Consider the following 56,020-nt stretch of genomic DNA (forward strand, 5'->3'; position numbering starts at 1 on the left):
GCCGTACTATAAATCACCACTGTTGTCATCTCTCTCTCTCTCTCTCTCTCTCTCAATTCAATTCAATTCAATTCAATTCAATTCAATTCAAATATACTTTATTGGCATGACAAGCATTCTTATATTGCCAAAGCATTACATACAGTGTATGAAACAAAACAATACATTATACATAATCATAATCAGAACAAATAATATAAACAAGACAAGGAAAAGCGTAAACAAAATGACATTGATCTATTAATTGTAGTAGACTTATGGCGTTCACCCATTGTCCCTCATTTTGTGGCAGGCCGATACATATTTTGCTGCCAACCTGCAGAACATTCAGCTTTTTCACCTAATAAGTATAGGGGATTGCCTGGATAGAGTCAAACTGTATCCTTGTTTTGGTTATTTCTGTGAATTTAGGGTAGTATATTCTTCTCTAATATGTTAATATTTTTCACATGCAGTCAAGAAGTGGAGCTCTGTCTCCACCACTCCTTGACTACAGTGAGAACACAGTCTGTCCTCTGTGGGCAGTGAGGACACAGGGGTCCGATTTGTTGTGGAATGATGTCCTGAGGCTGGTTATTGTTGGCTGATGGTTTGTTAAGCGTCAGGACCAGCTGACTGAGGGGACTCTTCTCTATGTTCATGATGGTTTGTTAAGCGTCAGGACCAGCTGACTGAGGGGACTCTTCTCTATGTTCATCTCTTGGCTTTTGAGGGCTTTATAATGATAGGATTTGGGGTCACTCAGTTTTAGGTGTTTCCAAAATGTGATGGCTCTTTTCTCTCTCTCTCTCTCTCTCTCACGGATGTTTTGTCTTTGGTGTTGCAAATGGTGCTGATGACGGATCATGAATCATGCACAACACATTTCAGAGCAATCTGGCAATAAAGTATAATCATTTCTGTCCCCATCTAGCTGAAGAAGCTCAATTTTCCAGAGAAATACACCGACGTCGTGAAAAGCAATCACCTCGACGGCCTCGCGTTGGTGTTCGGAGATGCAGATGATCTCAAATTGCTCCTTCAAATGACCTTTGGCGAGTGGACCGCTTTCAGGATGCACTTCCTGGGCTTTCCGTCACGCCTCCAGCCACGAAGGAAGGACGCACAAGTGAGCCGTCATCATCAGTGGAAACAGCAGCTGAGAGCCACTCATCATCTATCTACTCAGAGTCTGGTCACCAGTTGAACGAGACTTTGAATGTGATGCATGGAAACCTTACAAATGTATGAACTCAAAACACAGCCATTTTTATTCCTTCACTAAGACATTGACTTACAGTATGTTGCCATTTCAAGCACTGAGTTTTATTACTCTAAATATTTCTATGTGGGTCCATTGGTCCTTAATGGTCATACTATATAAGTATAGTAAACCATATCATATATATAATACCATTATTATTATTATTAACTACAATTATTAACGTATATATATATGAATATGTGTAGATTAATGTATATATATCTAAGGACAACATGAATGTATGCACTGTGTAGGCAGATGGATGTCCCATCGGTCTGCTACACGTGCACAAATGGACTCCAGGGGTAGGGCCACCCGGCCAGGCAAGCCTATATGGCTTCTCCCCAAACCTTTTTCAGATCGGACAGGACAAGAGCTACGGACACTCAAAAGAAAACAAAAAGATGTAAACTATGTGTGCTATGTATGAACTGTACGTCCTCCTTCCGAAAATAAAACTGAACTGAACTGAATGGTCCATGTAATTTGCATGAAGTACCGGTAATACGGAATTCCTAAAATCTTCCACACAAAGGCAGCTGCATGCTAGTGTTGCTCAAATGTCGGCTTAATGAAGATCTACATGTTTATTGATTGAAAGTACATTTTTGATAATCAGGTATTTTTATGCAATATCACTTTTCTTTTTAAAGGATTTGACTGGGACAATGCAGGAATAATTTAATTAATGGGGTTATATATGCCCATAGGATAGCAGCCTGTCTTATATGAATCTGCCAAACAGCTATAATGATAATAGTCTTGTTTCTTATTTGATCAACGCTCCATAGAGGAGTGACGCGAACGGGCTGTGTTGCACTGGATGGATCTGGCATAATGTAATGGACTATTTTCTTTTCCATAAGGGATTTGCAAAGTGGTGTGTGTGTGTGTGTGTGTGCCCCTTGGGTGCTTGAGCTGTCACTAGGGTGTGTGAGGGGAATTTAATTTAAAGTAAAAAGATCGAAAATATTTCATTTCTAAACTTAAATTAGATGTTTTAATTAAAAACGTCAATACAGTGCTGTCGCCTCACAGCTAGAAGATCCTGGGTTTGATTCCCGCTGGGGACGCTGTGGGCGTGTTTCCTCCTCCGCGTCATCAGTGCCCATACGCGAGGCTGGGTTTGGCGAAAGGGCCTTTCTGTGTGGAGTTTGCATGTTCTCCCCGTGTCCCCTATAGGGTAGGTACCCTCACAAAAACATGCCGTAATCCTGGTCTCTAAACTACCTCCCCTTGGCCAGCCGGGGCGCCTGATGGGAGGGGAAAGGAACTGGTTGGAATAACGTGTTCCTTCCACGCGCTATACGTCCGGCCGGGGAAACTCTCCCGTCAGGTGAAAAGAAGCAGCTTGGACTCCTCATGCATAGAAGGAAGCATGAGGTCAGTCCGCTGCGCCCATGTTGTAGGACCTTAAAACAATGCTTTAAGTTTAAGCTGTGCATTTTCACAGTAGCGAGTATGTCACACAGATGCTTGCAATACACTGCCCTTGCATCCACAAATTGCCAGAGTTTGCAAATCAAAGTCCTACCTGATAGCAAATAGTCACAACTCAGATGAGTTTCCCCAACCTGTATGTTTTTAATACAGAGAAGCAGGGTTCCGAGGCCATTGTTCAGACATTTGTATGTACTTGAAGCACTCAAGACGACAATACATGTAAGGTGATTGTTTATGTTTATTAATAATGAATGTCAAGTGAAATACTGCTTTCGTATATGTTCTTCCCATATTGATTAAGGCAAATGTAAGATTAAGATAAAACAGCATAACAGGTACGTGTATATCTGAAATATATGGCTATGCTAGAGAAATCTAATCAAACAAATTGATATTCAAGGGTTTTTTTTTTGCAGATTGTTTTCCTGTATTCTATTGAGTTGGTTGTGAAGGCCTTCCCAATGCTCTCACTGTGTGCCGTTTCCCAGCACCTACTGCAAGCAAACTCTTGACACAGTCAGATTTCCAGGTACTCAGAATAGAACAGTAGGATTCAGGTTAAACGCTGAACTTGCCCTTAAATACATATTTCATATAGGCTATACTCAAGGCACAAGACATAAGCCGTTCAATATATTCTAAAGCAAAATACAATCTCTTTAAAAAGAAAAGTTCACACTTCCTATGAAGCCCATGCCTACAGTGCATTAAACTTACTTATAATTAACTATAATCTGTATATAACTCTGTATAGTTGTAGTTATTGGTACCAATATATATATATAATAAACCCTAAATGGGTTTGTTTTTATAACTACGCTACATTTCAAATGTGTTAAGTCTAAGATTGTAATGCATTAGATGTTTGGAATGGTTACGGACATGGGCTTCACGGGAAGTGTTACCAACAAGTTTGCTGAATGCATAACATATCATATCATATCATATATCAGTATTTGAATTGTAAAAAAAAAGAAAAGAAAATATACAACATACAAGAATACATTAAATCTGAATTAAGAGGCACATGCATGTCAAACAATCTTCAATGAGGCTACAGTGGAAGGAATAATATAGTACCTAATTGTTTGGCATTACTTTTAAGTTTTATCCTAAAGAACTTGACATTGTCATATCATCTGCCAACATGAAAATATATAAGTCCTGACAGGGTGACATAATTAAGACATTTTTAGTAACGATACAATTTGACATGTTTGATTGTAAATATTGGGCCTTTCTAAGCCATTTCCACACAAGCGCCTTCAACTTTGGATCAGTAAAATGAACACTCTGGAATTTACTGTGTAGCGAATCGCCCGATTTGGGTAGACAGACAGTGGAGGGTTTTAGCCTACTTGCGTCCAACAGCTTCAGACAGTTTCTTTAGCCTTTTCTTCAGCTCCAGAGGAAACTTTTCATAGCATTTCTTACACACAGGCTTCATGTCAAATTCCACAAACTTGTTCCTGCAAACACAAAGAGAAGGAAAAGTCAATATCAGCGCCCACCCCTTCACCCTTGAACAGAACACCTTACAAACACAAGACAATACATGATCTCCAATCTTAGTGGTAAATCTTGTGTAATAAATCAGCAATGTCAGCAGAACTTGGATCACATTTCCCTCACACTAAACTATGGTCAAACTCTTATAGTTTCCTCATTTTTAACCCAGAGTCCCAGACCATTATTAAAATGTTTATTCCAGTGTTGTTTTCGTCGACTAAAACTTAAGACGAAGAATGTCCGTCGACTACCTTTTTCCACTGACGAAAACTAAACGGAAACTAAATGAAGACTAAGCTATGATGACTAAAACTAAGACTAAATATATTGACAATTTCATCAACAAATTAAAAACTAGACTAAAATGTTAGGAGGGGACTATTGGATAAGTCATTTTACAATTAGTTGCATGCTGAAAATAGCAGATCTACAAGCTCTTTTAGATCGGCCAATTTCAGCAAGTGTAAAAACAGTCATTACGACGGCATCAAGGCCCGCCAAAACACATTTTGTTCGACAAAACAACTGTACATTTTAGTCAACTAAAATCATATGATATTTAGTCGACTATAACTAGACTAACACTAAGACATCCCAGGGGACTAAAATATGACTATAACTAAATGAAAACCATTCAAGAGACCATGACTAAAACTAAACATGACCAAAAAACACTGGTTTATTCCCATCATTTATGAGCATGAAGAGACACAACTTGACCTGCACTTCAAAAACCACGATAAATCCTAAAACAGGAAACTCACAGTAGTCAGACATGTTGTCTTTATGTGTTTCTTTATACTGCATGTTCCATCATAAAAGTTCCCAAATCATGCTTTTTTTATGGACTTTATAGTTTTGCAGCAGTGTTTGTTGTGTGGAGTTTTGTCTCCCTGCCAAGAAATGCATCATCCAGGCTATACGACTATGAGCCTCCCGACCGTTCTCTAGCCCATTCTGACCGGGAACCCATTTTGGTGTTAGCATCATGTTATGCTTTAGCTATTGAAAAATAGCAGATCTACAAGCTCATAGCGCGCCACCGAGTGGCGCGCTACGAGCTTGTAGGTCTGCTATTTTTGAAGAATCGAAGAACGACTGACATTTTTAGAATCTGATCTCAGGTCAGAATGGGTTAATCAGACCAGTGTGTGTCCAGTGGAAACCTCGTATGAATCTGATCTCAGGTCAGAATGGGTTAATCAGACCAGTGTGTGTCCAGTGGAAACCTCGTATGAATCTGATCTCAGGTCAGAATGGGCTAGAAATGAAATGTTTCCCCGCTTCCAAACAGTTGTACCATGTACTCTGGCAATTGGGAAAAAAAAGTAGTTTCAAATCAAAATAAGACGTTGCCATTATTCAAAACAACGAAATGGAGCTTTATCATGTTTTTGAAGGCCTAAACAATATGTTTCCCTGTTGTTCCGTGTCCTCAAAGCCCACCGAGAAGATGCAGCAGCTTAATAATAAATCTAACTGCTGATGTAGTTTGGACTACACAATGACTACAAATGATAGGGATTGTCATTTTATGTCTGAACAACATTCAAGGCAAAAAGCCAATCCTTTCAGTGACCAGTTAACATCAAAACAACGGATCAAATGACTGATGATGATGATGATGATATATACAGACGATGTCGGAAGCTGTACGCTCAAGCAAACACTATTGCCCGAAGGTTCTGTCATTGTTCTCCACTAAAGTGAAAGTGTCCTTGTTCTCAAGGCATATTGCACAGAGATTTGAGATGGTTTATGTATTTTCGTGTCATGCACACCTTGTGCCCAAACAACCCTCATGGGTTTATATAAGACCCCATTTCACATCAAGGCATATTGCACGCCGCTTTATACTGCACACCTGTGGTCATGTTATAAAAAAGTCTAACATGCACAGGTTGCAAGTTGCATAATAATGATGCCATGAGAGAATACTCCTTAAAACAACCCAGAGGGGGCAGTGCAGTGCTACTCCTAAAACAACCCAGAGGGGGCAGTGCAGTGCTACTCCTTAAACAACCCAGAGGGGGCAGTGCAGTGCTACTCCTAAAACAACCCAGAGGGGGCAGTGCAGTGCTACTCCTTAAACAACCCAGAGGGGGCAGTGCAGTGCTACTCCTTAAACAACCCAGAGGGGGCAGTGCAGTGCTACTCCTAAAACAACCCAGAGGGGGCAGTGCAGTGCTACTCCTTAAACAACCCAGAGGGGGCAGTGCAGTGCTACTCCTTAAACAACCCAGAGGGGGCAGTGCAGTGCTACTCCTTAAACAACCCAGAGGGGGCAGTGCAGTGCTACTCCTTAAACAACCCAGAGGGGGCAGTGCAGTGCTATAGCCAGATGTTTGTCACTGCTGGAGTGAGGACTTTTAACCCATTCTGACCTGAGATCAGATTCGAAAAAATGTCAGTCGTTCTTAGATTTTTCAAAAATAGCAGACCTACAAGCTCGTAGCGCGCCACTCGGTGGCGCGCTATGAGCTTGTAGATCTGCTATTTTTCAATAGCTAAAGCATAACATGATGCCAACACCAAAATGGGTGCCCGGTCAGAATGGGTTAAAGCACTTCTAAGAAATCGAATGTTTAAGTTTATGAAAAGGCTGGATGTGTCAACGAACAGTATCACTGTAGTAGCGCTTAACGTTATTATACATCTAGGTTAAGGGTACACTGCAGGCTAAAATGCCTGTACTGTATGTTCTGCCTGTGGGTTAAGTTATGAAAGTTATATATTTGTTTTACATTATTTTATGATTTTTATTGCCCGTTTAGTTGTATCTCTTGTATGTTAACCCCATGTATGTATCCCTATGGACCAGAGTCTGCTAATAAAGTTGGAAAAAAAAACAGTACTGTACAGTCATGATCCGAACAACTATGATTTAACTGTTGTTTTTTTGTCAAGGAAAAGCTCTATATTCTAATTGTAATCGTTATAGTATATTTATTTTTGATGGGATACAAATTTAATCCTATCAGGAGAGAGAAACCCACAAAGATCATTTATCAGCTTGTGTGTTCCAATTCCAATTTTGTCTGCTCATGCATTTTGTTTAATCACGTCCAAATGCAAATTGGTAATTCGGTATGCTCTAAGTGTTCTCTGGATAAAATCAGTATCTAAACCTGAAACTGAAAATATTTATATATTTTCTGTTAGCTAAAGAACTGGCGTCAGGAATCCCTGTTATTGAACAAACACTCTATAGCAATGAAGGCTATGCATACCGAGCTATTTAACACTTTTACTTTAACAAAATAATTATAACTTTAAAGAATCAATGCAAAAGTGCATGCATTGGTGGCATTCTATGATAAAATGTAGTGATGCACCGAATATTCGGCCGCAGAAAATATGGCTAAAAATGCATTTTCAGCCTATTCGGTTTCGGCCCGAATAGGCAGAAAATATATCACCGAATAGTGTATGCAGTTAATGCAATTAAAAGAGCTGAATAAATGTTTTATGGACCCATAATAGTGATTATTATTTAAGTTAAGTTTTGCCATAACCATTTATTTTGCCATAAATCAGGTAGCTTTAAGGTACGGCCATGACAGCAATGGTAGGAAAAAAGATATACAAGATTAATCATATTCGGTATTCTGTTTTCGGCCAAATGTTTCCTATATTCGGTTTCGGCCAAGAATTTCCCTTTCGATGCATTCCTAATAAAATGACTCCTACTGTATGTAAAAATCAAAAGTATGACAAATGACAATGCGATGTAGAGGAGATGGAACACTAACCAACAGATGGAAAGGGAATGAAAGAGTGCTGAGAGGAAAAGAAGAATAAAGAGAAGCTACAGACAGATGGTGGGCCTTCTCTTCATGCCGCCTTTGGCATCGCGCTCGCGTCTGGCCAAGCGACGCTTCAGCTCCTCAGGCATGTGCTCATAGCACTGCTTACACACTGGCTTCAGGTCAATTTCCACAAACTTTTCTCTGGGGGAGGTTTCCAGGCGTAGAGAGGTGTAAGGAAAGAGCACCAGAGGAAGAGAAATAAAGACAAGGAAGGAAAATAGAAAGACAAGGAAGTCAAAGCAAGGGAGAGGGAATGAGAAGAGTAGATTGAAGGAGGAAGATAGTTAGGAGGACTAGTAAAGTAGGACTAGTAAAGCAAGACGTCTAACAGAAACAGAGAGGACCAAATTACACTCTGGACTAACATCCAAATACAGGTCAGGATCAGTCAGAGAGAGAGATGGAATGAGTAGCATTTGAACCCATTCTGGGCGGGAACCCATTTTTGGTGTTTTAAACGTTATGTTATACTTTAGCTATTGAAAAATGGCAGATCTACAAGCTCGTAGCGCGCCACCGAGTGCCACGCTACGAGCTTGTAGGTCTGCTCGAGCGTGAAAATGTGGCTCAAATCTTTGAATATATATTCTTTCAGAGTTGGCGGCCAATTACATTACATTTTTTTAGGGTCCTTGACATGAAATATTGAGCACCACTGATATAGAAACATAGGGTTTTTTTTTAGAAAACTCTCAGGATTTAGAAGACACCTTTTTTTTTAATTCGACGTCAGGCCTAAATGGGTTAACATCCAAATACAGGTCAGGATCAGTCAGAAAGAGAGAGAGATGGAATGTGCAGCATTTTAACTTACTTGAGGGTGAGTTTTGTGTTGCAGGTGGAGCAAGAGAAGCAACTGACACACCAGGCTTTGTTCAGGGCCGAGACCACTGGTGGACAGGAGAAACAACAACAGTTGAGGTGTGGTGGAATGAGTTACACGTGAATAATAATAATCTAGTTTCATACAACTGTATTGCAATGCCTAGGTACTACATAGGGCTGAACGATTTTGTGAAAAGTATCTAATTTGCGATGTTACTGACCTGAATATTGTGATTGGGATTTGATTCACGATTAAAAATCAAGTCAAAGTCAAGTCCAGCTTAAGTTAATTATTTATTGTAATAATAATAATTAAAAAAATGTAATGCACTTTACATTACAAATGTCTGTGCTACAGTGTTTAAAAACACAACATCGTCATGAAACCCTCCTTGGACAAAAAAGAAAACTGTATGCAAGGCATAGAAAAGAATACCACTTTTAAAAACGCAGGTGGACTGTGGGGACCTCAAGTGGTCGGGGAGGGCATTGCACATTCTGTAATACATTTAAAAAGCAATGGAGCATTACTAACTAGGCACTAGGCAACGGTCCAGTTAGCTCATGGCTTGGGTCAAGGTTTTGGTACAGTCAAGAAGAAAAAATAGCAATAAAAGGGTTTTCCTATTCAGACACATTCTGTATTGTCCGCCTTTCATTATTTTCAAGGAACAATTGTCAAGAAATATTTGACCTCATATCGTCGTCTTATTTTCATTATGCTCATGGCAGAAAAATGCACCTTATGTAACCATACTACCAACATGCTTCACACGTGTGCGGGTTTACTGCACACGTGTGAAAAAAAACATCGCTTCAACATTTAGTTTACGGCAAAATAAACGTCAGCTTTTTTTTATCTCTGCATAATGCTTAGAATGATTACAAGAAGATTCACTATTCTGCTCACTTTGTTGGAACTAGTCTGATGGAAATAACTTTTAATGGACTCATGAGTCCTGATTTTTGGCGATTTGCTGCAGTCTTATGAACACTGGGATCAGGTTTCAAACCACGATTTCGGTATCGAAAAATATGAAATCATTGCCTGCTTTACGATTGTAGAAAATGTTTAAGACACCTTTCTCTCATGGTCGAAGACCAAAGCTGTATTGTTTTTGTCCCCCTCAGCAATAATGTATAAACGTTCGTTTTTTTTTTTGTCTGTCTTTTTCTGCCCACTCTTTTCTTTTTGTCCTCCTGAAATGTACAATCCGAAGTGATATTGCCCTGTATTTGTCCATGTTTAAGTGTGGACTTGATGTCATATGAAAAAGGACTATACAGAGACATTGGAGTTGGAGCCACATGGAGGGGGGATGAGGGAGGGAAGAGGGGTGAAAAAATAAATAAAAATTAATCTTGGGAATTGCTCGTGTGTCATAATGTGAAAATAAAACTAATATTATTAAAAAATTAAATCGTTCAGCCCTACTGTAGTACAGCATACAAATAATATCCAGAGCATAGTTGTCGTCATGTTGATCCTTACCATCGCCTTCAATCACACGGTTGCAGTGATAGCACACGTCGCCAAAGAGCTTCAAGAGGTTAGAATTGAACACGGATATTAATAGTTTAGAAAAGCACACATCACACATGATACTGTATGGTACATGATACATACATGATACATGATACTTCAAGGTACACACAGATCAGTTAGTTTAGTGTCAATTATCAAGATGCTTCTATTACACGACACAAGCTATACTTTTACAACCCATTTTGGGTGGGAACCTCCTTTTGGTGTTATGTTATACTTAACCCATTCTGACCTGAGATCAGATTCATGCGAGGTTTCCACTGGACACACACTGGTCTGATGAACCCATTCTGACCTGAGATCAGATTCTAAAAATGTCAGTCGCTTTTCGATTTTTCAAAAATAGCAGACCTACAAGCTCGTAGCGCGCCACTCGGTGGCGCGCTACGAGCTTGTAGATCTGCTATTTTTCAATAGCTAAAGCATAACATGATGCTATAACACCAAAATGGGTTCCCGTTCAGAATGGGTTAAGCTATTGAAAAATAGCAGATCTAATAGGTCTGTAGGTCTGCTACTTTTGAAAAATCAAAGAACGACTGACATAGAAACACAGCTTTTTCAGAAAACTGTTTTAGGATTTAGAAGCCTTTTATTTTTAATCGGCCTCATGTCTAAATGGGTTAGACATTCAAAAACATTACATGACACAAGCTTACTACTAACATACTGTAACATATACAGTAACATACTGTACCTGGTTATAGTGAGTCTCACAGTAAGCCAAGCCCTTCCTCTCATAATGGCGGTGTCCCAGGAAAGGCTTCTCACACTTGGCACACACGAAATGCTGTTAAAACACACACACACACACGGTACTTTGAGATAGAAATTCTACAGGTGCTGGTCAAAAATATACGGTACATATAATAAAAAGGAAGGGATGTCCACACACTGTATCTCTGCTCCCAGGAAAATTATTTAAATTTTAAAAAACTTTGTTTAAATAAATAAATAATTTTCCTGGGACCAGAGAAACAGTTTAAATAAATAATCTTCCTGGGAGCAGAGAAACAGTTTAAATAAATAATCTTCCTGGGAGCAGAGATACAGTGTGCGGACATCCCTTCCTTTTCATTGTAAGCATTCAGGTACTTACTACTACTACTAAGAACCTCTCATGCATACGTCACATTGCCACAAGACACAGATCGCCAATTATTTCACACTCTATTATAAACAATATAGCCCTAGTTAGACAATGATACCTAAATATAAATGCAACATACAGTAGACACTGATACTCTATCCTTCATTTAGGACAGAGAACTACTACATTTTTGATGATATAAGCTTTGAAGAAATCTTACGGATATGCAAACTGTAGTAATTCTGACTTGCATGCGAGAGAAATAAATAGTCAAAAATAATGAATTATTTTTTTATCAAGGTATGGTAATTAGACAAAATGATGTAGAATGATTCTCTCACCAACCTCCACATGCCATTGTTTGCCCATGGCGTTGACAACACGTCCCTCGATGGGTCTCCTGCAGGCGCCACAGATCGGCACGCCCATCTTGTCATGGCAGGGCAAACAGAAGAGTTCTCCCTTCAGTTCCCTGGCATCAGAGGTCAGCTCCTTGCTGATGAAGGACAAACCATTAACTGACTCCCGTTCTTCAGCAGAGAAGTTGGCTTCTCTGTACAGCAATGTTCTTCCAGAGCAGACTTAAGCCCAACACACACCGGCTCCGTCCGCCGCGTCGCCTGACGCGCCGATAGAACCAGTTCTATTTTCCAGGCGGCGCCGCGTCGGACGGAGCCGGTGTGTGTTGGGCTATAGATGGCTAAAAAGGTCCTTACACACACACCGGCGAATTAGCAACGCGAATCAACAACCGAGAAAATGAGAAATATTTGGCCGGCGAATTTTTACGGGTCTGCCTAGTATGGCAAATCTATAGCAGTGATGTAAATAGGTTTTCAATGTAATGAGTCCCAGGATGCAGGGATGGTCTTTTAGAAATGAGTCCCATAAAGGCTGACTGGGATGAACATGATCTGGGGCTCACACTGTCTGATGAAGTATGGGATTCTATTTTTTCTTCTATACACAAGTCCTCTCTTTGTGCACGACATTGCTTTAGTGCAGTTTAAAATAGTCCATAGAGCTCATATGTCTAAGGCTAAACTGGCTAGTATTTATCCTGACGTAACTCCTACCTGTGACAAGTGCAAGAGCGGTGATGATGCAACTTTGTTCCATCAGTATTGGAAGTGTCCAAAATTACAACCATTTTGGGGTAATGTGTTCAATACTCTGTCCAACATTCTACACCAAAATCTAGACCCAGATCCCTTAGTGGCTCTCCTTGGCACTGCTGGAAGGGATGACCTTCCTCTAACACGCATAGAGTGTCGCATGGTCGACTTTGCCTTGTTGCTCGCTAGGCGTGCCATTCTGCTCAAATGGAAGGATGCTGCCCCGCCCCCCCGTGCTCCGTCAGTGGCTTCGTGATATAATGTCCTGTCTCCAGTTGGAGATGTTAAGGTTTTCAATTGCCGGCTCTGGAAAAAAAGGTTTGACAAGACCTGGGGTCCGTTTATGACATTCTACCACAACACACACACTGTATAGTGTGGCGTGCCTATGCCTCGGCCAACGCCAAACCACAACAGAAACAAAATCTGCTCTGCTATTAAAATCTGCTTTATTTTTTTAATTTTTTGTAATCATGTATGCATGTATTTTGTGTATATGTGTATATAGATATATGTATCTAATTTTGACTGTTTTTCCGACTATCCTTGGGATTGTGGGTGGGGGGTGGGTGGGATTGAGTTTTATTTTGTAATTTTCATATTTGATATGTCTACTCTGTTTAATACTTGCCCCTGGGTTTGTCACAAAAACTTTAATAAAAAGATTTTGAAAAGAAAGAAATTAGTCCCAGAGAGATTTTATGAGTCCCACTTCAACAACGTTAGGAGTCATATTTTGCCATTTTTTACAAATTGCAGCATTTAACTCCCATTTCATTTTATATGGTTAAATGTTGTTATATTCAATGCAAAATATCGCATCATTTTTTACGTGTATTGTTTTTACTGTACATGCAGAGTACAGTAGTGCATCCCGTGGATGCAGAGGTCGTCGTTTTGTTGCGTCCCTTAACTATAAACTGCGTTTTGTGATGATGAAATGCACCCTATTTTAATCTCTGCTATTAGTGCACCGCATCATATGGACTACCGTCCTCGTGATTCACTGTGTCGTTGGTATTTTCACCACCACTTCTTCACTACCGTGACGCAGACAGAGGCCCGGAGTCATTTGGGACCCACATCGGAAAATGTATTTGACGGTCTTAAGCCAAACACACACCGTCTGTGAAGCGACGCGTCAGAGCCGCCGCACAGCAACACCCACAGGACGCGGTCGCGGTGCGCTACCGCACGGCTGGCCAGCCATGCCCACACGGATTCCCCGGATGGACGGAGGCAGTGCGTCAAAGCCTGGAAAATAGAACAGCGGCGCATTGGGAGTGTCGGGAGGCGAGGCGTGAACGTGCGCCAGTGCGCATCCGATGCCACCGGTGTGGGATAGGTTCATTGAAAATAACGGAGGCGGCTGTTTTGACACGCGGCGTTCACAGACGGTGTGTGTTGGGCTTTAGTTGACAAAGGTTTGGGAGAGCCCGAGTAAACCGAATGGTCTGGATGTTCTGTGTGGAGAGAAGTGTCCTGGGAGAAGACTCACCATGTTCTGTGTGGAGGAGTGTCCTGGGAGAAGACTCACCTACAGTTGTTCTGGAATGTTCTGTGTGGAGAAGTGTCCTGGGAGAAGACTCACCTACAGTTGCTGCAGTTGAAGTGGTCAGGGTGGTAGGGATCGTTCTTGAAGATGAGCGGCTGCTCCTCGATGATGGCGTGGCACTTCTGACAGATGTACTTCCCCAGACCTCGAGCTTTCTCTCGGTTATGGCACGGACGGCAGAGGTGTCTAAAGGGACAGGGCCAAGACAACGACTACAGCACTTAATAATAATAATAATAATACAACTTTATTTGTATAGCACCTTTCATGACATGAAATGCAGCTCAAAGTGCCTTACAGAGCAATGGAGAAAAAAAAAAAAGCAAGGCAATGACATTAAAAAAAACAAGCAGTAATGCAATACAGTGAGGACATGAATAACAAAAAATAAAAGATCAATTAAAGCAATGTTGTAGAAGTGGATCTTGAGCTGAGCTTTAAAAATGTCTACAGAGGCTGCCCGACGAAGGTACAGTGGGAGTTTGTTCCACGCCGTCGGCCCGTAGAAGCAAAAAGCTGCTTCCCCGTATTTTTTAGTTGCCATTTTTTTAGGAAAAGCGAGCAGGACAGCAGTGGAAGACCTTAGGGGGCGGTTTGGGACATATTTAGGCAGGCAGTCATGTAGGTAGGAAGGTGCGAGACCATTGAGAGCTTTATACACAAGTAAAATATTTTTTAAATCAATCCTAAAAACAACTGGAAGCCAGTGCAGTGAAGAGTAATATGTTCCCTCATCTTAGTTCTAGTTAAAACGATAGTTACGTATGTAACTACGGTTCTATGAGTCCTGAATGACCGCCAGAGGCGGTGCTTTAAGCACTGAATACGTCCCTTCGCGCATGCGCAGTCGAGTATTTATACCAACAATGTCAATTTTGACCCCGTGATGACCCCCGGAGTAGTCTATAACTTCCGGCAGTCACCTGGGGCTCAGTCCCTACAGAATCTTCTCGCGAGAACACGAGGATTCTGAGTGACAAGAGTGCCTCTGGCGGTCATTCAGGACTCATAGAACCGTAGTTACATACGTAACTATCGTTCTATTTCGTCCCTGCTGACCGCCAGAGGCGGTGCTTTAAGCACTGAATGACTTATACCAGACAAGTCACGAGGAATCCTGATTACAAACCTCAAAGGGTAGAACCGGAGGATTCGGGGAAGAGGACCACGTCCAATGGGTGGGGAGTGGCCACGTTCACCCTGTAAAATCTTGAGAAAGTGCCTGCCGAAGCCCATGAGGCGGCGGCACAAATGTCCTCCAAGGGCACCCCTCTCATGGCAGCCCACGATGTGGAAATGCTCCTTGTAGAGTGGCACCGTACACCTGATGGTACGGGGAGGTTACTTACCTCATAGGCGTGGCTGATTGTGTCTACAATCCAGTGGGACAGGCGCTGCTTGGAGAGAGCGCCGCCTTTGTTCACACCACTATGGCAAAGGAATAGCTGCTCTGCCCGCCTGATGCGTGCAGTAGCTTCAATGTAGGCTCTCAGAGCCCGGACTGGGCACAACAGCTCCAGTTTGTCTGTCCCCTCTCCAGGTGGGGGGTTAAATCGAGCCAGCCTGATAGGCTGGTTGAGGTGAGCCTGCGACAGCACCTTCGGGAGGAATGCTATGTTTGGCCACAGCGTGACCCCCGAGCCGTCTGCGTTCCACCTCAGACATGTTTCACTGACTGACAGAGCGTGCAGTTCACTGACGCGCTTTGCCGATGTAATGGCCAGGAGAAGGGATGTCTTGTATGACGCCCACTTCAGCTCGGCCTGTGCCAAGGGTTCGAAGGGAGGCCCGCACAGGGCGTCCAGTACCCGGTTAAGGTCCCATAACGGAGCCCTCGGAGCTCTCGGGGGATGCAACCTCCGAGCCCCTCTCAGGAAGAGGGACACCAGGTTGTGGCTCCCTACTGTGCGGTCGTTAATTGCCACATGGCGGCAGGAAATTGCTGCCACGTAAACCTTCAAGGTAGAGGGGGACCGGCCCTTACCTAGTAGAGATTGTAGGAACTCCAGGATTTTGGGTACAGGGCAGTGTACTGGGTCTTCGCCCAGATCCCTACACCAGCTGGAAAACAGCTTCCACCTGTTGTCATACTGTAGCCTGGTGGACGGCGCTCTGGCGTTCAGTATGGTGTATCTCACCGGGCTGCTCAGCAGTGGCTCCGGCCCCTGAGCGGCCAGACGCACAGCTGGAGGCGTTGTGGGCATGGGTGCCAGATCCGGCCTCCCAGCTGTGACAGTAGGTCCCTCCTGTCGGGGAGGCGCCAAGGCGTTCCGTGACAGAGGCTGTGGAGCAGGGGGAACCATGTCCTCCCTGGCCAGAAAGGGGCCACCAGCAGGATGGTGTGACCCTCCTGAACGACCCTCTGGAGAACTGAACGTACCAGAGGAAGTGGTGGAAATGCATAGAGCAGCTCCTGTGGCCAGGGGTGCGCCAGTGCGTCCAGGCCTAGAGGACTGATGGTTTCCGCTAGGGAAAACCAGCGAGGGCAGTGGGTTGACTCCCCTGAAGCGAATAGGTCCACCTGTGCTCTCCCGAAGCGGGCCCAGATGGTGTGCACCACCTCTGGATGGAGGCGCCATTCCCCTGACGGGGGCTTCTGGCGGGAGAGGAAGTCTGCGAGGTGGTTCCGCTCCCCTGGTATGTGCACCGCCCGTAGGCTGGTGAGACGGGGGGCCGCCCACGTCAGCAGGTCTGTGGACACCTCTAGTAGTCGTGCAGACTTGGTTCCGCCCTGGTGGTTGATGTGGAATACGGTTGAGGTGTTGTCTGACCGTACGAGTATGTGCCTGCCTCTCAAGTATGGCAGGAAGCGTTGTAGAGCCATGTGCACCGCACGTAGCTCCAGCACGTTTATGTGGTCTCGGCGATCTTCCGCCGACCACTGGTTGCGAGCTGTCCTGCTCTGCCACACCGCACCCCAGCCCAGGGGGCAAGCGTCGGTGGTGACGATCTCCCTGCGAGAGGGAATGGACCCCATAGGGACCCCCCTCGACAGGTAAGCCCTGTCTCTCCATGGGGCTAGGGCGAGTAGACACTGTTGTGACACGGTTATCTTTTTGTGTCTGTGTCGCTCGGCGTCCAACTGAAAACTGTTCAGCCACCTCTGCATGGGGCGCAGTCGCAGCAAACCCAGGGGGACAACGGCCGCCACGGACGTCAGTTTGCCCAAGAGGCGGAGGAATGTGATGAGCGACAGCCGACTGCCTCTCCGGAACATGGGAAGAAACTTCATAATGTCGTCCACCCGGCGTGAGGACGGACAGGCTTTCATCGTTCTGGTGTGTAACGCCAGACCAATAAATGTTGTGGTTTGGGATGGGATCAGGCAACTTTTTTCCACATTTACCTTTAACCCCAGCCGGGCTGCATGGGACAGGAGACGTGCTGTGTCCTCGGCTACCAGCGCCTGGGATGGCGCACAGATCAGCCAGTCGTCGAGGTATGGCAGGATCTTGACGCCCTGCGATTGGAGAGGCGCCAGCGCCGCTGCCACACACCTCGTGAATACTCTCGGAGAGAGGGAGAGTCCGAACGGCAGAACTCTGAACTGCCAGTGGCGGCCTCGATAGGCAAACCGCAGGAACTGGCGGTGTTGCCGAGCAATGGGGACATGAAAATATGCGTCCTTTAGGTCCACTGATGTGAACCATTCCCTGTGGGCGATGGATTGCAGGACGTCCCTTGAGGTCAACATGTGGAACGGAATGACCTTCATGTATTTGTTTAGCACCCTCAGGTCTAAGACGGGGCGAAAACCGCCTGTCTTCTTTGGCACTAGGAAGTATGTGGAGTAGAACCCCCTGGGGTGCTCCCGGGGGTCTACTGCTTCGATGGCGCCCTTGGCCAGGAGGATGGACAGCTCCTGGTCTAGGGCAAGGGCCTTTGCCGGGTCGGCTATAGTGGTCATTCTGACCCGGCCGGCTGTGGGGGGCCGGCGTCGGAACTGAAGCTTGTACCCGTGGGTTAAGGTGGCAATCACCCACGTGTCCGAAGCTTGAGCAGCCCAGTACCTGAGCTGCTGAGGTGTAAAGTATCCGACGGCCGGCCGCGTGGTCTCAGCGTCTGCCCCCCCGGCCCCTAGGGGCCCTGGGGGGGGGTCCCCCAGGGCCCGGGGCACGAAACTGCCTAGTAGAGGGCCGGCCAGGGTTATGGCCCTGCCTCTGTTCAGTCCGCTGGGAAGTGCGCTGGCCCCAAGTGGGGGCCTGTGGCAGGCGAGCTCGGGTGGCGGCCGAGGGGCCTCTGCTCCTGTTGGGAGGTCCCTCTGGGGGAGGCATGCGCTGTCGCCTCAGGCTTGACAGCTGCTCCTTGTCCGCCCTGGCCCGGATTGTGCGGTCCAGCGCTTCCCTCGCAGCTGGGCCGAATATCGCTCCCGGCACCACTGGAAGACCGCGCAGGGTTGCCCTGGTCTTCTCAGTCAGGTTGGCCTGAGAGAGCCAGACTTGGCGCCGCGCCTGAACGAGAGTGGACATCATCCGTCCCAGCTCTCTTGACATGAGGCCGAATGCCTCCAGTGATGCGTCGCAGAGGGTGTTGGCGTCTGCGGGCTCTGCGCTCGCGTTGTTCACCTGCAGAGATGCAGAGAGGGCGAGCATGAGGTGTGACAGGGAGTTGGAGATCCTCCCGGCACGGGCTCCTGCATCATAAGCCCTTATGAGGAGGTCATCGGTGGTCCTGCACTGGGGTCGGGGGCACCTGGTGTCCTGCCGTAGCGCCTCGTCGGGGTCGACAACTAAGGAAGCGATGCAGGGCTCCACAGCCGGCATGCGCTGCAGGCCGACTCCTTCCGGGTTGTCCATGGCCGCGAGCATACGCCCATCGGCAGAGAGACGAGAGCAAGCCTTCGAGTCTCTCCAGCAAGTGTGTAGCTCCTTCAGGAAGTCCTCTGAGTGAGGAACGGTAAAGCTAGAGGGGGCTGGCTTGTTCTTGAAGAAACGGCTTGACGGGGCTGACTCCGCCTGCTGCGGTCCAGCCAGGCCCTGATGATCAAGAGCCATGTACAGGGCGGCCCTCATGGAGCCGCCAGCCGTCTCAGTCAGACCGGTCTGGGCTGATGAGTACGAGCCCTGCTCAGAGGCCTCGGAAGCCGCCTCTGCCCCATCCGCCTCACTTTCGTCATAGTCGTGGAAGTGGGTGGCTGAGGCCGCCAGGGACAGTGTGTCCGGGTCCTGACCCTCAGGGATCAGGTGCGGCATCGGCGGAGTAGGTGGTTCTACGTCCTCCGGCTGGATCTCGGGCTGACGGGCCATGAACATGGCCCTCATTAGGGCCAGGTCGGCAGACATCTGGTCGACCTTAGATGATAGCCTATGGTCAGGCCCCGCCCTTCTCTTGGAAGCAGGGGTCGAGGTAGCAGGTGTGGTGGATCGACGCTTGGAAGCCCTGGTCTGTCGTTGGGTTAGCATGCCCAATGGGGGAAGCTCACCGTCCACCTTCTCCACCTGTGCCAACCTGGCTATCCTCACCTCCCGGGGCATGATGGTGCAGTTCATGCATGGGTTGTCGCCGAGTGCCTCCCTCAGATGTTGGGGGCCAAGACACCCAGGGCAGAGGTCATGCCCATCCTCTGGCCGCAGAGGAGCCTGACAGGAGGTGCACAGGTGGTGGCAGGGTTCGTCCATCGGTAACCCACAGATGTAGCCCAGAGCGCGGACGCTAGTGGTTGCTAGAGGTGGAGCCGTATGCTGGAGGGAGGGAGCGCAGACGCTGCCTGTGCCAGCAGAGGCTACTGTTGGCTGTGCTAAAGGCCGCTTAGCTGGAGGAAGGGGGCGCGCACGCCACCTATGCCGGCTAAGGGGTGCTTTAACAGCGATAGAACAGTATATATAATATATAATTATATATAGTATATAATAATAATACAATATATATAATATATAATTACATACAGTATATAATAATAATATAATATATATAATATATAATTATTATTATATTAATATATACTATTAATATTATATTATTAATTAGTATAATAATAATAACAATACAACGTATAGTTACATATATCTAATTTGACAAACAACAACCTATAAAGAGGCAGTGACTCTATGCCGAAATTAAAGTACACTCTTGAAAACAGTGACGACCAAATCAGTCAAGCTAATTCACATATCCGGGGTTACTGAAGTAACGCCAAACTTAAACTATAAGCTTAATAGTATCATTAAATAAGTACACTACAGTACACAGAATGAGTGTTACTCGAGTTGCACCGTGCTGCGGCGTGCCGCGTCGCAGACACGGGCTAAACAGAAAACTAAACAATAAACAATAGCAAATTAGCAATGTCGGCTAACGTGCTGGGAGCGGGCAGCGCTACGCTTGCCGTCACTAGCACTACCGCATAGCATACAATTCAATTAAATGCATGCATGGGAATCAAACAGTGTAAGCTGGCAAAGAGACCCGAACTTATCCGTTCAGCTTTAACCAGTGCTGAACGGGACGCTATCAGGTCACCGATCGTAGCACGCAACCGTGTGTGTGGCAGGGAAGCAGCGCGCACGCAGCCTATGCGCACAGGGGTTGTTTGCTTACCTTTAGTTCGTTCCCACGGGGAAAAGAAGATATAAGATGATAAGATGATAAGAGTCGCAGTTCCTGGAGGGCGAACGCGCGTCGCTACTCCGACCAATAATGGTCACGGGACTACCAGCAACTCAATAGTTCTGTAACAATGCAGTTCAATTCTGCTGTAGAACTCTGTACTGTGTACAACTTGCGCAGCGAGAAGAAATTAGGGACTGAGCCCCAGGTGACTGCCGGAAGTTATAGACTACTCCGGGGGTCATCACGGGGTCAAAATTGACATTGTTGGTATAAATACTCGACTGCGCATGCGCGAAGGGACGTATTCAGTGCTTAAAGCACCGCCTCTGGCGGTCAGCAGGGACGAAATAGAACTACTCCTGCTGCATTTTGGACAAGTTGTAATCTGTCAGTTGTTTTCTTAGGCAGTCCAGAAAAAAGTGCATTGCCGTAGTCAAGCCGAGAAAAAACAAAGGCGTGGATTAGCGTTTTTGCATCGTCCAAAGACAAATAGGCTCTGATTCGTGCAATATTTCTAAGGTGAAAAGAGGCAATCTTGGTAACATGATTAATGTGCGAATTAAAATTCAATTCAGAATCAATAATGACCCCCAGGTTCTTTACTGTACTGTTAATTTCTACAGTCAGGTTGCCAAGTCTGCTTATTATTGATTCTTTCTGCTCACTAGAACCTATTATGAGAACTTCTGTCTTATCCTCATTTAGCTTGATAATTTAACCACATCCCCCCCTGGCGCCCCAATTTTGGATACATCATTATAGGATTTATTTTATTTTTTCCTCCCATTTTATTTTTCACAAAAGAACACCAACCTGCCAGCGTTCTTAACGAATCCCACATCAGCGAGCACAGCCTGGCAGATATCGCAGCAGAAGCAGTCAGGGTGCCAGCTGTTGTTCATGGCCTTAATCACACGACCAATGATGAACTCACCTGGGACAACAATGACAAAAAGACCTACGTTTAAAAGGGATATTTCACTTCATTTGATCATCTACTCAGGCTTATGTGAACACCCCAGACAGTTTATGTATGTTCGTGTGAGAATCGGGATCTCAATTCTTGTGGAGGAAAATCGAGATTCACATTTGAGCATATGCGTATGCCCCCTTTTGTGCCCATATATGGAGCCGACCGATTTGTTTGTGCCCGTTGCCGTGACGACAAATATTTGGGCATCGCTGCATTTGAAACTCCTTACATGGTTATGGCTGAATCCTGGTGACATTAGTGGGACAACCTGGTCCGCCTTCCGCAAGTCGATTTAGAAAGACGTATGGGTCAGACTTCTCCACTACACTGAACCATTATGCCTTGGTTTCTGTTTAGTTTGTAAATACATCCAAGATGCTAATATAATCCCTTCCTAATGGACGAAGCCTTGGCCTGGAGGAGAGGTCATCAGGTGGTCTCCAACCTTCTTAAGAGTGTTTCAACCACTACACTCTCCAGTTGGCGGGTCAGCAGTCACTGCCCCTCTCCTCCAGTGATTGGCCAAGTCACTGCCCCTCTCCTCCAGTGATTGGCCAAGTCACTGCCCCTCTCCTCCAGTGATTGGCCAAGTCACTGCCCCTCTCCTCCAGTGATTGGCCAAGTCACTGCCCCTCTCCTCCAGTGATTGGCCAAGTCACTGCCCCTCTCCTCCAGACTTCAATTTACAATTTACAATTTAGGCATTTAGCAGACGCTCTTAATCCAGAGCGATTTACATTAAGCAGACTTCCAGCTATTTTGTAATTCTTTGTTTGGCCCGAAAAATTGTGTTTGTTGTCATGATTTGTCACGACAAGAGTTGGCTTTGTCCGCAGCGTATAAACGTCTTTAAATAAATACTTTCTGAAAAGTCTATGAGGAAAATGAACAGGGATTTATTTTCCGGGTCTCTCGAGGTCTTCTCTACTGCCAGAACGAACAGGAAGCTCTCTCTGCCTTGTGTATTCTTGGGGGACAGCCGGCACTGAGAGGTCTCTAGGACTATGGTCTGCCTCCTGCCTAGTGTCCTCCTACGTGTAAATGATGTCATACTGCAAGTGTTCTGACCGAGTACGGTACTTGTTCAGTGTGTGCGCATGCAGTCGTGTAATACTCACCACACTGGTGACAGCAAGGAGCAAAGAGCATTTGGAAATCATGCTCACAGTACTTCCTGCCTTCGAACTGCAAAGAAACAAAATATATCCACTATTTAATAAAAAATAGCCCGCCAAAGACAGGCTACCTAATTTTAATTAGGGATGCAACGAAAGGGAAATTCTTGGCCCGAAACCAAATATAGGAAACAGTTGGCCGAAAACTGAATACGATTAATATTATATTTTATATCTTTTTTTTCTCCTACCATTGCTGTCATTCCTACCTTAAAGCTACCTGATTTATGGCAAAATAAATGGTTATGGCAAAACTTAACTTAAATAATAATCACTGTTATGGGTCCATAAAACATTTATTCAGATCTTTTGAATGCATTAATTGCATACACTATTCGGTGATATATTTTCTGTCTATTCGGGCCAAAACCGAATAGGCCGAAAATGCATTTTTAGCCATTTTCTGCCCAAGGATCTACTGTACCTCATAGAATAGTCCTTCAGGGAACTGCTGGAAGCACTGGGCACACACAAAGCAGTGCTCGTGGTACAGCTCCCCGTTACTGTTGACAATCTTCTCAGCTGCTCCAAAGCCACTCTTACATCGCTCGCAGGCTGCGTGGGCCAGGGCGTTCGCCATGGTGCTGGAAGTGACAAGAAAACAAGACGCTTGTGAGCAGACGTTCACCAAAAGTGGTACTAACTTATTTTATAATTAATTCATAATTATGAGGTTAGAAGATGAAGTTGCGAACTAGTGCGAAGTGACATTTACTGATCCGTGGAACCGGAACGTAGTGAATCAGGCTGGAACCCAGAAGTGTTGTTTTTGGCAGGACATTTTGATTTTAGTTTTAGTCCTACTCTCATACTCTTGAATAGTTTATTTAGTTTTAGTCACATTTTAGTCACCCGGAATGTTTTAGTGTTCTAGTTTCAGTCGACTAAATATCATAAGGTTTTAGTCGACTAAATCTACAGGTGATTTAGTCGAACAAAATGCATTTTGGCGGGCCTTGATGCCGCCGTAATGGCTGATTTTACACATGCTGAAAATAGCTGATCTACAAGCCCACAACGCGACGCATTGTGGGCTTGTAGATCGGCTATTTTCAGCATGCAACTCATTGTAAAATGATTTATACTGGATCTCTTGTCCACTAGTCCCCTCCCTTTTATTTGTGGACGAAAATGTCAGTATAATTAGTCATAGTTTTAGTCATCATAGCTTAGTTTTCATTTAGTTTTCCTCAGTGAAAATCGGTAGTCGACGAACATTTTTGGAAACAATCTACAGGTGTATATTTGTCAATACATTAGCCGCTAGAAATTTCAGGAGGTTTCAGAGTCTAATGAGTCAAAACATCTGGAGCACAGGGTTAATTTACACAGTACATTTTATGTGTGTGTACAGACAGACAGACAGACAAACACACACACACACACACACACACACACACACACACACACTATAAGACAACTAAACAGAATATGAAAATAATAGTTAAAGTTATAACTGTCTTGATGAATAATTATTCTATAGTATCAACAATCACTGGGTCATTGTTGAATACTTTTTCATAATATTTGTTATACAAGCACGATTTTCATAAGATTTCTACAGTCTCATCATGGTGCCACAATAACTCACACTGAGAACACGAGACTCGACTGCAACAGAACAGATGAGTGGACTGATTCCATCGCCCACAATACCACATGCACACACACACCTCCCTACTTTCGCTAGCACAGGCAGACTAAAACGTTATTTGAGACTAGCACAAATCTGAACCCCCTTTTTTTACCTCCTTACATGATTTCCTGTTTTTTTTTTATTATAAGTGTTTATTTGTAGGCCTACGAACGTCTCTAATGTTCTGATAAATTGGAAAGGGTGGACACTGTTGTAAACAAGTGTAATGCTTTATCAGTGTGTCGTCCACAGCTAACAGGTTTTTGTAGCCGTACTTTAAATGTACTGTAATTCTGCAAACTGTTAATACTTCAATCAATCAATCAATACGTTCCCTCAGTCCCTACGGAATGAGCGTAGGGACAACTACCGGTAATGTAAAGTTAGCTACTCTAGCAGCTAACGCCACAAGTATACTAAAACTAGGTTTAGTAATAATTAGGCCTGTATATATTTTAAAACTCAACTTACTTGCCCGTCATTCCAGCGACGCCCAGCATCACCTTTTTGCACCGCAATATCGCAAATGTTGTTTTTGTCGCAGTTGTTTTGCTGATTTGGCAACAGACCAGTCTAATGTCTCAGTAGCTTGTTGTGTCTGTCTGCACTGCGCAGCTGCAACACGCACCGGGGGAGTGATATAGTATGAGAGTGGCGACACTAGCGTTGACTCCCATTGTAACAATGGAATGCGGAAGTGCTCATTCAATCTCAATGGTATAGTTCCAATGTTTGGAACTCTGCAACGATGCTGTTAGTTGTTAGGTGCACCGTGCAGAGTAGACAGTGCAGTTCCCTTGACACTCCACTAGGCAGGCAGTGAGGCAGTGTTCTGCAGTGATGCCTCTGTAGAAGGACCATAGCATCTTGACACTGCCACTAGGCAGGCAGTGAGGCAGTGCTCTCACAATGATGCCTCTGTAGAAGGACCATAGGATCTTGGGCACATGCAGAACTTTTTCCGACATTCCTATGCTTTTCTAACCACATTGCCAGTGTGTGCTCATGATCCCAGGACGGGGGAGATGTCCAATTGACTTGGTAATGTGTGAACAAGGAACTTAATTGAGTCAATGACTGTGTCCACACAGCAAAGGCTTTGATGCAGATAGGTTACACACAGCCTCCCTCTGTAGTCCACAACCAGCTACTTGGTCAGGTCAATGTTGAGAGAGAGAGAGTTTTAGGCCATCTCGTCAATGTCGGTGATGATATCACTGTTATGACGTTGGCAGGCATGCTCACCAAGTTGGCGCTATATATATGCATGATGGGTGGCACAGCCATGGGGGGCTCCTGTGTTGAGGGGCTGAGTGTGGAGTCCTTGGTCTATTTTTGAGGGGTCCTATATAGCCCCTCCTATGCCCAGAATAGAATACCAGTTGAAAATGATTAAAATGTGACTATATAGGCCCTCAGCTTGCATATTTCTGATCACAATGTATTATTTATTGTGCATCTTTTTATTCAGAGGCTTTTCAGGGCTGCTGGAGTTGTCGGGGTTGGTTTTTTTTGTCACCTGAAACTGCGTGTAGGTCTCTATTGTATATATTTTTGTATTAACCTTTACTTGTATTGTAACTTTGTAATACAGACGGTTGTCCAGGAACATTCCTGTTGAGGGTTCATGTCCTATAGCAGTCTCAGCTTGAACCTACTTTCCAACATGGTGGTTGTCTGTCTTTTAGTTTTTTAGATGGATGAGCATCTGAATAAACTTCACGATTAGCCCAATAGCTGATGCACAATTGAACAGATTTATTTGTAATGGCATAGATACTAGGCCTATACATGTCTCAAATGTCAGCGTATATCTCTACTGCAGCAGCTGGAGAGATCCTAAATGCCGCCAGCGTTAAAAAATCCCCAGTGTATAACATTGTTGATAAAAAAAGAATTACAGGACAGCCGGCCGGCCGGGACTCTAGATGAAATAATGCCTCTGACAAAAGACAGCAGGGAAATATATGAAGTCTATCCTCCACCAATGGCCACTTTAAAGTGCATTGCATATGCATTCTATGGGTGTTTGTTTCTTTTTGTACAGCACAGTGCAACAAATATCTGCAGCTCTAGGCGGTCCTTGAGCTTGTTGAGACTATAGTCTAGTGTGTATTGTAATAACACATTGCACTGTACTTCTGGGTAAGTTTCATTTTAGCCGTGTGTCTATTCTTGCTGTACTCCTCCTTGGGGGTGCTTTTATCATTCTGCAAAGATCACAATGCAGGGTATTCTTTTAGACCCTTTTGTATCTAGGCAAAATGTTTCATGAGCTGATCGAGGGCAGCTCAAATGGAACCCATGGCTTTTGTTTTTTTGGGGAACCTCGATCACCTCATCTGTAACAGAAAGAGCAGGAGGATTAGATCTCCAAAATACACACTTGACCTAATTAAACCTGACCTGCTGTAGGTGTGCTTGTGAGATGGTATGATAGCCATCGTTGCCTTCGCCATCTCACCCACAGACAGGCCGCGCCTATACCCTGCTCCACTGCCACAGGGATGTTACAATATCCAGCAGACATGGCATGAGATTCTAATCTAGGCCACTGTAATTATGATGATTACAGTGGTAAATGGTGCATTTATATAGCGCCTTTATCCAAGGCGCTTTACATAGATTGTGCATTACATTCACCCATTCATACACACACACATTCATACACCGATTGTGGCAGAAGCCATGCAAGGTACCAACCAGCACACCGGGAGCAATTTGGGGTTCAGTGTCTTGCCCAAGGACACTTCGACATGTAGACATGGTGGAGCCGGGATTCGAACCGCCGACCCATGGATCATTGGACGACCTGGCTGCTCTACCTCCTGAGCCACAGTTGCACAGTGGTGCGTGTGTGTGTGTGTGTCTCTACGGCCGGCCGACAGCAGGGTCCGGTCAATGACCCCAATCAGCTTCTGGGTTGACTGGGTCATGCTCATACAATGCAAACAGTAGGACATAATGATATGGCAGACACGTAAACGAGACGATGTGCCACCACTCAAAAAAACCTACATTAAAAGGTTAAAAACCAGCCTATAGAAATAAAGGTAAAAAGAGGGGATTAGGTCAGTCTGAAAGGGTGGGGGGAGCAGCTTTGATGTGAGTTTGTATAGAATTACCTTTGTGCTCTTAGAATATAAACAAAAGCAGTAAATAGCTTGTCTTTGTCTCCCACCCTCCGCCCAATCTTTACCATTATTGAAATGATTGTCCCCATGGTTGGTATATTATGGCATGGCAGGCATATAGCCTCGGTCCCAGCCTCATAGTGCCTTACACAGACATCTGCGAAAGAGAAAAGCCTGGTCACACACAACCTAATGCAGAGACGTTATCGGCGGAAGTGTCGGAAACGATATTTTTGTTGTTTCATTCATGGAGAATGTAAACGGATTTGTAAAGCATCAACGTCATTTCCTTGAGTGGTATTGCGCCAAAATCCCGCAAAACTTCCGCCCCCCCCGGTCTTGCCCAGCGTGGGATGGCATGGCATGGCATATGACATGTCCAACCAGAGTGCAATACAGTAATGCAATAATGGGAATAAATATACTTGTTGTTGAATGTACAGAATGTACAGTATGTACAGAATATATAATAAAAAAGCAATTGGGTTATTAAATGTCCTTGTCTATAGGACCAACTGTACAGCACTGTTTCCCAAACAGTGGGTCGGGACCCGTTTGTGTTTAGTTTCCTACATTTTTTAATTATTACAACATTCAGAGAAAAGTTTTCATGAATTAGTACCACTTTATTTTTTTTAAAGGGAATTCCCTGTGACTCGGGGGAGATGTTGGACTCTCAGGTCATCAGGATGAGTTTGGGAGGCACTCTGCTACACTCACCCACCATTTGACCTCACACGGGGATCCTGCACAACCCATGGGACTTGAACCCGGGTCTCCCGTGTGGAGAGCCAACATCTTAACCACTAAGCCACAGGGAACTCCCGAATTAGTACCACATTTAATGACTTTTCTAAGTCATGTCTTGAATAAATAAAATTATTGTTTAAGAAATTCCATAAATTAGAAAACAAATGTTTAAGAAGTAGTGAAAACAGCCAATCTACATTAAGGTCACAACGTCTCTAGTTTGGGTTTCGGGCAAACATCTAATCTCTCTTTTTGGAACCACTGCTGTAGAGTAGGGTGTTGGTTGATGCTTAGCTATTAGTCAGTTAGTGTGTTTTTTGTGTATATCTGTACATCTCTAAATGTTCTGGTGAATTGAAAATGGTGGACCCTGTTGTAAACAAGTCATTTTGTATTGACTTGTGCTTTTGTTTGAAATGTATCAATCAATCAATCAACCAACCAATACATCACCTGTGAACCATAATGTGGTTTAGTGTGGCAGAAAGGTGTTTGGTGTAGATGTTTTATTATATGAACACTTGTTGAAAGACAATGGATAACTGTTCAAATATACTGAATTCGTACCTTTCCATAAATTCTTCAGGAACTAAGTTGTAAATGCAAAATGTAAATGTGCCACAGAGTGCAATTCTACTGTGGTGACGTTATGCTTCCCAAAGGTTGCACCAATGCTTTAGAATGAATCAGGTGTCAAAAAATGCCTTTGTGCTTTTAGGCTCACTGAAATTAATAGACAGTGTCCAGGCCAGCCACACCCTACTCTACAGCAGTGGTTCCCAAAATAGAGATTAGATGTTTGCCCCAAACCCAAACTAGAGACGTTGTGACCTTGATGTAGATTGGCTGTTTTCACTACTTCTTAAACATCTGTTTTCTAATTTATGGAATTTCTTAAACAATAATTGTATTTATTCAAGACATGACTTAGAAAAGTCATTAAATGTGGTATTAATTCGGGAGTTCCCTGTGGCTTAGTGGTTAAGATGTTGTCTCTCCACACGGGAGACCCGGGTTCAAGTCCCATGGGTTACATACTTAAATTCCTCCGGCCGATCCCCGTGTGAGGTCAAATGGTGGGTGAGTGTAGCAGAGTGCCTCCCAAACTCATCCTGATGACCTGAGAGTCCAACATCTCCCCCGAGTCACAGGGAATTCCCTTTAATAAAAAAATATAAAGTGGTACTAAATCAGAAAACCTTTCTCTGAATGTTGTAATAATTAAAAAATGTATAGAAACTAAACACAAACGGGTCCCGACCCACTGTTTGGGAAACAGTGCTGTACAGTTGGTCCTATAGACAAGGACATTTAAAAACCCAATTGCTTTTTTATCAATAAGTCCAAAGCTGAGGTAGGAAAACAAAATGCATTTACTTCAGAGTGAACACAGTATAAAGGCCATCTGATCTGATCTAAAAAACAACAAACTAATTGAATGATGTTCCAACGGGTCTTTGTCCTATAGCTGGCCTAAGACATTTTCAGCCTCCGAATGTTTCATCATTGTTCTACCAATTAAAGCAAAGTGATATTAATCACTTTGCTTAGTTAATTGTGAGCATAATTCGCTTTTAGAGATCAGTTCTTTGGAAATTCTAGAACAATTCCATTCCATTCCTCCACCAAGGCAATCACGTCTGTGTCAAATGCTGCAGAAAAAAGCAGCAACTGGCTGTGGATAAAAAGCAGCAACTGGCTGTGGATAAAAAGCAGCAACTGGCTGTGGATAAAAAGGAAAGACAACAACTGGGCAGCCAGATGAAGACCAGTGGTATACAGTCAGGCTTATAGGGCCGATTCATACTCCTATTTTACTGCTGTAGAAATGTACAGTAGCACCGAAGAGACGACTTTAGGACGGTACCCGCCCCCCCCCCCCCCCCCCCCGAACCTCAAATGACGTCACATTGTAGGCTCTACAGCGCCGCACCGACTTTCATTCGGCTCTAAAATAGGAGTATGAATAGTGCCTTAAATTTGGCCTGACTCAGGGAGAAGGACGCCCCTGCCATGCAGAGTCCAGTGGTGAATATGGAGGATATGAAACGGAGGGGGGGGGGGGTGTACCTGGGACTGCCAGGCACACCGTTGAGCCCTCTGGAGACGTAGTGGGCTAACATCAATGAAACGTCGATGAAGCAGGGTGCCCACCCGATGACCTCAATGAAGGTCCTACTACACTCCACAGTGGCGTGCACAGACATTTAGAGGGGCAGCTGGTGCTCAAGTGAAAAAAAAGGGCACCTTGTGCAGCGCGTGGAACCGGCCGGTTGCCTTAATAGTGTGAGATTTATAGCTTGTGGGGCCTAAGAAATATATTAGAAGCTTTTTTTTTAATCAAGAATTGATCAATGTCACCATGGTCCACATACGTGTACAGTGTACACGGTACAAAATAAGAAAGGGCACATTGCCAAGTGTCTATCTGTGCACGCCACTGCAACCATCTGCTCATTTATATTCCACTTCCGTACACAGCTACATTAAAACACATTGACTATTCATAATAATAATAATAATAAAACTTTATTTGTGTAGCTTTCATGACATAAAATGCAGCTCAAAGTGCTTTAGTTTACAGAGCAATGGAGAAAGAAAAAGAAAAGAAAAGCAAGGCATAAACATTAAAAAACAAGAGCAGTAATGCAATACAGTGAGGACATGAATAACAAAAAAAGATCAATTAAAAGCAATAGTATAATAAAGCTATGGGCAAAATGCAGTTCCTAAATAACTGCAAATAATGTGTCACTGTCACGAAGGGGACGAGGGGCTCGGTGGTTCAAGTGACACTCACTGTAGGCTATAGTGACACTCACTGTAGGCTATAGTGGGAGGTTTTGTGTGACTGGGTGTGCCGGCCTCTTCGTGTCGGAGGTGGTGTCCAGGAAACCTAATTTCGTAAAGGAGTGCCGGTAGTAGCCCCTGGCACAAACGAAGCTCTGAACACGAACATCAGCTAAGCTCTTGTGTCAAAAAGTGACCTCAAATATTGTGATCATCATATGGTATAAAAATTGGGCCATTGACAATAATGGGGTCGTGTAACTAAATGACTTTGCTAACAATGTCCAAAATATATAATAAAAACAAGGTGAAAAATAAGCCTCAGGTAATAAAAGTTAGAGGATACAAGGATACAATAAGTATTAACCCATTTAGACTTGAGGCCGATTCTAAAGAAAAAGCTTCTAAATAAGTTTTCTGAAAAAGCTATGTTTCTATGTCAGTGGTGCATCTGAAAATATGTACCGGTAGTTCCAGGGACCCCCATAAGCAAAGATTTGATTTAAAAACGTTCGCTCTGAAAGAATATATATTCAAAGATGCGCGCCACATTTTCACAATTTCCACAATTTCATTCATACATTGGGAGGTGAAGTGGCGAACAGTCGACTCCAGCGTCCTCACTTCCCACATTCACACAGCGACGGTGGCGAGCTCACACCGACCAACTGATTGGAGGCAATGTATGGTTCAGTGTCTTGCCCAAGGACACTTCGACATGGAGGAGCCAGGATTCGAACCGCCGACCCATAGATCATTGAACGACCTGCTCTACCTCCTAAGCCACAGCCACCCCAATATAAATCAATGCATCATTCAGGATGACTGTTGTAAACTCTAAGTACTGGAATCTCGTCTGGTTTGACAGACAGGTAGTGTGTGCCGACTGGGTGGTGTGTGGTTCTGACAGACAGGTAGTGTGTGCCGGCAGGGTGGTGTGTGGTTCTGACAGACAGGTAGTGTGTGCCGGCAGGGTGGTGTGTGGTTCTGACAGACAGGTAGTGTGTGCCGGCTGGGTGGTGTGTGGTTCTGACAGACAGGTAGTGTGTGCCGGCTGGGTGGTGTGTGGTTCTGACAGACAGGTACACTGTGTGCCGGCTGGGTGGTGTGTGGTTCTGACAGACAGGTACACTGTGTGCCGGCTGGGTGGTGTGTGGTTCTGACAGACAGGTAGTGTGTGCCGGCAGGGTGGTGTGTGGTTCTGACAGACAGGTAGTGTGTGCCGGCTGGGTGGTGTGTGGTTCTGACAGACAGGTAGTGTGTGCCGGCTGGGTGGTGTGTGGTTCTGACAGACAGGTAGTGTGTGCCGGCTGGGTGGTGTGTGGTTCTGACAGACAGGTAGTGTGTGCCGGCTGGGTGGTGTGTGGTTCTGACAGACAGGTAGTGTGTGCCGGCAGGGTGGTGTGTGGTTCTGACAGACAGGTAGTGTGTGCCGGCTGGGTGGTGTGTGGTTCTGACAGACAGGTAGTGTGTGCAGGCTGGGTGGTGTGTGGTTCTGACAGACAGGTAGTGTGTGCCGGCAGGGTGGTGTGTGGTTCTGACAGACAGGTAGTGTGTGCCGGCAGGGTGGTGTGTGGTTCTGACAGACAGGTAGTGTGTGCCGGCTGGGTGGTGTGTGGTTCTGACAGACAGGTAGTGTGTGGTTCTGGGTGGTGTGTGGTTCTGACAGACAGGTAGTGTGTGGTTCTGGGTGGTGTGTGGTTCTGACAGACAGGTAGTGTGTGCCGGCTGGGTGGTGTGTGGTTCTGACAGACAGGTAGTGTGTGGTTCTGGGTGGTGTGTGGTTCTGACAGACAGGTAGTGTGTGCCGGCTGGGTGGTGTGTGGTTCTGACAGACAGGTACTGTGTGCCGGCAGGGTGGTGTGTGACAATCCGGTTGAAGTATACCTTTGGTACGACGACAGCAGCGGCGGCGGGCCCGGGAGAACAATAACGCAACACGAGACAGTATCGCGTATCATCTCAAGACATCAGACCTGCACATGTCTTGTGGTGCACATGTCTTGTGGTCACGTGACCACAAGACATCAGACATCATAACGTGCCTATACTGCAGCAAGGCTGACCTTGCTGTCACCGAGATGTCTCTCGTAGCCTAACTATAAAGTTAGTAAGGGCATTTTATCAGGTATTTGACCAATCTGGGAACTAAATTGTTACCAAGAAATGTCTTCACCAATGTGTTTCTAAAGGTGTCTAATAACATGTACTAAAAGTTTGAAATTCAACTCCCGGCCGGGGGAAATTGAGTTATTAGCATAATATGTGACCATACCCATAACATCCTATATAAAGAAAAAAAGTCCAAATTTCATCATTCTTTCAGTAGCATGTGACATATGAAACTATGGGGTTTTCATGATTCTGAATCTTACCAAGTATATATGCTACAGTTCAGGCAGTACACAATACATAACAAGTACACTGTGACACAATAAATATCAAGTACACTGTGTCTCACGTACAAGTACACAGCCATGGGCGATCAGATTATAACAATGACGTATAATTAAGTATAAATATAGTACAAATAAATAGCAGTAAATATGATGTGGTGAACAACTACAGCAATTCTGAGCCAGACATAAAAAGAAGGAGATTTGTTGCTAAAAGAAAATGGGGTTGAGTGGGTATTTTCAGTTAAAGTCACTTGACCTGTCAGTTGGGTTATTAGAGCTCTTATAGCCTGAGGAAATGTTTTTTATTTCTGTGTCTCTCTGTAATGCAAGGCCAGCGACGTGCATCTGTTCTGTATAGCACATTTCAACAACAAGGCTTTAAGTACTTTAAGTGAAATATGAATCATTATGACCCAGAGTATTAAGACATACATTATTATATTCTTATATAAAGATAAAAATGTAAAACATTTGAAATGCAAAAAAAGGAAAGTTTAAATGAATCCCCAAAAATAAGAGAATGAATTTACAGGACAAACATAAAGGGCTTCAGCTTTGATTTAACCACTTAAACCCTACTGTACACACAACTGTACCTCGTTCTCCACCAAAACCATCAGTGCTGCCACCCACTCCACCCTCACCACCCACCTCACTGATATCAAAATAATATGGATGTAAAAGAACTTCTTAAAACTCAACTGCAACAAATCAGAAATCCTTCTCATCGGCCCTATAACTCTCTCACCAGCTCCACCCAGAACTTCACCCTCAACATCGATGGCTCCACTGTTACAAACCCCCCCCCCCCCCCCCATCCGTATAACCTTGGTGTCACATTTGACTCCACCCTCTCATTCCTCCCCCACATAAAACCAGATCACCAGAACCGCCTTCTTCCACCTCAGGAAAACTACAACACGTGCAAAACTCCGCTGCCCGCCTGCTCACCACTAATACACGCTCCAGAGACCACATTACACCCGTCCTCCACACAACCTACACTGGCTTCCCGTCAAACAAAGAATTCACTACATAATCCTGCTCACCACCTACAAAGCTCTCAATAACCTGGCTCCCCCCCGACCTCTCCGATCTTCTCGAACCATATGTCCCCGTCCCCCCCCGCTCCCTCAGGTCCAGTGAAGCCAACCTCCTGAAGGTCCGCAAGGCCATAGTACCGCACCTGGGGGGACGGACAGGGCCTTCTATGTTCCGGCCCCCAAACTCTGGAATGAACTCCCCAACCATCTCAGAACTGCTCCCCCTCTCCTCTCTTTCAAAACCTCACTCAAAACCCACCTCTTCACTCAGGATAGCTTTCCCCAGCTGAGGTCTGGTTTGGATGTAAAATGTCCCAGAGTTAGCCAAAGCTAATTTTCATCTGTAGTCCCTGGGCAGTGTAGTGTAGAGCGCCCGCACACAACACCATGCGTTGATGCCATGTGTGCATATGTGCAAGCACCCAACACTACGTCCATACAAAAACACAGTACAACACAGATAAAAGAAGGACAAAGTGTGGTGCCCGCACACAACACCATGCGTTGATGCCATGTGTGCATATGTGCAGGCACCCAACAAGTGAGAAATGACACCGAATACTAATTAGTGCTGATAGTTACTCATGATTACAGATTTGAATTGTTTTTAGACACCTTTTCAGGTTGAATTTGAAGGTCAGATAGTTGGAAAGTCTCTCTTACTTCTGTGGGGAGACTGTTCCAGTGATGGGAGGCTCTAACAGAGAAGACTGTTTTACCAAACAAAAACAGTCCCTGGGTAAATAAAGAATGAATAAAATAAAATAAATCCACCAGATTATATTTTCTGCGTTTTTTGCGTTTTGTTCAACACACACATTTTGCTACTACTCCTACAGATTTTGTCCAAAACTCACACAAACTAGCACACATTATCCTTTGACTTTTCAGATCTGGCTATGACTGCTTTCCAAAGTTTGCGTGCCCTGGTGGAGACCTGTGCTCCGAGTAGCACACTTTTCTAGTTCTGGAATTGTTTTTTTAATTGTGTAAATGTTGAGAAGCTGAATCCAAAGAATGTTGCTCTGATGAACCAGTATTAGTTATAGATGTAACATATATTATAAAGTCCATGACCTGTATATTGTCTTTCTTGTAATAACAATAACAATAACAATACCGTATACATTCGCTGCGGCAACGTATGGTAAACTTGAGTAAATATTATGTCACATCAGCAGCTTTGTCACAAAGTTATGTCATAACTTTGCTTAATGGTAAATTGTAATGTAATGTTACATGATAGTGTATGTCTTCCCACACCAAAGACAATAGCTTCATCCATTGTTCCCTGGCTGTCAGATGATCCTGCACTGAGGTTACGCTGTTATAGTCCTTCCCCCTTTTCCCTTTTAATTTGTTGGAAAAGAGGCCAGTATATATAGCCTATATAGCCTAAAGTTATGGACGCAATAGCACTGCAGAGGGACAACTCCACACCGACAGAAGGTAAGCACAGCTAGCTATACTGATCAGTGTTAATCACCATGGAAAATAATTGTCATAAGTCAAATGAGTGATATGTTCACGTGTACAAAATAAGACAGATTTGACATGTTTGGATTATCTTGGGATATCACAGCTATTTTATTTGCTCTGTTGCTTTTAGCCTCTCTCTACTATCACACATCCAGACAGTTTTCTCCAATCTTTCTGAATTTAAATGAAAATAAACACTGTAGTGTAGGCTATACTGTATTATGTGACTGCAATTGGAGCCTCCTTGCTTTGCAGAAGAGACTATAAAGACAGCAAGCTTAAAAACCATGTTTATCTCTTTAATATACTAGCCTATACCAGTACATACATCAGTCTTTACAATTCCTAGAATAATTATGTACTGTATATTGTATTTGAATTCATTCTGTAATTACTGTAGTCTATACATTCTTTGATCTCTTCTTGTTTGTTATCGTATTGGAGTGTTTCTTATATGCATAACTTCTATTACAGAATAATTAGTTTGCATGTACTGTATAGGCCTTTTTGTCAAAGATTTATTGCTTTTAATGCTTATAGAGTTTATTCACGTTTATATCACGTTTCGACAGTTGATGTTATATAAATAGCACAACGCTTTACTAAACACTAATATGGCTACTATGTGATTTAAAAGTCTAACTACCTACAGTATGTATAATCAGTGCTATAGAAACACAGTCAGATTGATTTCTCACCATACCTCAATCTGAAGACAATAATATTGTGGCTCTTCTTGTGTATCATCTTTTCACTCTCTCCATCTCCTCAAACCTTTTTTTCTTTTTTACTGCAGTGACGTTATTATGGCCCTCAGCCAAACAATTTGCTGGATCAGAATCAACTATTGTGTAATTTATTATTCACGTTTGTAAAGCTTGATTTATGCTTCCAAAGGTTAATATTATTGTTGTTGTTGTTAATTGTCGCTGCTGCTGCAGTATTTATGCTTCGATGACAAAGTGCATGAAGTTCAACAGACTATTGAGTAACGTAGCTTCTATTTTTATGCATAGAATAGAATAGAGACTAATCTCTCTCAGACAGAACTCTCATATATGGGTTAACCTGTTTCTTTTCACTAGTCTGAGGACAATGTGGCTGGCTCTCCTTGCACTACTCCATCTGTCCCAAGCTCAGAATGATTGCCTCACACACCCTTCCTTCAGGCAGCCTGGTCAGTAAAAAGTTAAGCTTTTCCTCTATACATACATCTGACTTTCCATTCCCTCCCTCCCCCCCGCCTCTCCTCTCTTTATAAACCCTGGAACCCGATAGCAGTCAAAAGTGACAACCTTGCCATTTTGAGAAGTATTTGCTTTCACTGTCAAAATGTGTTTCTGCTCTGTTATTGAACACGTTGTTTTGAAGAGAAATGCAGGATTATGTGACTAAACTATATCATGTTCAATCAACATTTGGTTCAGAGAGGTCCATATCCATTATGAATGTATGTAAGATATGTAAGGCAGTATTGATGATACCTCATATTCTTAAAGGGAAATTCCATGGCAAAGTATAACATTCAAATAATTAGATCAGCGCATTTAACTGGCTGATTAAATATGCCAATGTGGCAATCCAGAGTAATCTGTGCAAAGAAATGGCCCGGGGTACTGTAGTTCATAGGGATGAATTTGACTCCGAGGTATATGTAATTATTGTGCGTATACTATAGTATTAAATCTGGAAGTGCGTTAAGGCAGTTCCCTCACCAGATTTTCAATTTATGCAGAAAAGGTATGTGTTTAGCATAAACCTACGATAATTTACAATTTAGGCATTTAGTTGACGCCTTTATCCAGAGAGACTTACAATAAGCAACATGTATGGATCAGTATAGGTTGCTGCCTTCGGGAAGGAGATTAGTGTTCCAGCAGACAATAAGGTCCTTTGTCCATCAGTCGACTTTGAGGCTTTTGATCTTTGTGAAATGTGTATATGTGTTGCATACAAGGCCGCTGGGTAAATGTCATATCATATCATATCATATCATAACAATTGTGGTCAAGAAAAACAAGCAACAAAAACATGAGAACGAATGACCAAGGTACTCTGCTAAGTAGCCAGGTCAGTCGCTATATCAATCGAGCAGAAGGTGTGTGTGTGTGTGTGTGTGTGTGTGTGTGTGTGTGTGTGTGTGTGTGTGTGTGTGTGTGTGTGTGTGTGTGTGTGTGTGTGTGTGTGTGTGTGTGTGTGTGTGTGTGTGTGTGTGTGTGTGTGTGTGTGTGTGTGTGTGTGTGTGTGTGTGTGTGTGTGTGTGAAGTGCTAAGGGGTGCAGTCTGAAGAGGTGAGTCTTCAGACTACCGGGAGAAATTTGGAGTGAATTAGCAGTTTGACTGCAATGGGGAGATTGTTCGACAGTTTGGGTCAAGGGAATCTGGGACATGTGGAGCGTTGTTTTGCATAATATTACATCTGCTTTCTTTAATTTATCCAAAACCCCCAAAACACACACAACAAAAGGATCTATTGGAAAATAGCTCACGTGTTGTCAGCTTGAATACTGTATTGGCGAATTACGGTCAAATGTTCACCCCACTAAAATAAAAAATAACACCATTATAATGATTCAAATTTCACTTGTATACTCTCTTCTCAGCTCCTACGGACATTACAGTCTTCTGTGGTTCTGAGAGTGTGGAGCTCGTGGTTCTGCTGTGTCCATCCTACTTTAATGGATACAACGAATCGCTGATGGCGCTCAACTCTCAGAACAGGGATGAGTGCAAAGGGACGGTCGACTGGACGGTGGACCCGCCTGTTCTCAGGTTTACCGTCGGACTGAGAGCCGTTTCCACTTGTGCCAACGATTTGACGGTATATATTCTTTGAACTTCATTTGAACTTCATTGAGAGGTTTTAGAGGGGGTCCCATACATACAAAATACTGATACATTACAGCAGTGCAAGTATACGGTACACATATCTGCACACATGGCATCAACGCATGGTGTTGTGTGCGGGCACCCTACACTTTGTCTTTCTTTTATCTGTTGTACTGTGTTTTTGTATGGACGTAGTGTTGGGTGCCTGCACATATGCACACATGGCATCAACGCATGGTGTAGTGTGCAGGCACACTACACTTTGTCTTTATTTTATCATTCACTTTTTAAGAGCCTGCCCTGCAGGGACTACAGATGAAATGTAGCTTTGGCTAACTCTGGCCCATTTACATTGATGTGAAAACTGACATGTTGATTAATGAGCTTTGTCCCTGTCAAATAAATTTAGCGTAGCTTGCTCCCCTTCTCCCATGTGAAAGAAGTACATTCAAATTCATACAACATGCAAGAACCGCAAATGCAACAAATAATTGACAATTGCATGTTAGAAATGTACCTTGGAATCCAATGTGCATTCCAAACATTCCATTGTGTGGTGGTAGCTCATAATGTTTTATACTTCTGGTTAAAATTACACCAGAAGTAAAAAAATAAATAAAATTATATCTCGATTAAAAAAATATATAAATGAAACATTCTTATCTTATCTTATCTATTTGTCTAACAGATCACTAAGGAAAAGGCTCAAGGAGCCCTCTCGGACTATTCCAACATCCAGTACCTCAACATCGAAGGCATGGTAAACTCCATAGATACTAGTGGCAGAAACATCTCCTACCTCCAGGCCATACAGTACAAGTTCTCCTGCTGCTATCCACTGCTGTACCTGGTGGAAAAGAACGAGATGCAGATGTAAGTTATATGGCCCCGATCCACCAGCTGCCTCTGAGGCAGTGGTTTTCAACCAGTGGTCCGGGGACCACCAGTGGTCCTTGAGGGGGTTCCAGGTGGCCCCCAAGATAAAAGATGGAGAGTTGATAACCAACCCTTATAGATCTTTAACTCTTGAGAGCGTAAAATGAAACCAAATGGACCCATACGGGTCCATTTGGTTTCATTTTACTCTAGCAAGAGTTAAATTATTGTTAATTTATTTAATTGTTAATTTATTTAATTGTTACTTGATTTACATGAAGTCTACACAATTAGAGAATGTTATACAAGAGGGATTATCTCACCTTATAAAAGAGAACATTTTGATGTATTCATGTATTCCAAATAAATCACTCCCAGGAATTTGGACTCACTTATTTGGAGACAGACATCTAACACAATGTGTTCTGCCCATTAGAGAAGCAGTAAGCCTGGCAGTACAGGACAAAAATGGGAGTTTCGTCAGCACTTTGAGCATGCAACTCTTCTCAGTAAGTTCTCCGATTAATGTTTTATGGCCAATGCATTTGCAATGCATCATCCGCAATGTTAAATAAGTGTATTTCTGAATTGCAATCAAAACTTCAGGAATCGCAGTTATATTTAATTTGCTAACATTAAAAGTCCTCATATTTCTGTCTAACACGGTATACCATTTTCTTTAGAATATTTGAGCACAGTGTAGAAGATGTTCACATAATCACACTGGTGTCCAGAGCAAGAATTTACAGTATTTGAAGTGTCTTAATGTTGCTAAATGTGAGGGGGAGTAGGAAAAAAAACACTGTCTTCACTTCCAGAATTGACCTTCATCACCATCAGACACATAAATGACACAAAAAGTGTACTTTTCTAGGATCACACCTACACGAACTCGCTGCAGATCCCTGACAACGGCCTGGAGCTGAAGACCAGGGTCTTTGTCGAGGTGAAGGCCTCTAACCTCACAAATAGGTACGCCTATACTCACACTCACATTATTGTCTCTGCCATGCCATGCCAAACGAAAGCAGGAAAAAAAAGACACATTTTACAGTTTTTAGTCTGCTCTGAAGAAGGCTCGATCTGCCGAAACAAGTCAACGTTCGCAAATAAACATGAGAAATTGCATCTGAGCCAGTCTTGCATCTTTTATTTTGGAGTGACGCTTTTTCCATTTAGTTGGTTTATGAGTTAAAACCTGTTTTTCTTTCTTAATTCTCTCATGTTGTTCCAATTCAAATATCTACATACATTATTGACAATTCTTTTGAATAATTATGTAAAAGTAATTGCATTTGTAAACATGGCCTTTACTTTTATTTGATACACCAAACCAAACAACTACCCAAACATGGTAAATAATGGGTGTTTTATTTATTCTTTTGATATAACCTTATAATTTTCCCTCCACAGATTCAATGTTCTGTTGGACCGATGTTATGCCACGCCCACCCCGTTCCCCATGAGCAGCACCTACTATAACCTCTTCATTGGGTAAGTGCTCCAGCATTCATGGAACAGTGAAACCCCGCACTACACATCTTACAAAACAATACAAAGGTTTCAGACTTCTTTGCTTATTCTTTACATTTATGTGATATAGGACAGTGGTTCCCAAACCTTTTCATGTCAAGGTCAAGGACCCCCCAAATTGACACAAAATGCCTCAAATCATCCAATTGCCATCAATGGTGTAAGAACAAGTGGCACCCTTTTCACATTGGCCTATTATAGCGCCACCAGGAGGCCACAACCTGACCTGCACCTGCTGGAGACCTGTCCTATTATAGCGCCACCAGGAGGCCACAACCTGACCTGGCCTGGTGGAGACCTGTCCTATTATAGCGCCACCAGGAGGCCACAACCTGACCTGCCCTGGTGGAGACCTGTCCTATTATAGCGCCACCAGGAGGCCACGACCTGACCTGACCTGGCCTGGTGGAGACCTGTCCTATTATAGCGCCACCAGGAGGCCACAACCTGACCTGGCCTGGCCTGGTGGGGACCTGTCCTATTATAGCACCACCAGGAGGCCACAACCTGACCTGGCCTGGTGGAGACCTGTCCTATTATAGCGCCAACAGGAGGCCACAACCTGACCTGATGGAGACCTGTCCTATTATAGCGCCACCAGGAGGCCACAACCTGACCTGCCCTGGTGGAGACCTGTCCTATTATAGCGCCACCAGGAGGCCACAACCTGCCCTGCACCGGCTGGAGACCTGTCCTATTATAGCGCCACCAGGAGGCCACAACCTGACCTGCACCGGCTGGAGACCTGTCCTATTATAGCGCCACCAGGAGGCCACAACCTGACCTGCACCGGCTGGAGACCTGTGCCCCGGGGGGCACTTCTTCTAGTTTGACCTGAATTATAGGCTATACGGCCCCCTATTTAATGGCATTTTCTATCTCTGGGACCCCAATTTACATGGTCAAATCAAAGTTACTAGGGCCACATTGGGGTGGCATTCAAATTTGGATTGCCTTCAACACCTTAAAGGAAAGTATCAAAGAAGGGAAAAGTAGAATTTAACCCATTCTGACCTGAGATCAGATTCATACGAGGTTTCCACTGGACACACACTGGTCTGATGAACCCATTCTGACCTGAGATCAGATTCTAAAAATGTCAGTTGTTCTTCGATTTTTCAAAAATAGCAGACCTACAAGCTCGTAGCGCGCCACTCGGTGGCGCGCTATGAGCTTGTAGATCTGCTATTTTTCAATAGCTAAAGCATAACATGATGCTGACACCAAAACGGGTTCCCGGTCAGAATGGGATAAAACCCATAATAAGACGATTGAAATGTCCTTCTTCCACACAGCTGTGATCGGGGTGACCAGACCATACTGCATGTGAACGGACTGCAGCAAGCCGCTCGCTTCAGCTTCGAGACCTTCAGATTCGTCCAACACGAGAACAGGACCTTGTCCACCTTCTATATCCACTGTGCCACCAGGCTCTGTGAGAGCAGCACATGTGCCTCCCTACAGGTATACTTTAGACCTCATACAGGTATACTTTAGACCTCATACAGGTATACTTTAGACCTCATACACAGGTATACTTTAGACCTCATACAGGTATACTTTAGACCTCATACAGGGAAACTTTAGACCTCCCTACAGGTATACTTTAGACCTCATACAGGTATACTTTAGACCTCATACAGGTATACTTTAGACCTCATACAGGTATACTTTAGACCTCATACAGGTATACTTTAGACCTCATACAGGTATACTTTAGACCTCATACAGGTATACTTTAGACCTCATACAGGTATACTTTAGACTCCTTGATGTAATAGAGGGTATGCACATGACATCATTGTACCTGGAAGTTATGCGGGAACGCCCACTGAGTGGCAAAAAACTACTTTCTGGCCTCGACAGCCCCCATACATCCAAACAGAAAAGTCCTGTCTGATTGCATTAAACAATGTTAAACTCACCAACATTAAAGTCCTGTCTGATTACATTAAACAATGTTAAACTCACCAACATTAAAGTCCTGTCTGATTACATTAAACAATGTTAAACTCACCAACATTGCAGCTGTACGAAAAGCTTGAATTATCCTCTTTCTATCTGCAAAGTTTTCGTTTCACAAAAATCCACCATAGAAACATTATGAGCTACTTTCTGTCAAGATCAAGAAATGCCCTGCATTATTTTTGTCAGAGTTTTCCAAACTCTCCAACATGCTGCTCAATGTTTTGCCACTCAGTCTAGATGAGGGGGGCGTGTCCTGATGGGAGAATCATGCATGTGCATACTCTCTATTGTTCTCTGGAACATGTGTTGCAGATTGTATTTGCTAATTGCTATGGTACAGAGATTTAAAAAGAAAATTGGTTTAATATTTGAACTCAACTTGATGTAACGTTAACATAGCAGTTTCTGGAAATATTCTTAAGAAAACATGATAGTATTATTCTCTCATTGGACAGAACTGTTCCAGCACCACCAATAGAAGACGTCGTCGCAGAGCTGATGCCACAAAGAGCACCTCAGTGAGTGACGAGGCCACCGTCACCTCAGGCCCCATTTCTACACACCAACGCAACGGTGAGAAACTCTAAAAACTCTGTCCCCTCAGGCCCCATTTCAACACACCAACGCAACGGTGAGAAACTCTAAAAACTCTGTCACCTCAGGCCCCATTTCAACACACCAACGCAACGGTGAGAAACTCTAAAAACTCTGTCACCTCAGGCCCCATTTCAACACACCAACGCAACGGTGAGAAACTCTAAAAACTCTGTCACCTCAGGCCCCATTTCAACACACCAACGCAACGGTGAGAAACTCTAAAAACTCTGTCACCTCAGGCCCCATTTCAACACACCAACGCAACGGTGAGAAACTCTAAAAACTCTGTCACCTCAGGCCCCATTTCAACACACCAACGCAACGGTGAGAAACTCTAAAAACTCTGTCACCTCAGGCCCCATTTCAACACACCAACGCAACGGTGAGAAACTCTAAAAACTCTGTCACCTCAGGCCCCATTTCAACACACCAACGCAACGGTGAGAAACTCTAAAAACTCTGTCACCTCAGGCCCCATTTCAACACACCAACGCAACGGTGAGAAACTCTAAAAACTCTGTCACCTCAGGCCCCATTTCAACACACCAACGCAACGGTGAGAAACTCTAAAGACTCTGTCACCTCAGGCCCCATTTCAACACACCAACGCAACGGTGAGAAACTCTAAAGACTCTGTCACCTCAGGCCCCATTTCAACACACCAACGCAACGGTGAGAAACTCTAAAAACTCTGTCACCTCAGGCCCCATTTCAACACACCAACGCAACGGTGAGAAACTCTAAAAACTCTGTCACCTCAGGCCCCATTTCAACACACCAACGCAACGGTGAGAAACTCTAAAAACTCTGTCACCTCAGGCCCCATTTCAACACACCAACGCAACGGTGAGAAACTCTAAAAACTCTGTCACCTCAGGCCCCATTTCAACACACCAACGCAACGGTGAGAAACTCTGAAAACTCTGTCACCTCAGGCCCCATTTCAACACACCAACGCAACGGTGAGAAACTCTAAAAACTCTGTCACCTCAGGCCCCATTTCAACACACCAACGCAACGGTGAGAAACTCTAAAAACTCTGTCACCTCAGGCCCCATTTCAACACACCAACGCAACGGTGAGAAACTCTAAAAACTCTGTCACCTCAGGCCCCATTTCAACACACCAACGCAACGGTGAGAAACTCTAAAAACTCTGTCACCTCAGGCCCCATTTCAACACACCAACGCAACGGTGAGAAACTCTAAAAACTCTGTCACCTCAGGCCCCATTTCAACACACCAACGCAACGGTGAGAAACTCTAAAAACTCTGTCACCTCAGGCCCCATTTCAACACACCAACGCAACGGTGAGAAACTCTAAAAACTCTGTCACCTCAGGCCCCATTTCAACACACCAACGCAACGGTGAGAAACTCTAAAAACTCTGTCACCTCAGGCCCCATTTCAACACACCAACGCAACGGTGAGAAACTCTAAAAACTCTGTCACCTCAGGCCCCATTTCAACACACCAACGCAACGGTGAGAAACTCTAAAAACTCTGTCACCTCAGGCCCCATTTCAACACACCAACGCAACGGTGAGAAACTCTAAAAACTCTGTCACCTCAGGCCCCATTTCAACACACCAACGCAACGGTGAGAAACTCTAAAAACTCTGTCACCTCAGGCCCCATTTCAACACACGCAGGCAACGGTGAGACACTCTAAAAACTGTCACCTCAGGCCCCATTTCAACACACCAACGCAACGGTGAGAAACTCTAAAAACTGTCACCTCAGGCCCCATTTCAACACACCAACGCAACGGTGAGAAACTCTAAAAACTCTAAAAGAAAAAGGTCCCTAAAATAATGAATTCCAGAACGCAGGATACAATAATAATTGACCAGTTGCCTAAAGGTTTTCTGTAGGGAATGACCTGAAGGTTTTCTCTCTATTTAGCTCGTTCTGAAGGGATGCACCTACTGTAGATCTCAACGATGTCTATCAGTATAGTTTCTATACCATCTACTTTAGATAGCTCTCACACAGTTTCCTGAACACGTCAAAAATCAATTTTTGCATTTTTCATGTATCCGTTGTAACTCAGAGTGTACAAATGCAATCAACTTGGCCCCTTACAGTAGCATGTGGTAACATTTGTATACTCTGTGACTGTGAATGCAATATTGCCCTTTTTTCCATGTATGTTGTGTAGTATCAGTAAGTAATCCGTAAAATGCTAGGCTATACACTGATGCACTATATATCTGTTTTCAGGTGCTCAGCGTACTCAAGAGAACGGAGCGGTGCTGGCCGTTGTCACAATCATATGGATCTTTGGAGTCCTATGACCCTGACAGTTTGCATCAGTTGTCACAGCTATGACTCAAGAGCAGCAACAGATGCAGGGCAGCAACAGAAACCTGCAATCCTTTTATAAATCTATAGGCCTATATACGTAAACATAAGGCTAGTGGACATGCTCTCCCCAACCACAGGACGTGTTCTCCATCACAGTGGGTCTACCTTCCAGAGCATGGGTTCCCAAAGTGAGGAGGTCCGGGGACCCCTGGGGGTACCCGAGGGAGCTCCAGGGGGTACCTAGCTCAATTAGAGATAGTTAGTTCTCCCCGTGCCCCCTAGGGTAGGTACCCTCACAAAAAACTAATTCTGGTCACTAAACTGCCTCCCCCTGGCCAGCCGGGGCGCCTGATGGAGGGGAAAGGAACTGGTTGGAATAACGTGTTTATTCCACGCGCTACGTCCAACCAGGGAAACTCCCCCCTGTCAGGTGTAAAGGAGCAACTTGGACACTCAGGCATGAAGGAAGCATGAGTTCAAGTCCGTTGCTCTCCCCTTGTCCCCCATATATGGGGACTAGGTTGGTGGAGGGTGTGTAGAGCCCAGGATCACATTAGATCATTGACACAGGGGTGAAAAATGGGTTACAAAATCGTGGGATAAAAAATATATTTTTTTTTTTTGTTATCAAATGTTTTTATTTTATTTAAGACAATAAATTACAATAAGATGTTAACACCATGAATGAATAAAGAAAACAAAACACATGTAAAAACACATAACAGCAAAAGCAAGGAACACAAAAACAAACAATCCCACCCACCCCTCCCCCCGGGACCAAAGATGCCACAAAAAGACAATGTCAGGACTCCTACCACTGTGCAATGGGAACATACAACAAATAAATAATAATGACTAAATCATGTCCCCAACCAAATCTGCAATACCAGACCAAATCTCAATGTTTTCCTCTTTTGCGCCGTGCAATCTTGCTGTTGACATCTCTAGATAAATGATATCTAGAAAGGTCAAAGCCCATTGGCGAAATGTCAATGTGTGAGGTGGTTTGATAAAAAATATATTAAAGGAACCAAATGGACCCTTATGGGTCTGTAACTCTGAGAGTGTACAAATGGACCCGTTAGGGTGGTTTTACAATATAAATTGGGGTATACCAGAGATAGAAATGCCATTAAACCGGGGGTCCGTAGCATAATGGAACTGGGGGGGGGGGGGGGAACTGGGGGGGGGTCCATGAAATGAATATGTTTCTGAATCACTGCCAGAGCCATAAGAATCCTCCCTTATCGGGGATTCTCCTTTTTAGTGGCATTCTATTCTCGCCTCCAGTGGACGAGAATAGTTCTCTCTTCCAATGGAAATGTTCTCCCTTTGAGAGAAAATGGCACCATTTATTTATACCAGTATGTTAAATGAAGAACTACTCATACATTTAGTTTATTTTAGCCTGCCAGAACAGAGAAGAGGCTTTCATGTTTTTGTACAGGTGATACATGATAATGCAAGCTAATCTTTTCTGGCTTTGGTTGACGACTATAGCCTTTTGTAGATTGTGTGATGAAATAACATTTTATTCCAAAGATTATTATTATTATTATTAGTCTTAGATGTCTTTTAAATAATTATAGAGCACTTATATGCACTGCTACAGTCTTTTCTAACTATTTCTTTTTCTAAAACTGGTACGTTTAATTTGTATTTATTTAATCTAATTAGGGTGGGGGTCCATGAAAAGGATCATTTCTTTTTGGCATTTAGCCTATATACTGTATGAGCAATCGGGGGTCTTGAAAATCTATTTCTGTCATTTGCCACATAATGTATTTATATTGGTGTGTGTGTGTGTGTGTGTGTGTGTGTGTGTGTGTGTGTGTGTGTGTGTGTGTGTGTGTGTGTGTGTGTGTGTGTGTGTGTGTGTGTGTGTGTGTGTGTGTGTGCGTGCGCGCGCGCGTGCGGACCAATCATAATCAAGCTATACTGTATATCTTAACAGTGTTATAGTGAATGTACTACAGTAATTATGAACAGTATAAGCTAAACACCTTTGTATCATCATGGCGTAATCTCTATCTACATTAATACAAATGTCTCAGTTCAGTCATAATGTGGTGGTTTAGTTGTCAACTGTTCTCATTACAGTCCACAGTCACTCTGTAAACAGAATTGTATTTAAAATGTATTGTATTTATATGAGGAAAACGGGGTTGCAGGTATAAGCTTTTAATTGTCAATGTTGTAAAAAAAATGTTTGCTATTTTGTTTGTTTTTTTATACACTTGGCATACTGAATAAAATTGTTTTCTGAATAAAGTTTGTAGGAAGAAATGTTGCACATTGATGGTTGCAACTCGTATATGAAAGTACAATAGAGCACACACATCCACTCACTAAAGGCTCATTCATATAGTCTGGATTTTCGGTGGTGAGGTGACCACCGCTCCGGTGGTGAGGTGACCACCGCTGCGGTGGTGAGGTGACCACCGAACTACAACATGACCGTCACGAGCCGTGGTGAAGAGAAGAGCAAACCACCTCCCCAGCCCTTCTCTCTGTTTTTACTCACCACCGCTCAACGTTATTTGAGGTGACCACCGCTCCGGTGGTCACCTCACCAGACTATGAATGAGCCTTAAGGCTTTCCTCCTGGTGAGGGGAGGTTACTAAACCAGAAATCAGCAGAGAGTGATCGACGTTTGCGAGCTACTCTATGCCAAATTGAAGTGGACTCTGCCCCAGACCTTTTTTTTCCTCCCTGGAAATAAAAACGTCTGGGTTTCTGAGGCTAGTGTCGAAGTGTCCTTGAGAAAGACACTGAACCCCTAATTGCTCCCGATGTGCTGGTTGGTGCCTTGCATGGTTTCCGCCGCCATCGGTGTATGAATCACTGCGCAAAAAGCATGGAATACGGATGTGTATATTACAGGAAACTCCCGTTAAACTTTCCAACAAATTCCCATAAACTCCCGAATTGTACCATCATCACACCTGTATATTACCGTATATTATATGACCGCTAAACTTGAGGTTTACGGGCAAAATACAGTGGCCATAATTGCCCGTTAACTCCTCTTTTCACGCAGTGAATGTATTAATGTAATGCATCTATGTAAAGAGCCTTGGATAAAGGCTATAGCACCCCTCGGAAATCACACTAGTGTGAAGTGAGGGGCCCCTTTTAATGACCTATACACAAAGACATCACATGACATCATTTGTCATTGACTTAACCTGGAAATTTGTATGGAACAAAAAGCGTCCTAAAAAGTCCATAGACTTGGCCAATACACATGACGTCACGGGCGGCACACACAAAGCCAGACGTTAGGAGGGCTAATGCCCCTCAAAAAGAATGGAAAATAAACAAAACAAAAAACAACCCCAGGAGGAAAAATCTGGAGGCGACCGTATTACACCCCCCCCTTCGTGTGTGATCCGTATTCCAATACCTTTTACTGCTCTAAACAAACTTAAAAAGTCCATAGATGCGGCTGCCACTCTATGTTTGTTAAAAGTGCTCTAAACAAGCATTAAAAGTCCATAGCCTTAGCTGCCATATGACGTAAAGCCAGACATTGGAGTGGCTAACGCACATCAAAATATTTCCCCTTTAACACTTTTTCTGACTGTTTTCAGTGACCAGAGGAACTGCCAGAGAGGACCGTGGCCCTCTGTGTGCATTGTCCCGCAAAAAGCACTTGTGCTGTTCGACTAGAAGGAAGGCTAACCCAGAACTCCCAAATAACCTGAAACCTTCCTGAACCCCAGTGATGTTCCGCCATGGACTTCTTTTCCATTTTTTCCAAACTTTCCATTTCAAGCAGAACCACCCCTGAACGGGGAAGTACACCATTAAAAAAACTTTAAAAAAAAAACAACAACCAAAAAACATATTTGAAACCGAGCCATACATACTGTAGTGTATGTAAACAAGAATCCAGAATCCATGGAATCCGTTTCACGACACTGAAGGGTTTCCCCGTGCGGTCTAAATGCATATCCAAGTGGGGGGGTTCCTCAGTGCTTTGTTTAACGCAACGTGTTCAAATGCTGCCATTTGTAGGCCTACACACCTGGGGCGTAATAAAGGCTCATACATAGTCTGGATGTTCGGTGGTGAGGCGACCACCGAACTACAACATGACGTCACTGAGGTGACCACCGAACTACAACATGACGTCACTGAGCCGCGGTGAAGAGCAAACCACCGCCGACCGCTCCAGCCCTTCTCTCTGTTTTAACTCACCACCGCTCAAGGTTATTTCAGCTCCGGTGGTCAGCTCACCACCGGAGCGGTGGTCACCTCACCACCGGAGCGGTGGTCACCTCACCACCGTAGCGGTGGTCACCTGACCTCACCACCGAAAATCCAGACTATATGAATAGGCCTTAAGGGTCCATTTGGTCCCTATTATAGGCCTGACGTAGAGAAACAACAACAAAGACGATGGTTGACTTGAGAGCTCTTGACCAGAACACTGTGAACCTGACACTGAACCTGACACTGAACCTGACACTGTGAACCTGACACTGTGCTCATGTAATGCCTGGGATTCAACTCTGGTCTCCCGCAAGGGAAGGTCTCCCTCACAGGAAGGGACATCAATGCTCTGAGCCACTCTGTCACACTCAAGGGCTGCATGTTGGGGCTGAAGTCGCAGAGTTTATAGAGGCTAAGCCGTGTTGAAAGCGTTCCCGTTCAGCTCCGCTGAGGGTACGAACATAACGGGCTGTGGGAGCATGGCGGCGGGCATGGTGTGGCCGCCGGGGGAGACGTAAGCATACTGCATGGTGGCCGGGTGGGCGTAGGCGGCCGACTGCATGCCGTACGGCTGCCCGTAGGGGTTCCCGATGCTGTACGGCACGCCCTGCATGGCCCCTTGGTCTCTGAGAACGCCCGGCTCGTTCTTCCTGTAACGTTTCCTCCTCCTGAGAAAGCTTCCGTCGTTGAACATGTCCAGCGACTGTGGGTCCGTGGACCAGTAGTTGCCCTTGCCGGTGTCCGGCTCCCAGGGCATCTTAACGAAACAGTCGTTGAGAGACAGATTGTGACTGATGGTCTTTTGCCACGCGGGAAACTTCTCTCGGTAGTAGGGGAAGTTGTCACAGATGAACTTGCAGATCTCGTGTAGCGTGAGCTTCTTCTGCGGGCTCTGTTGGATGGCCATGGTGATGAGGGCCACGTAGGAGTACGGAGGCTTGTCGCTCACCGGTGGCGCGTTGTTGTTGTTCGGATGGTCCTGGAGGGAACCTTCGGACACTTCCACTTCGCTCTGCAGGTCCTGACCGTCTTCCTTGGCGGTCGTCCCGGGCTCTCCTTCTACGCAGCCGTCTGCAGTTATCGTGTAGTAATCATACGTTTCCATTGCTTTGTCGATTAGCACCGGTACTACTATTATGCTTATTACACCGTCTGTCTGCAAGCCAAGAGTGGGTGTTGGGGGGAGGCGCTATATAAGATCATTAGCCTTATGCAGTGACATCATGCCCATCTACAGAGATCTCTGATGGCATCAGTATATGCCCATATATGGGCATATCAGTCGGATCAGCTGTCTGGAGAGGCTCAATTGTATGCCCATTTCCTACACCAGATAACTGGTGTGGCCAATCGGGACACAGTGACGTTCAATGCTTGAGACCTTTGACTGACAGCAGCTCTGACCAATTGCGTCAAAGAGAAAATGTTTGAACCCGCCCCCCCCCCGGGAAACAAGATCCATACACAGCATCTCCAGACTCAAATACCACACGACGACGGTGTGATTTGAGTCTGGTGTATTAGCCAGGCTACTACCATATATAGCTTGTCAAGGTCAATTTTATTCATATGTCCCAAACTGGGCACTTCGCTTTACAGCAGATGGTGTATGTCGTCACAGATTCTCTGCATTTATAGAGCCCCCCCGACATCCCCGCTAACAGACGGACAACAGAGACACGTTAGCAAACTGAATATTACCGTTAACCGTGAAACCCTCTAATTATAAGCTCAGTTTGGTGTATGTCCGCTATCCAGAACCTACAGGTTCTCGACCCATTCGCAGATGATGGTGTTCTCTCTGAGGGCAGAGAGGACTACATCCACATCAGAATCCAGCAGCGCAATGGTAGGAAGATGATCACCACGGTCCAGGGCATCGCCGCCCAATACGACAAGAAGAAGCTCGTCAAGGCCTTCAAGAAGAACTTTGCCTGCAACGGGACGGTGATCGAACACCCGGAGTACGGCGAGGTCATCCAGCTGCAGGGAGATCAGCGCAACAACATCAAGCAGTTCCTCAAAGACCAGGCCATCGCCAGGGAGGAGCAGCTCCGGATCCACGGGGGCTAGAAGATGATCCAGAGGTTCTCAAAGTGGGGCCCTTATGGGGCAAGAGAACCTTAAGGGTCCATTTGGTTCCATCTATACACTCAGTGTTATGGGGATCCTTACATTTGAGAACCACTGCTCTCGATGTTCTGCCGGTTCCTCGAAGACCACCACATCCACCAGAGAGGGAATCCACGACCCCTAGAGGCTTCTGGGAGCCACTACACCCACTCTCATTCCATGTCTAGTCCTGAATCAATGTCAACTCCTTCATTTAGCTTTAGAGTTACAGACCTCCACAGACAGACCTGTGCATTCCAACTGTTGGACCCCAGACCCTTTAGAGTTACAGACCTATTTACTGTAGCTCCACAGACCTGTGAGGGTCCATTCCAACTGTTGGACCCCAGACCCTTTAGAGTTACAGACCTATTTACTGTAGCTCCACAGACCTGTGAGGGTCCATTCCAACTGTTGGACCCCAGACCCTTTAGAGTTACAGACCTATTTACTGTAGCTCCACAGACCTGTGAGGGTCCATTCCAACTGTTGGACCCCAGACCCTTTAGAGTTACAGACCTCCACAGACAGACCTGTGCATTCCAACTGTTGGACCCCAGACCCTTTAGAGTTACAGACCTCCACAGACAGACCTGTGCATTCCAACTGTTGGACCCCAGACCCTTTAGAGTTACAGACCTGAATCTGACACGGAAGACGCTGAGGTTGATCCTCAAACCTACCCAATTATAACTGAGGCCAAGTCAAGTTGACCTCTGACCTCTCCCAGCTGCTAAAAGGCCAAGTCAAGTTGACCTCTGACCTCTCCCAGCTGCTAAAAGGCCAAGTCAAGTTGACCTCTGACCTCTCCCAACTGTTAAAAAGGCCAAGAGAGAGATTGAAGCTGGTGGTAACATCCTCCCAAAGGAATGCCAGGAAGGCGGTTCCTGTAGACTAGAGCAGTGATTTCAAGTACCCGGTAACACATTCTTAGAGTTACAGACCTGCAGACGTGCAAGTCAAGCCTTGGCGATGACTCCTAAACAAGGCAAAAAAGGTCACTTGCAAAAAGTAAACCAAACATAGTCACGACGTGATGAATAATATTCATGTATTCATATTCATAGAAAGAAGGAGGGAGCGAACGGGACATGGGAGGGGGCAGAGACGAGGAGGACGGGAGGAGAAGAGGAAGGCGGAGGAACTGAGGACCACCGAGCCAGCGTTCAATGGACATCATGCTCAAGGACACAGAAAGTGTCCACCACAAGAAGGTAAGCCTTTATTACAAGAGGTTGAAGTGGAGGAGCGTAGTTCAGAGTGCCCTCGTCTAAGGACAGCATGTTCTGCCCCAAACCAGAAGGATTAAAAAAAAAGTGCTTTGTCGTCCAGATGGTCGACTTCATGACCATACGGGACCCCCTTTTTTATCAAAGTTTTTTTTTCCCCCCGTTTTTTTTAATTGTCCTTTTGGGATGTCATGGAGGACAGGACTCCATTTGTTATTGAGGATGTGCAATCATAGCTGTCGGGCAGAAACCCCAAAGAAGCTAAAATAACAGATCTACAAGCTCACAATGTGTCGCAATCGTTGACACAAAAGGTTCCCCCCGTCGGGTGATAAGAAGCAGCCTGCTCACAAGCATGAGCTTAGTCCCGGGCTCTCCCCAGGTAGGCAGAGGGAGAGCGCCCAGGATTACAGCTATAGGCAATTGGCACCGGGCAAAATAATGTGTTAAAAATAAATAAATAGAAAAGAAACAAAAAATATATATTTTCAGTGCAGCTCTAGTACTAGCAGTAGGCCTACTTAACGGAACGCATTGGGATTCTTTAACAACAAACTGAAAATGCTAAGACAAGCTAAGACCATGCACCAAGGTTCAGCTGTTAAAATAGGGCCCCCAGGATTTTACATGGTAGATTTCTGGGTCCCAGACGTAAAAATAATTGTATCAAATGCAGGTCTGAGGCCTGATGCATATCAAATTGGGGATCCTTGAAATTATTAAGCTATATCATAATCTACTTCAGTGATGCTCGCGGAACTCGACTACGTCTCGTTCCTGACCGCATCACTGTCGTGGAAATAAACCGGGGGCTACCTACAGTATAGGTAGTATACTGTACTGTCACACGGGAAATCACGTAATGGCAGCTAAAAACTCAGCTTCCCATCATGCAGCTGTGCAGTGTGAAGCTCAACAGCGCCACGTTGTCACCTGTAGGTACTAAACATGGGGACAGACAGACAGACACACATTGTTGTTCCTTGGAGTGGCTGCACCACTCAAAAGAAATCATCACTTTTTTTTAATCGTCGAAATGGCTTGACGATTCAAAAAGGTTTATGATTTTCATGATTTTAATTGTCGAAAATCATAAACTAAATACGATATATCATCGAAAACAATGAACTATAGCATGTCGTGATTTTCACCTTGTTTTAACGTCGAAAATGATGTCGTCGAAAACCATGAAATGGTTGAAATGGTGTATGTCGTTTTGTGTTTTTCATGGTTTGACAATAAATCCAGAAAAACGATATACTATATGTCGTCTAAACCATGAAAGACAACATACTATAGTATGTCATTTTTGTGTTCTAATAAATGATTACATGTCTGTTCCTCTTAATTCCGAACATTTCACCTTTATTTAACATCCATTTTATACATTGTATTTGATCTTTATATCCTATTCTATTCCATACTTATTTTATTGCTATACACACTGTTGAGGTAGCTTGAAGTGCAATGATTACACTGCCTATAATGAGGCAACTACCTGTACCGTATGTTTGACAATAAACACCCTTGAATCAATATTTCTAGAAGCCTCACATTCACACTAGAGTATAGGAACAAAACACATGTACAGTATGCTAAAGGAGTGCATTTCCTTTCTTTTTTAAATAAAAGATAAAAACTAAATAAATGTATTTGAATAAAAATGTATATAGATTTTTTTAAATAATCAGTGCAAGATCGTTTCTGTTCCCCATGTCATCCAATCTCATTAGAATTAAAGTCCTAACTGTGTAACTTCTATTTTAATAATAGTCTTTTTGGCATAGCATTGTTGTCTGGGATTCCCAAGACAAAACAATGCCACGAATGTACGGTACCAGTCGAAAACAAATGCTTTAGTGTCCTATAGCACCAAGGTCATTTTTTTAAAGCAAGGCTTTCAGTAGCGGTATGTATTTCTCTTAAGTAAGTGCATTATAAATAATAATTTTGGTGCAAGTGTCGGGGCCAGACAGTGGGCTTAGGAGGTAGAGCGGCTGATTGGGGAATACCAGGATCGACCCCCGGTCCTCCCTGAGATAGTGTACTCAGCGTTCTGCCTCGGGGCACAGCTCTCCACCAGGGCAGGTCAGGTTGCGGCCTCCTGGTGGCGCTACAATAGGCCAATGTGATATATTCCTCAGCCTAGTAGGAAAGTCTGTGAAAGATTTCACGTAAATTGCACACTGCGTTCATGATTTGAGGCTTTTTGTTCAAAACGGGCCAATCCTGCAAACTCTGAAAGCCAATTAAATGTTAGACAATTAGGATGGAATATGAAATATCGG

General features: G+C 44.3%; 4 protein-coding genes across 6 annotated transcripts in view; 3 read left to right on the top strand and 1 right to left on the bottom strand.

The window, feature by feature from the left end:
• Positions 1-1,212, top strand: part of nkpd1 (NTPase, KAP family P-loop domain containing 1) — a gene marked incomplete at its 5' end in the record, with an annotated part of 5,111 nt that extends 3,899 nt beyond the window's left edge. The window contains one exon of the mRNA XM_080761957.1: positions 914-1,212. Coding sequence (XP_080618083.1) covers positions 914-1,186 — 273 coding nt within the window. The 3' untranslated portion in view covers positions 1,187-1,212. The remainder of the gene's footprint in view (positions 1-913) is intronic.
• A 1,709-nt stretch (positions 1,213-2,921) lies between these two features.
• lims1 (LIM and senescent cell antigen-like domains 1) lies at positions 2,922-25,076 on the bottom strand. Of its 3 annotated transcripts, none has more exons than XR_013963811.1 (11): positions 24,940-25,076; positions 23,257-23,416; positions 22,776-22,842; positions 21,498-21,618; positions 14,172-14,321; positions 11,811-11,961; positions 11,073-11,165; positions 10,322-10,370; positions 8,819-8,894; positions 7,948-8,145; positions 4,039-4,155 (listed from the first exon to the last, which is right to left on the bottom strand). XR_013963811.1 is itself a non-coding variant. In XM_080759497.1 (10 exons), exons 1-10 carry the CDS (start codon positions 24,966-24,968, stop codon positions 4,041-4,043), a joined length of 1,011 nt encoding a protein of 336 aa, XP_080615623.1. In that variant the 5' UTR covers positions 24,969-25,076; the 3' UTR covers positions 2,922-4,040. The 3 variants fall into 3 exon arrangements, 1 of the variants encoding a protein (XP_080615623.1); XR_013963812.1 differs by having other exon boundaries at positions 24,944-25,067; XM_080759497.1 differs by lacking the exon at positions 7,948-8,145 and having other exon boundaries at positions 2,922-4,155.
• Positions 25,077-35,987: 10,911 nt separating this feature from the next.
• On the top strand, positions 35,988-43,616 carry LOC308314370 (zona pellucida-like domain-containing protein 1; the record flags this gene model as incomplete). The annotated part of the gene is made up of 8 exons (XM_080761970.1): positions 35,988-36,033; positions 38,666-38,883; positions 39,580-39,764; positions 40,204-40,276; positions 40,642-40,739; positions 41,181-41,261; positions 42,596-42,764; positions 43,581-43,616. The coding sequence occupies 8 exons, from the start codon at positions 35,988-35,990 to the stop codon at positions 43,614-43,616; spliced, it is 906 nt and encodes a 301-aa protein (XP_080618096.1).
• An 8,518-nt stretch (positions 43,617-52,134) lies between these two features.
• LOC308314379 (eukaryotic translation initiation factor 1b-like) lies at positions 52,135-52,464 on the top strand (the record flags this gene model as incomplete). The annotated part of the gene is made up of 1 exon (XM_080761980.1): positions 52,135-52,464. The coding sequence occupies one exon, from the start codon at positions 52,135-52,137 to the stop codon at positions 52,462-52,464; it is 330 nt and encodes a 109-aa protein (XP_080618106.1).
• Positions 52,465-56,020: the final 3,556 nt, after the last annotated feature.

Source organism: Protomyctophum bolini (assembly GCF_963924005.1).
Source record: "Protomyctophum bolini genome assembly, chromosome: 1".
NCBI lineage: Eukaryota > Metazoa > Chordata > Actinopteri > Myctophiformes > Myctophidae > Protomyctophum > Protomyctophum bolini.

What these genes read in the sequence shown, in the direction of transcription:
- lims1 (XM_080759497.1), bottom strand. Translation starts at nt 24,968, where the DNA reads ATGCTGGGCGTCGCTGGAATGACGGGCAA. An exon ending in GTGAGACTCACTATAACCAG is followed by an intron (nt 10,371 to 11,072) that starts GTACAGTATGTT and finishes AACCTCTTGAAG; the next exon opens with CTCTTTGGCGACGTGTGCTA. An exon ending in CCGTGTGATTGAAGGCGATG is followed by an intron (nt 8,895 to 10,321) that starts GTAAGGATCAAC and finishes CCTGTCCACCAG; the next exon opens with TGGTCTCGGCCCTGAACAAA.